The 60,948-nt window shown below is 38.4% G+C and overlaps 3 protein-coding genes and 1 long non-coding RNA gene across 8 annotated transcripts; 3 read left to right on the forward strand and 1 right to left on the reverse strand.

The window, feature by feature from the left end:
- The first annotated feature begins 8,033 nt into the window (after positions 1 to 8,033).
- LOC143858684 (uncharacterized) lies at positions 8,034 to 11,174 on the forward strand. The gene is made up of 2 exons (XM_077369391.1): positions 8,034 to 8,706; positions 10,065 to 11,174. Exons 1-2 carry the CDS (start codon positions 8,110 to 8,112, stop codon positions 10,869 to 10,871), a joined length of 1,404 nt encoding a protein of 467 aa, XP_077225506.1. The 5' UTR covers positions 8,034 to 8,109; the 3' UTR covers positions 10,872 to 11,174.
- A 707-nt stretch (positions 11,175 to 11,881) lies between these two features.
- On the forward strand, positions 11,882 to 28,340 carry LOC143858767 (uncharacterized). Of its 3 annotated transcripts, XR_013239034.1 has the most exons (6): positions 11,882 to 11,986; positions 12,206 to 12,440; positions 25,422 to 26,747; positions 26,837 to 26,926; positions 27,193 to 27,332; positions 28,045 to 28,340. It is a non-coding gene; the product is annotated as an uncharacterized LOC143858767 (long non-coding RNA). The 3 variants fall into 3 exon arrangements; XR_013239033.1 differs by having other exon boundaries at positions 27,193 to 28,340; XR_013239032.1 differs by lacking the exons at positions 25,422 to 26,747; positions 26,837 to 26,926; positions 27,193 to 27,332; positions 28,045 to 28,340 and adding an exon at positions 18,052 to 18,114.
- Positions 28,341 to 30,260: 1,920 nt separating this feature from the next.
- LOC143858373 (large ribosomal subunit protein uL10) lies at positions 30,261 to 36,643 on the reverse strand. Its single transcript, XM_077369008.1, has 5 exons — positions 36,183 to 36,643; positions 34,519 to 34,587; positions 31,418 to 31,516; positions 30,955 to 31,347; positions 30,261 to 30,631 (listed from the first exon to the last, which is right to left on the reverse strand). The coding sequence occupies exons 1-5, from the start codon at positions 36,438 to 36,440 to the stop codon at positions 30,485 to 30,487; spliced, it is 966 nt and encodes a 321-aa protein (XP_077225123.1). The 5' UTR covers positions 36,441 to 36,643; the 3' UTR covers positions 30,261 to 30,484.
- Positions 36,644 to 37,912: 1,269 nt separating this feature from the next.
- SYP31 (syntaxin of plants 31) lies at positions 37,913 to 58,583 on the forward strand. Of its 3 annotated transcripts, none has more exons than XM_077369055.1 (7): positions 37,913 to 38,381; positions 44,649 to 44,899; positions 45,126 to 45,271; positions 55,118 to 55,156; positions 56,854 to 57,051; positions 58,109 to 58,198; positions 58,284 to 58,524. In XM_077369055.1, the coding sequence occupies exons 1-7, from the start codon at positions 38,150 to 38,152 to the stop codon at positions 58,423 to 58,425; spliced, it is 1,098 nt and encodes a 365-aa protein (XP_077225170.1). In that variant the 5' UTR covers positions 37,913 to 38,149; the 3' UTR covers positions 58,426 to 58,524. The 3 variants fall into 3 exon arrangements, with proteins under 3 accessions (XP_077225170.1, XP_077225173.1, XP_077225171.1); XM_077369058.1 differs by lacking the exon at positions 58,284 to 58,524 and adding an exon at positions 58,565 to 58,583 and having other exon boundaries at positions 37,915 to 38,381; XM_077369056.1 differs by having other exon boundaries at positions 37,916 to 38,381; positions 58,109 to 58,524.
- Positions 58,584 to 60,948: the final 2,365 nt, after the last annotated feature.

Raw genomic sequence — 60,948 nt, forward strand, 5'->3', positions numbered from 1 at the left:
GGAAACTTCTCGGAGAAGATGACCGGATCTCAGAGAGGATAATCGGAACACATTCTCTCTCTCTCTTTCTCTCTCGTCAAACGAATTTTTCCTTTTTTACAGATCCGAGGAACTAATAAGGTAAAAATAGAAGAAAGAGAAAGAAAGAACAAGTAAAAAAAAAACTAGTCGGAGTATTGCTGGAATAGATCGATCGGAGAAGACGAAACTTGGATCAGAAAAGTGCCCGGAGCTAATCGGAGATAGATTAGATCTATAGTTTCTAGGATTAGATCTAGGGTTTAATAAGGTAAAATGTCAAGGATCTATGATTTGAATGAACATATGAGCTAAACAGCATAGATCGTAGCTTGACGGAAATCCCGTCGGAGAAGCGATCGGAGGAGATCCGATCCACTCTCTCTCTCTAAAATTCCCTTTTCTCTCGCTCTTTCTCTCTCTGCAGACGGAAATTTTTTCTTCTTTTTTTTTCCTTTTTCTAAAAAAAAAAAGAGAAAACCGATATTTATTAAAAAAAAATGGATGTTGATATTGGCACCCACAGATATGATGAGCGCACGGTTGCGCGAAAAATGATAGGCGCACGATCGAATCGTGTCCTATTCAAAAGCAGCTTGGCACCGTTCCAGGATAATTCACCCCCCTTTCTGCGAACTTGACCTACGACATTGCTCGACTCGTTTGCTAGGCAAACGCGCTCGGATTTCAACGAAATTTTGCAGGGACCTTAGTGGGACCCTAAGCTAGCTTAGGGTGAAGTTTGAGACCCTAACTCACTCATTTGATGGGCTTTTGCACAAAATTGGATTGATTAGGGCACGGTCAAAATGGGGTGTCTACACTTACTTCTTAGGCATCAAATCTTGTCTATATGGCTTTATTTTGTTATCATTAGAAAGTTTTTTCAATTACTTATCCAAAGAGCCTAAGATCATACGATTTGACCAAGCTCTAAGGAAGTTATGACTGATATACGGGCATGGTATGGGCTTATTACGGGATTTCTGGTCAAGGTTTAACTTTTATTTAGTTTACTTTAGATAGATGGATGGTTGAGATTTATTTCTTAAGCCTTAAGCTAGCTTTTAGGGTTTCTTTTCTTATAAATAAATATCATCAAAGCATTGTAAGTAACTTCTTTGAATTATTTAATGAAACTTTGTCTTTAGGCTTTTTAGTTTTCAAGAACTTTTGGGTTGTTACGATTAGCCCGTGCAGGAATATTATCCAGTTTCGCTCAGAGAAACTCGACTTTGACGGGAACAAAGCAAATCTCATCTCCTTTGACGGTGATCGAAGTATTTTATTCCCTACGACGGTGATAGAAGGGGCCCTTCTATTCTTCTTTTGTCTATTTTGCCTCCATTGCTACGTAACAAGGGAGTCCCAAGTTTTTGGACTGCATCACAAGGAAAAACCGTTGGTTGTATATGAATGCCAATAATAAGCAGAAACATCTTTAGTAGATATGAATATCACTCGATCAGGTCTCATAATATATTTGGAGAGGCCATGCCTCTTTGCCGAGGCATCACGTGATTTCAAAGATATAGCAATGGCTCATATCCATATTTAAGCAAGAAATACATCTAATAATGGCAAAAATGATAACCCCTATCTTCCCAAATGCCCAAAGCTAGAAGGTTGGAACAATGGGTGCGGCCTTCGAGCAAGCAATGCCCCCCGGATCTGCCACACATGACTAGTTTGGAAGTATAAATAGTTGCTAAAATTCACTACAACCAAAATTTTGGAACAACTTGCTTTGGATCTAAATAATGTGAGGCTTTCTTGTTTTCATTAATGATGAATAACTCATTGTTATTTACATAAAACCCAATTTTCTCTAGATTTTCAGACTTAAATATTGGTTTGAATTCGGCCCTAGTTAAGTTGGGGTTTTTGGATGTTTGTTGTGCTAGTTTTGCAAGTTTTAAATGAAACTTTCATTTCCCTCGGGCTCTGTTTGGATTGAAAAGAATTTCTAGCAAAGTTAGGAATGGAAAATATTTCTAAAATTTCCTATATTTTTTACACACACATAAAAAAAAAGAACTTGAACCAACTTTATTCAATTTTTATTTAAAGAGACCTTCAATTTACAATGGTATCCCTCTAAATTAATCATAATCATATTATTTCCCTCAATTTTGTTTTTGGCAATCTAAACAGAGTCACTTCATAAGGTTTCAAATAAAGTTTCAATTTTAAATTAACCATTTGGAGGGAAAATTATTTCTAAAATTTGGATGTTTGTTGTGCTAGTTTTGCAAGTTTTAAATGAAAATTCCATTTCCCTTGAGATTTGTTTGGATTGAAAATAATTTTCGGTTAAAGTTTGGAATGGACAATTATTTCTAAAAATTCCTACCTTTTTTACACAAAAAAAGAAGAGAGAACTTGAACCGACTTTATTCAAGAGACCTTCAATTTACATTGATATCCCTCTAAATTAATCATAATCATATTATTCCCCTCATTTTTTTTTCTGAAAATCCAAACAGAGTTACTTCATAAGGTTTCGAATAAAGTTCATAGGGTTTTATTTTAAATTAAACATTTGGAGAGAAAATTATATCTTTACATACAAACTTAAATATAAAAGGGCACTAATAAATTCGCACTTACAAGAACCTATCCGCCCTCTTTTCACCTCTCATACCAGTTGTCAGCTTCACAACCGGTACTCTCTCTCTCTCTCTCTCTCTCTCTCTCTCTCTCTCTCTCTCTCTCTCTCTCTCCCAACCAATACTCTCTCTCCCTCCCAACCAGTACTCTCTCTCTCTTAACCAGTACTCTCTCTCTCTTAAGAAGATAGGCACCAGTGTATTTTTTAAAAGGGTTAATGACCTAAAAAAAACTCTTTTTTATACTATTGACGCTAAAGCAGTGGAGAGTTGAGAACGACCAAAGTGAAGTGTTTTTCACTGTTCACAGTTTTTTGAGGACCCTTTTGCCCTTCTCCCTTTTCGAATGAAACAAACGAGTGACTTTTCATTTTTTTACTTTTTTACTTTAAAAAAACTTACGGTTCTCTCTCCTTCTCCTCATTCGCTCCGACGGATAGCAAAAGACCAATCGCCGTTCATTTTCCCTCCCTCCGATGAAGACCGAAATCGCTCCCCGGTGAACCCCTTCGTCCAGCCGTTTTTGCATGCCGGTGAACCCCCATCACGTCTTCTCATAGTTGAAGGAAGTTGAAGTAGATATTCTCATCTTCTCACAGTTATTTTTTTGTATAAGTATTTAAGAAATACAAGACACATTTCTTCAATGGGTTTTACATATGTGAGAGATTGAAAACCCATTGCTTCTTTTCTTTTGTCATCTTCCTTTGCTTTTTAGTTTTGCAATTTGTTAGGGTTTTGGTAAACAAATTTCAGCCATTATTTAGGATTTTCAAAGGGTTTTTTGTAAACCAATTTCAACCCCTATTCTTTTAGGGTTTTGCTAAACCAATTTCCACAACTTTTTTATCGTTTTCTTTGGGTTTTGCAAAAGCAATTTGGAGTCATTATGGTTTTGAAATCTAATTTTGAGTACTATTCCTTTAGGGGTTTTGTATGTGGAGATTGAGTTTAATTGTTGGTTTGTGGTGAGGAATTACTGGTTGAAATCTGTTGTAGAAGCTTAAATTTGTTGAAATAGTTGTTGAATTTTATTTTATTGCTTGAAATAGTGGTTGCATTCTGATTCGTTGGTTGACATTTGTTGAAATAGTGGTTTTGTTAGGGTTTAGTTGAATTTGGTTGAAATCTGTTGTAGAAGTTGAAATTTGTTGAAATAGCGGTTGAATTTTATTTTATTGGTTGAAATACTGGTTGAATTCTGATTTAGTGGTTGACAGTTGTTGAAATAGTGGTTTTGTTAGGGTTGGGTTGAATTGTTGTTGAATTTGGTTGGAATCTGTTGTACAAGTTGAAATTTGTTGAAATCATGGTTGAATTTTGTTTTATTGGTTGAAATAGTGGATGAATTCTGATTTAGTAGTTGACATTTGTTGAAATAGTAGTTTTGTTACGGTTTTGTTGAATTGTTGTTGAATTTGGTTGAAATCTGGTTTGGCTGTTCATAGTGTCTTTTTGGTTATTGAAAGTGTCCATGGTTCAAATGGGTTGAGATATTGGGTTGAATAAGTGTCTTTTAGTAGTTGAAATGGGTTGAATAAGTAGTTGAAATATGTTGTAGTAGTTGGAATGTGTTGAAATAGTGGTTGAATTCTGTTTTAGGTGTTGAAATGGATTGAATTAGTGGTTGAAGTGTATTGTAGTGCTTGAAATTTATTGAGATATTGGTTGGGATGTGTTTAAGTGCTTCATATAGTGGTTGATATAGTGTTGAAATTGGTTGATATAGTGCTTGAAATTTGTTGAGATATTAGTTGAAATATTTTTAGGTGTTGAAAGCTGTTTTAGTTGTTGAAATTGGTGTGGAATCTATTTTATTGGTTCAAATGCGATGAAATAGTGTTTGAAATTTGTAGTTATTGTTTGAGAAGTGTTTGAAATTTCGTTGATTTTTTGTTGAACTTGGTTGAAATCTGTTTTTAACACTGATTGAAATTTGTTGTAGTGGTTGGAATGTGTTGAAATAGTGGTTGAATTTTGTTTTAGTTGTTGAAATGGGTTGAATTAGTGGTTGAAGTATATTGTAGTGGTTGAAATGAGTTGAGATATTGGTTCAAATATGTTTAAGTGCTTCACATAGTGGTTGAAAGCTGTTTTAGTTTTTGAAATGGGTTGAAATAGTGGTTGAACTCTGTACCTATTGTTTCATAGTGGTTCATATAGTGGTTGAAATGTGTTTAAGTGCTTCATATAGTGGTTGATATAATTGTTGAAATTGGTTGATATAGTGCTTGAAATTTGTTTAGATATTGGTGGAAAAATGTTTAGGTATTGAAAGCTGTTTTAATTGTTGAAATTGGTGTGTAATCTGTTTTACTGGTTCAAATGGGATGAAATAGTATTTGAAATGTGTAGTTAATGTTTGAGAAGTGTTTGAAATTTTGGTTGAATTTTTGTTGAACTTGGTTGAAATCTGTTTTAGCAATGGTTGAAATTTGTAGTGGTTGGAATGTGTTCAAATAGTGGTTGAATTTTGTTTTAGTTGTTGAAATGGTTTGAATTAGTAGTTGAAGTGTATTGTAGTGGTTGAAATGAGTTGAGATATTGGTTGAAATATGTTTAAGTGCTTCATATAGTGGTTGAAAGCTGTTTTAATTTTTTAAATGGGTTGAAATAGTGCTTGAACTATGTACCTATTGTTTCATAGTGGTTTAATTTCAGTAGTGGTTTCAAAATATATGTGGTTGAAATCTAATATCTGTTCACATACCGCAATAGTTGTGTTCTTGCAGAGAAGGGTGGAGTAAGGCTAGGCTCACATCATGGTGAGTGACTGTGACTTCTACCCGTATATTTATTCACTCATTGTGAATGTTTTTTAAGTGTATACGCTTTTACGATATTGCATTTATGTGTGCAGGCACCCTATAGTTGGTCTAGATGTTGTCCTTTCCGTTTCCACGATTGCATGCAGTCCTTAATTCTTAGGGAAGAGCATAAAAATTTAATAAAGATAAGCCCATTTGGACATCTGGTCAATCTAGAAGGGGTCGAACTACACAAAAAAGTTATGACCATTTTGGTAGGTTCTTGGCAAAAAGAACGTAGGTCCTTTACAATAGGTGGTGTGATAGTACCGTTCGAAGTAAGGGATGTAGCACATATTTTAGGGTTAAGTATGGTAGGGGAAAGAATCCAAATTGATTCAGGTAGCAAGGATCCTGTGCAAGGTTGGAGGTTTAGTGGTCATTCAGCTTCATTGGATGAGATTTTGGACGTAATCAATGCTGGGTTAGATAGGGAGGAGTTGACAAACTCTGCAAATTTTAAATATTTTGTAACTAATTTCGTATCTAATAAATAAGTATGTCATCCTTTCAGGTATGGTTATTTGAGCATACGAATCTGTGGGAACCTGCACATCCCGATGGGAGTCCCCGTCTATTCAAGTGAAGCGGTGGCATGGATACAAGGAGGAAGGAACATAGTAATTTGATAGACATTATCAGTGGTGGAGAGCTGGGAAAGAATCAGGTGAGGTGCAAGTAATTTGTTTACGTATTCGCATATTGTAGTCATTCTGGTTAATGTAAAAACTAAATGGATTTCAGGTGGTGAGGAGGCTAAAGCCTCTTGCAACAGAATTACGTCTACTACAAGGCAGGGAAACAGTATCCAGAGGCAAGGAAGCAATATCTGGAGGCAAGAAAGTAGTGGCTAGCTCCCTTGATGTGTTGGTTGATGTCTCCATTGCAGAGACGGAGACGATGGGCAAATATGAGCCTATTTGGTAATGAATTATCCTTTCCGGTGAATTTTCAATTTATATACTCCATCCTAATCTAATGCTACGGAATTCTCATTCCGTCTTCTTCAGAAGAGATGAAAGTTTGAAAGAAAGGCAAGTGGGAAAGAGACAAGATGAAGGAGAGATACAGGAAAGGTAGGAGACAAAAGAGGGGACAAGCATTAATTAGAGAAAGATATTATGATGAGTGGAGAGAGAGGGTAGAGAGAGAAAGAGAGACCACCATTTTCAAGACAAGATTTTGCCGATGTCATCAAGAAAAAGCTGATGTGACCACTAAATATTCTCCCACATAAATCCTAGGAAAAAAAAAACCCAGCAACCAAACGGAGCTGTAGAATTCAATTCGATGAAGAGGAGGGTTGATGGTTTCCACCTACTAGTGAAGGAGAAAAATTTTTAAAAGCAAAAACCACACTTATTTCAAATCCAATCCCAAGTCTTTCTCTCTCTTCAGCTCCCTAACTTCCCTCCAAGAATAACTCTAATCAATTCTCAGCCCAAAAAGTCTAAAAAAATAACTTTGGATCTCTTACTTTCTTAGCAAGCAACTCACAGATAATCCTCTCCTACTGGAACTCTCCTCCTATTGGCTAATATTCAAGGGATTTTGATGTAAATTATACACACCCTTTCTAACTTTGCAAAACCTTCCGGAAAATCTTTTATTATTTGCAAATCCCTCTCTCAACCTTCCCATTGTTAATCTAGGGAAGCAGCCTAAAATAATGCCCACCAATCCAAACTGCCTAAAACAGGTTGGATGGGGATCTCCTAAGATTTTTCCAAAACATGTTAATTGGAGAAAGTTTCTTAAAGCTCAATTCCATCCACTAAATATCCTTGTTCCGTTGGTTGAAATTTTTAGAAAAGATTATTTAATTTAGGCTAATAAGCCTCTGAAGTCCTTTTCATGTACTGAATATATTGCAAGGACGGAATGCGTCAACAGGGGTGGTACGTCAAAAGTGGGGCACCATATAAATATTTCTTAACATACAAGTGAATGCGTAACACGAGTGAGACAAGTACTCATGGAAGAATGGACCCTATGCTTCATTAAGAAGCTCTTAATTGTGGAAATGAGGGAGAAGTGTCGTTTGAAAACAGGTAAAACAGCCCTAGGAGCATTTTCGACTTTCTCTTCAACCCTTATTTTTCAAAATGGTCTGTACAGCCCACACCATAGGATGATCCAAACCGTCCATTTGATGGGCCACAATGTACATAGGATGTGCCCCAAAAATCATTTCATAGGATGATCTCAGCCCTCCCATCTATCACATTGATTTTCAGTACCAGTTGTGGAAATTTTCAAAAATTTCAACCCACCCTAGAATCTCAAATCCATATTTTAAAGTGGGCCTGTTTGTTTCAAATTATTACAACCGATTGGCAGCCACAAGCTGATTATTGGAGACAAAATCACATTTACTGTGTAGTACAAAAATTGGTTGGGGACTCAGAATCGGCTGCCACGTACAATCTGAAACCAATAGGGCCGGTGATGTGGGGACTCAGACTCAGAATTGGCACCCCTTGACATCAAACAACATTAAAGTCTCTCCTTTAAAGTGGTACGAATTATCCTAGAGTTGGTGCGAATTTATCATCACTCTATCAGTATGTTCTCTCTGATCTCTCTCCCTCCCTCTCTCTCTCTAAGCTGGCTATATATATTTCTCTTCATATATGTGAATTTATAACACTAGTTAAACAAGTAATCTTGGAAGAATGGATCCTAGGCTTCATGAAGCAGCTCTTAATGGAAATGTAGCAACCCTCCATGAGCTTCTCAAAGAAGACCCCCTCCTTCTGCATAAATTAACACTGGGAGCCCTTTCAGAGACCCCCCTACACATAGCATCACTGCTAGGGCACATGAGTTTCACAGAGGAGATTCTCAAACATGGGCCGGGCCTAGCCCGAATGAGCGATGAAAGAGGTTCTTACCCTTTGCACTTAGCTTCGGCTAGAGGGCACGTCGAAATTGCAAAGGAACTGTTAAAGGTCGACCCTTCTCTGACTCAACTCCGGGACAAGGATGGGAGAATTCCTCTCCATTTAGCTGCTTTAAATGGTCAAGTTAACATGTCAAAAGAATTGCTTTGGATAGACCCCACATCCGCCCGAGCTGTGAGTGATCGAGGTGAGACCACTCTACACCTTTGCATGAAACATAGACAAGTTGAGGCTGCTGCATTGTTTTTAGAAGGAGATAAGGATCTCCTGAACATGAAAGACCAAAGTGGCAACACAGAGCTCCTGAACTTGAAAGACCAAAGTGGCAACACTGCCTTGCACCTGGCCACAACAAAAAAACAAATTCAGGTAACGAGTTGCTACTTATAATATTGATCAACTATTTTAGCTTTTATTTTAGAGATTTGCTAGCGTCCATCCATCACAAAAGGCACTTTGCAGATGGTCTGTCGCATGTCAGACAGTCACACAGGCTCACTTTTCAGCATATTTTGTCTCCATTTGTCACGCCCCGACCCCACTGTGTAGATATTGTCCTGTTCTGGGTCATCTACCCTCTCCGGTTCTGTTTTCCAGCAGCACTAACCGTGGCCGACCCACTCCGTGGAGCCTGCCCCTTGGAGATGCTGAAAACGCGTCTACACAGGGAGAGGAGAATTCCACATGCATAGCCCAATAACTTTTCCTCCCTTTCCGATGTGGGATCTTTCAATCCACTCCCTTAGGGCCCAGCGTCCTCGCTGGCACACCGTATTAGATGGGAGGTCCCGCTCTAATACCATTATGTCACGCCCCGACCCCACTGTGTAGATATTGTCCGGTTCTGGGTCATCTACCCTCCCCGGTTTTGTTTTCCTGCAGCACTAACGTGCCCGACCGACTCCGCAGAGCCCGTCCCTTGGAGATGCTGAAAACGCGTCTACACAGGGAGAGAAGAAATCCACATATAGAGCCCAATAACTTTTCCTCCCTTTCCGATGTGGGATCTCACACCATTCATGAGGCGGCTACTTGACGTGTGACAGACCATCTTCAAAATGCTTTTTGCGATGGACCTACCAAATCCCTTTATTTTATGCTAGAATCGGGGGATTTGCTAGGCAATTTCGCTGAAAGCCATGGGTGGCTCACTTTTGCAGGTGAGAAAAACCACCTCTGATGAATTAAATTAATAAGACAAAAACTGCTAAAAAGTGAGCCTATGTAGATGTTCTCTCCTTCAAAAGTGAGCAGCAACATGGCAGTCCACATAATTGCTTAACGAATATATAGTTAAGAAAGCCTAGAGAGAGACAGAGAGAGAGAGAGACTTCTGTTTAAGGCATATGGAAAGCATGAGACTTTTGTTTAAGGAATGTGAAAAATAGACTTTTGTTTAAGGAATGTGAAAAGTATCTGCTTGTGTCTTTTATAGTTTTATGGGTAGTTACTTCAGTAGCAGTAGATTCAAATATGTTTATGCTTCGCTCTTAGTTTCTTACATTTAAATAGTAAGATAATTCTCTTTTTCAATTAAACTATAAAAGCAAGTTATTTTATACATATTTTGAAAAAAAGTTAACAATCTAATATCTCTGCTCTTCTTACAATAAAGTATATGTTATAGGATTTGCCTTAATCAAGGTTAATCGAGTTCATCTACTCGAAACTTTTTAAAAAAACAATGAGCTTTCTCAATATTTTTTTTTTTTTTTTTTGCTTTACAGATGCTAAATCTTCTACTCAAGGAACCCAACATCGACCTGAACGCCAAAAATGCATATGACTTAACGGCCTTTGATGTCTTAGTACTGACTCCAAGTGAAACCGGAGACATGGACATCGTTGAGATGCTTTTAAGGGCGGGCTGTAAAAGAGGCAAAGAACCCACTGCGTTGATTGAAAGCAAGAATCCAGGGACATGGAAGACAATGCTGGGAAATGTCTGTGACCTATGGCAAAAGAAAGATGATGACTGGTTGAAGGACATGCACAATACACTAATGATAGTTGCGACAATTATCGCAACCATAACCTTCCAGGCCGGACTCAATCCTCCTGGGGGCTTTTGGCAGGATTCGATTCGGCCTCCGTCTCCTATGCCTTCTCCTTCCATTGACGAAGTTGATGCAGGGACAGCAATTCATGATTACTCCAATCGACATTTCTTTGAAGTGTTTATGTTCTTTGACATGGCCGGATTAGTCTCATCTCTTACCATAATTTTAACTCTAATGAGTGGTTTTCCTGTTAGGAACCGACCTACGACATGGATTTTGGTAATTGCCACAAGGCTGGCTGTCTCCTCTATGGGACTGGCTTTCGCCTTCGGCACACTAGTAATCATGAAACCTGGATCAGAAACGACGAACTTTCCTTTTTATTTCTTCATATGCTGGATAGGAATAGTGTTCATATTTGTTCTCGGCCATGGCATCATGCTTCTTGACTATCTTGTGAGGTGTGCCAAACGAGCGAGGGGAAGAGAAACTAAGAAGAGAGATGATGGTCGTCCAGGATGCTGCTTAGCATGAAGAACCGAGTTTAATTTCAAGAATCTATGTAAGGTGTGGTGTGGCCATATCTTTATCTCTGCTCTCTAGTGTATTAGTTTTAGCATATGGTGGTCGTCCAGGATGCAGCTTAGCCTGAAGAACCGAGTTTACTTTCAAGAATCTATGTAAGGTGTGGTGTGGTGTGGCCATATCTTTATCTTTGCTCTCTAGTGTATTAGTTTTAACTTTTGTTACTGTAGGAAGCCTATGCATTTATTACTTGATAAATATATGTATGTATATGTTGCGGTCCATAATCAATCTTGTGCCCTTGTATATTTCCTATCCCGCATTTGATTAAATGATCTTAAAAATCAACATTCATAACGTATTTTCGTCACTTTTAGTATTAATTATTTTTGGGGCATCAAATCTTGTCCGTTCGACATGATTGTGGTCCTTGTAGATGGGTATTTCGAATACCTATCCAACAGACCCAAGTTTTAGCGATTCGGACATGATTTGAGCAAGTTATGACTCTTTTTCGGATAGGGTTAGGCATAATTACGAGTTTTGTCTTATTAGGCAACTTTTAAGTTGTTTTATTTTAAAAAGGATAAATGTAAAAGTAACCTAATATAACCTAAATACTAATGTAGACACCCCATTTTGACCAGGCCCTAAACCTTCCAATTTTGAGCAATACCCCATCAAACCAATGTTTCAAAACTCCAAATTACATCCTAAGCTAGGTTAGGATCCCATCTAAGTCCTCGCAAAGTTTCATCGTAATCCAAGCAGATTTGCCTAATAAGACGAAGTGAGAGAGAGCCGTAGTAAGACAAAAATTACGTGGGGGCGCGCTTAGGCCGGGGTGAACTTATCCTGTGGGGGCGCGCTTAGGCCGAGTAAGACAAAAATTACGGGCGTACCTTATTAGTTTTTCCGCGCGCCTATCAACTTGTAGTGTCAATATCAGTAGCCCATTTTCCCTATAAATAGGAATCTAAGCCTTGTTTTTCATTTAATCTAAGCTTTCCTTAATTTCTAGAGAGAGAGAGAGGGAAAACAAGAGGGAGAAAGTAGATCTCACATGATAAAACCCTAACTCTCCGATCATCTTCCTCGAAATCTCCGGCCAAATCCCAATTCTGGTTAGTTTTTCGGCTGATTCATCATCTCCGATCTATCTTGCCTGAGTTCCGACGAGCACTGTAATCTTTTCTGGATGAAAATTACTTTCTTTTCTCAACTCTTCATTTGTTCTTTGTTTAGATTTTTATCCTTCCCTTTTATAGACCTTATAAACCTTAGATTTGAAGTTTTCTTCATTAAAGCTATAACTATAGCCTGTTTCTCTCTTTCTTCTTCAGCAAAAGCATCTCTCTGTCCGATCATCCTGTGAAAATCTTGGACCTGTGTTCGAAAAAACCTTGAATCTAAGGAGCCCAAGCTTGGATCAGCTTTTACTTTACTCGGAGGCCATTTATTCTCTGAAGATTTTACTTCGATAATTATCCATCTCTATGTCGATTTATTCAGCCTGCAGATTTTATGTGAATTCCTGAATAAAGTTGACATTTTGAAGAAAGGAAAATCACTGAAAAGGTAAGAACTCATTTCTCAGCTGATTTTAGTTGTTGACTTGTATGAATTATATGCTTGAACAACTTGTATGAATTATATGCTTGGCACTGTTTTGGAATTTTGTGAAATTCATGAGATATGGTATGAGTTGTGAATATATGGTTGTTAGAAAAATCATAGTTAAAGATTGTGTGAAATTTTATATTTTGTTCTGGATGAAATTTTTCTTTATGAAAAATGATAAAGTAGGAGTTTAATGATCTAAATTTATGGCTGTTTAACTCCTCATTTCTTGATGTGATAAAGCTGAAATAAAAGAGATCATTGTATTATTTAGCTTATTTTTTGTGTGCTACGAGAGTTTAAGAATAGAAATTTTCTTGATGTCATGATTGAAAAAAAAAGGGAAAAATTGTGTTAAAAGGCAAGAACAGTAAAGGAGCTGAACCTTTAAAAGTGTTGTTTAAAATTTTGCGTAAGATTCAATTCATTTTTTTTATTACAGGCGCAATATTTTTGGTAATGGACTCTAATTTATGTTAATTTTATAACCAGGTTTTATAAATCTTTGTCAATTATCACAGTAGGCCTTTGTTAACTTGCTAGTAGTTCATCATATGCTTATGTCATTTTGATGTTTTTTTAGTAATTCCCCTTTCCACTATCCTAAATTTCATCATCTCAAAAAATTTCCTTCATCAACTCTAGCCCCCTTTATTTTCTTTCACTCCATCAGCTACTTCCACCTCCATTTTTTTCTCCTCAGCCATATCCATCTTGTTAAAATCATAATATCATACTTTAACAAGGAAGAAAATGCTTGCAATAGTACTCTCTATGAATTTTTGAATGAGATAATCATGTTTTCACATCAGTCAAGTTATTAATAATGACTGTTTATCACTATTGTATGGAATTTATTTATTTAAAGAAAAAAAGAGAGTCTGATATCATGGTAGAAAGTTGTTGTCAATATGGATTGTCTGTACTTGCATGTTTGGGTAACTACAAAGACTACCCTCTATTCTTGCATCCATTTCCATCTCTTCATAATCCACTCTGTATATTTGATAACCAAAAGGAGGTGATAGAAAGAGTGTATGTTGTCATCATCATAATATAGTAGCACATAGTGCTAATATATAAGGGCCAAATGTTTGCCATTTTATTTTTACATTTAAGAGGTTATGAAAAGTGGGCTATCACAATGTTCATGCATATTGTCTGAAAATTATCACTGTGTCTGTACGTGTCCCATATGTGTTTTGACTTTGTGATTATTCTCATAAAAGCTTAAATAATGTGATTATACTATTAGGGTATACATGAGGATGGTTTATTCTTTTCCTTAAATAATGCTTATGAAGAATAATTTTACATGATTAATGAATTCTTTACAATTTTCAACAGTCATGAAATTTTTTTACATTAGCATAGGTATTGCATGAATTATGCTCTTAGTTTTGTGTATTGTTAGGTTCTCATTTTTTTTTTAGACAACTTAGACTTTTGAATCATATTATAGTAATCAAATTTGGAATTGTAGTCTTCCCTAGTCCAGTTTCAATATTTTGTAATCACAAATGTTTTATGCATATTAATTGATTTTAATTCTTAAGGCTATGGAATTATAGATTGATTGGGTAATGATTGGTGCTCTGCAAGTTAATTTGACAATAGTTTCTATTTCTAAAGCAGCGTCAATTTCATGTAATTCGTGGTAATGAATTAATTTAGTTATATTATGTGCTTGCAAAGTTAATGTTAGTCTAAATTCTTGAAGGTTTCTCTGATCTCTATGCTTGTGATTTGCTCTATGTCATCATTTTAGGGTCTAAGTTTATATGAGTTCATTAAGTTGTCTTTTTTATGCCTGGTTACTATATACTTTGGCCTTTATTGTGTGTTATTATTTGTCATTATTAGGCTTTACAAGTGTCATTATTATGCTTTAAAATTATCCTGGTAAATGGTTTCTATTCAAACACTTTATATTTTTCCAATAGGACCTGTAGCTTGTATGACTTGATCTACACATTTTAGATGGGATTTATTATTTAGTCTCTACATTAGATTTCTTTTATACAGAGAGGAACAGCTGGGTCCTTAAGTTCATTTTTTACAAGGTTTTGAAGTAAAGAAGACATGGTTTTATCTTGTAAATCAAATTTTCTTGAAAATATCCATCCAATTTAAATCTCTCTATGGGCAGATGTATATATGAGTCTTTAATCTTGTATAGTTCAGTTCATTGATTTTTTTTTCTTAGGATCAGGATCAGATTATTTCTACAGTATATTTTGTAGAGCTTGAAATGATTACTAATATCACTAATGTTCCACTTTAGTAGTTATACCTGATTAACCTGCCACCCATGTGCTGATGGCTGATGCATATGTCTATGAATTTGGAAGTTCAGGATTGCATATTCCTATTAAACATCAATGTAACTCATTAAAGAGAGTTATGATTTACCTATTCAATTTGGTCTCAGTTGGATTCGGTTTGTATTTTTCTGAGTGATTTTGTGGAGCATAATGACAGGTTCAGTTCCCTAGTGATTCCCATTCATTTATTTAAATAGAAGTCTAAGGCTTAAGTTTATTCCTTCCATGATTTTCTTTGGGATTATTATTGTGTAGGTCTGACAATATAAGGGTGGAGTTTAGATTTCTAGATTTGATTTATTTGAAGCTTTGGTTTTGACTTGGAGCCTATAATTTTTATTTTTCGTTGCAAGGGCGATGAAGGCGTTAGCCCAAGCCCATTCTTAGGGGACTTGCCTAGTCCAAATAGCACTCCCCTCTTTTAATTATAAGACTTGCCCAATCTTTTAGACATGTATCTTGAAACCACTAGTTCTTCATTGCACGGGCAATGAAAGAGTTATCTAGAGCCCACCCTTTAGAGAGACATGCTTTGTCTCATAGAAAGTCACACCATTTAGAAAAACATGCTTTGTCTCATAGAAAGTTGTATCCTTTAGGAGACAAGTTTTGTCTCATTAGTGAGTCCACCCCTAGGAGACATGCCATGTCTCATTAGCACCTCTCTTAAAGTCACTAGTCTGAGAGTCAGTCCATAGCACAGGAGTCTGTCCTTAGTTAGAGAGTCAGTCTTTCAGGAGTCTGTCCTATCATCATAGGGGTTAGGATTCTGTACAACTTCTCATCAAATCATGTGATTTTATCCAATCTTACAAGGTATAGGATGCTGTCCAACCCTTACAGAGATGTGATTCCATCCAGCCCTCCCTGCAAAGTATAGGATTCTGTCCAACCTTTGCGAGATATCAGTAGTCTGTCATACCCTTATGATGATATGATTCTGTCATCTTGAGTCAAAAACATCAAAAAATCTGAAAAATCAAAAATCTCAAATGTCAAGAGTCATTGAGTGCATTTAAGAGATTTTATTCCGAACTACGTCGGGTTAATCATCTTCCACGAGGTACGTAGTGCAGCTTGGGATCTTTATCCCAGGTCCAGCCAAACCTTTCAAAATAATCAAACCTTCCAAAAATATAAAAAATTCTTCAAACGAATCTTTTACAATTGTTTTAAAAAAGATCTTCCCCTAGAGTTAGGAGCCTGTCCTAGATATTTGGGGTGTCTTTAGAGTTAGGAGTATGTCCTGATTATGTTGATGCTTTGTGTGTCTTGTCATGTGAGTGTCCATAGAGTTAGGAGGCCTCGATTCGTGGTCGGTTAGATATTTAGTCGAGCCGATGGCTAGACTAGGAAACACTTAGTTAGCCCATGGTTTTTCTTAGGACACACAGCTTAGTTACACACAGGATATAGGAACCACCTGCATTTAGCGTAAGGCTAACCAACTTGCATTAGTTAGGTACATAAGCGTGTCTAAAATACTGAAACAATTTAAACATGAGTCGAGTCATGTCGTGTTGAGTCTAGGGTGGTCTAGGCACAGTTAGACATCATAGCTTAGAATAGGCCACCGAACTACGTTGACTCTGATTCTTTTCGAGGCCGGGATACGTGGAGCAGCCGGGATGGATGGCCATCTTGGTCCGAGTCAAGTATCACATTAGAGTTTAGGATTTGTCGTGTCGAGTCATGTGTGGAGTCGAGTTGTGTTGTGTCATGTGTTTTGTTGTGTTTTCTTACTTTCATGGATAGACCTTATAACTTTAGCTGTAGCATGCATGTGTTTGTCCATCAGAACTTAGACACCCATTAGGTATGACACTCATAACCTAGCTATCTTTAGGTGACACTTCTTTCATTTATTTTTTGTGTGTGCTTATTATTCATCTCCGAGACATGCATAATTAGATAGACGTCTTCTTGGAGATATATGTTCCCATTTCACATGATTTTCATCCAAAACTCTTCAAAATCAATAAATAAATAGCATAAAAGACCAGGTGCTTGCACTTGGGCGGATGAGGTGCTCTTCGGACCTTCCAAATTCGTAACCAGGTACGAACCTTTTGAATCTCTTGTTATCCATTGCAACATAGCATAGTATGGGATCCAGGGCCGACTTCCTTGGATGGTGACTCTTCTTTGTTTAAGGTACGTCTCGAATCCGAGTTAATCCCCAAATAGAGATGTATCTCACTTTACATCGCCACTCATGCTGTGAGAGACACCTTTTTTAGAGTTCCTTGGTAGAGCTCTCCTTCACGTGGATGATCCAGAGATTTTCGGGGCTCGTCCCCCGCCTCTCTCAGATCGGGGTCCACAACTAATAATATATTTGAATAAGTTAGAAAATCCAATATTTATATTTCCACCCTCTTAAGTTAGTATTAGATTGTAATTTGGAATCTAATAATTGGAATCCTTCTTGAAATAAAACTTTAGGCTAAGTTTATAAATAAACCCATCTAGGATTATTTTTAATCACCTAATAATTGAAGGAAAGGGAGAGAGGAGAAGAAATGAGAAAAGAATAAGAAAAGCTACGGTTTTGCATCGATTGGTTTTTCGTCTTTGAGGTTGCTTGTCGATTTAATACTTAGAGCCTTCTATCTCCTTCGAGAGTCAAACACTAAGGCAAGTGATAGTGGACTCTCATAATAATGTTTTCTTTAATGGTTTTGATATTATAGTTTTGATCCCTATGTTCATGAATCATATTTCTGTACCTTGGAATTAAAAAAAAAGAGTTTTGAAAGGATTTGATTTGAAAAAAAACCGTATGATCTTATGCATATACTCCTTGTCGCTGTATGGTAACGTTATTGACCTATATATATATATATATGCGTGACATATATATAAAGACCTATGCTTCCACCCGCTTCGGCCAGATGATGATGACTTGGGATATATACATATGATGATTCAGATTTGAGACCATATACTTCAATATACGATGTGATATTTTTACAGAACATATCTATGTTTTTCCTCCAATACGATGTTTTGATTCTTGCGTTATTTATCTCTACTATGATCCATTGATATCCTCTTTGTTCTCATATCTTTTGACTATCGTACTTATACTCTTATTTCGATTTCCATATCTCTATTCAAATTGTTGCCTATTCTGTTCATTGACATAATGATCATTGTTATAATACGATTTTATTACTGTGCACTTTTATTATGTGAGTCCACTTAAGGATCTTGTTCCGCTCATTCTGACTTAGTTACTACAGTTCTTGGTTGTAGGTTGACATGATGACATGAACACAAAATAAGGGAGTTAAAGGGATCGAGGAGGGATAGCGATTCGGATTTTGGGATTTTGAAAAAAAAATCATGTCTAAAAATTTGCCCAAAATCCGGGTCGTTACAAATCACCTTCGGATGGAACAAGTATTTGAGACCCTAGTTACTGTTTCTGCAGAAAACAGTATACTAGAACGAATTTGAATGATTTTTTTTCGAAAAAGGATAACAGTAACTTTTTAAAGGGCTTTCAAGAGTGAAACTTTGCTTTAGAATTCAAGTCCGACATAATGCCCTACAGCCAACTACCCAGGCCGTGCGCTCGTGGATCCACCCAACGGCTAAAGCCAATTGTCTATTAAACAAAAGAGAGAAGTGGAAAAAGCTATTTAAACCCTTATCCAACTTTTTCTTTAATGAATGTGGGACTATCTTTCCAGAGCACCTTTTACTCTCTTTTGAAAAAGCAACCATTTTTACAAAGCAAAAGCAATTTTTCTTGTAAATACTTTTCAAAGCCAATTTATTTTGAAAATACACTAACAAAGGCCACCCGGAGTTTGGGAACTCTGGGGGACCCTTCGACACTCAAGAGGTAATAGATGGAACTAAGCTTAAAACTAGAGCTCAGGCATACCTTGGCTTCCTTACCATTTTCCCATCTTTTTCTTCCTCTTCTCTCTTGCTGCTAGGTGGGGGTCCCCTTGTATAGATGAAGTTCCCTTTGGTTGGGAGTTTGCTGTGCGTTTCTAGCGAGAGATGTTATTGGAGCTGTTGGACGGTGCAGCCGATCGGCTCAGCCCTTTTAAGGTGGTTCTGACCATGGATGAGGCCTCTTAGCTAACAGCCGTGATTGGCACTGATGTACCTGCTTCATAGGTTGGCCGGTGGCTGTTGATAGGTTGGCTGGGGGGCATGTGGCCTGCTAAGAGTGGCCTGTTGGGAAAGATTATGGCGCCTGCTCAAGGATCATCATGGCTGGCGGTGACGTAACTCCTCACGTGACCTCAGAGCCCCCTCGGTGGGCTTAAAAACCAAATAGAATGACACATATTGCCTTTATGGCCTCAAGGCCTCTGTTGGCTCGGGAACCAGCTGGGATGGCGTGTCTTACCTTCATGGCCTCAATACCTCGGTGGGCATTAGGGCCAGGTGGGATGATTTATTACACCGCATGGCGTTAAAACCTTCGCGGGCTAAGCGGCCAGGTGGCGCTCTGTGGTTGGTGTTCTATTTTTGTCCTCAACATATACCCCCATTTTTTTGGGCTGAATCAGGCCAAGAAAATACTCTGGTCTCGAACTCCTAAAGTAGGATCTCTGGGTCCATCTGCCTAGAGTCTGATGTCATTAAATGTGACGTCGGCTCATCGTGCCGTCATCATTGCAAATATGGTTCCTTTCTCGGGCTGCTGCATTTGTTCGTGGGTATGCACTTATTGCTGATGGCTTTTTCGAAGCGTCACGACAGACTTTTTTTGTTTTGAGGGGGATTGATTGATCGCTGCAGAAGCTTTGATTTTAAAGAATTTTGTCCGTTGTAACGTTGAACCGGACACGTAATCATGCCAAAGCTGCAATCGAAACCACAATCTGACGGGATGGAAGATGATTGGAAAAACCCTGAGGGGGTTTGTACGTACACCACGAGGGAGTTTGTAATTGTACACCCGTTAGATCTCAGTACGAAGAAGATGGATGGGAGAGATCGAGGGTGGATAGAAAAGGTGCTAGAGGGAGAAGAAGAAGAGGGAGGAGAGAATCTTACGTGTGTGTGTGTGTGTAGAGAATGAGCCATAAACTCACTTATATAAAAAAAAGGAAATTTGGTAGTTCCCAAATTACCCCCAAAAGCAGTAGATAAAAAGGCCTCCTTCTTCGACTTTATTATAGCCGTACCATTAGTGATCTAAAACACCAAAATACCCTCAAGGCATAATGATAATTACCAACCCGCCTAACCCAAAAGGCAGTCAGATCAACGGTACAAAACTAACCCTTTAGCAATCTTAACCATCCACACCTGATCTCAAATACTGAAACCTAATAGGTGAGACCTCAGGGACCAATCATCTCCTCAACAAGAGCACCGTATCAAATCTCCATCTGACCAGAATGGTAACATCACAATCCCATCTACCCTACCCTAGAACCATACGATATACACCGAGATGAACTGCTCTAATCCCAAAGAGCCCCAATCCACCTCAGCATGCACTTGTTCATTTGTTAAGCAAACTGATGTTTTGCAAAATTATTTTCCAAAATAAGCATATTTAACTATATAAATACATTTAGAAAATAATTAGCAAAACGATCGATAAAACCCGATTAAAATGCCGCGGCCAATAAAGATAAACAAGTGCACGCCATAGCCCAGCCATAGTGTAAATATCATGGGATCTTCCCCAACCACATATGCTACTCCTTATCTGTCCAACTGCTTTTCCAGCAATGCGCCAGTAGGTCGAATTGATCACAACAGTAGGTTAGCATGCCAAAGTAGCAAGCATTATATTTCAACTTCCTAGCAAAGCGAAGGGTACCTAAGGGCACAAGGGTTACCTACGGAACTGGCTCCTCACACTCGGTGCTAAATAAAAGGGATTAATCCTACACCTGTAGGTAGTGGTCTCTAGCACGTGTCGCACCCAGTGGACACACCATGGTGTAAATCTGTAAAGCACATAGCAATCCAGAACTAGATATATTGTCATGCGATTACACCATGCAGGATCAGTCCTCAACAACTGTAAGGCCCATCCGACTCATCTCGGGAATACCTCATCCTGGCTCTAAAACAGGTCAATCGTCCTGGTCTCCTATGGAATCAGGATAGCCAATCACTTCCTCGGACATCCCAGATGTCAATGAGATCAGCCTCATCCTGCACATCACAGAGGCTGTGTGAATAGTAGACCGTACATGTTGACGATCATTAATCAATATCATCGATTAATTAGATCAATCTAGTTAATTAATATGCATCCACATAAGCATGAGCATAAATGCAAAAACAAAGCTATCTCAAATAGCGAATAATAATCATCACATGTGCTAAATATGAGCATCCACATAAGATAAATGTAAATGAAATAAAATGCTGAAAGGCCACAAAAATTCCTACATCTCCCACTTGGCCTGAAGCCATATCACACATAGTGCAATCCCATGCCTCTAGTATGACGTACAAATGTCTCACCAACTAAAGACTTAATCATAAGATCAACCAACATCTCTCCAGTGGGAATGTAACTGATGTCAACATCTTTGTAAACTACAGCCTGACGACATAATGGTACTTCCTCCTAATGTGCTTCGACTTCTTGTGAAACTTGGGGTCTTTCATAAGAGCAATGGCAGAAGTATTATTGCATGACAATGAAATAGGATCTCTGGCACTAGCAATAATCTCTAAGCTCTCCAAAAGCTTATGAAGTCACACAGCCTACATAGCTGCTGCCAAACATTCAACGTACTCTACCTCCATGGTGGACATGGCAATCCAATCCTGTTTCTTGCTCGCCCAAGAAACAGATCCGCCTCTGAAATCCCAGTAAGGCAACCAAGAGGGGGGTGAATTGGTTGTTTTTATAAAATTTTACCTTTTAAAAACTTTTGCTATGTAGATTTCTAGTGTTGTTTTTAATAGCTTAAATAGTGGAAGATTTAATTAGCAATACTTAACACTCAATAAGCATTCAACACTAGTTTCAAGTTTGTTAAGTTAATCAATACAAATTGATTAACTTAAGATAATAATAATGATAAGCTTTTAATCCCTAGTTAATGCTTGATTAAGAAACTATTCGGCCTATTTGCAAGATGTTCATAATATGCCTAATTAAAAAATGTGCAAGTAAATCACTCAAGAAAATAATCTCAATCATAAAGTAAGCATAAAGAAAAGAGAAGGAAAAGAAAAAGGAATAAAGAAAAGTGCACCAAGAAATAGAAGACGATTGCATACAAGATTTATAGTGGTTCGGCCTTAAACCCAAGACCTACTCCACTATTCTCAAGTTTGGCTCTTTGAGGCAATCCACAATACAATCATCCTTTCTTACTAGACAGGATCAATGAACCCTCTTACAATGCGATTCACCTCTTTTAGTGGGCTGAATCGGAGACCCTCGATACAACACTTGATTCTCCTATCTTAACGGGCCGAATCGAAGACCCTCTCTCTGCAAGCTTGATTCTCCTTTCTTATCGGGCTGAATCGTAGACCCTCTCTATACAGTGGCTGAAGGAAGGAAGATTGAGCACACTTCATTAGCCTCTTTGTAGGCTTGATTTACACAAATAAAACTCACTACAAGATTCTCAAAGAAAATTACAAGTAAAGCTTAATCTACTCTCAAAAGGGTTTAATCAAGATCAAGACACAAATGAGGTGGAGAGAGTGGTTTCCTTGTTAGAGTGTAATAAAAACCCTTATGAATGCTCAATGAATGTTTGATAAGTCATTAAGAGTCACCATTAAGGCCTAAGAGACTTATATATAGGGGAGTATGAAATGTAACCTTTTTAGACTCCCCAACGGTTATCATGAAATTGTCACTCGGAATTCCGAAGTCACCGTTGCCCTTTTACTTTTTCAAACAGAACATTTCACGGAATTCCAAGTAAATTCTTCGAGAAAATTCAGAATTCCGAGCAAGGCATTTTCAGAAGACATCCCGATTTGTAAAATTCATAACTCACTCGTTTCTTGTCGGATTTTGATGCTCTTATACTTTATTTGAATAGAAACAATGAGATTTTTTTGTTAAAAATATTTTTAAAAATATTTGAAAATAATTTGGACCTGTTATGATAGGATTTATATTCTGGATCCATTTTTCAAGTGCTAATTTCATGTCTTTCCATTTTAAAACTTAGCACTTGGGCTTTGGGGCCACTTCGTGTTGGGTCTCTTTTCAAAATATTTTGGGGTATTTTTTAGTGTGCCTTGATCAAGAATAAGTCCTAAGAGAGAGGAATATACATTCTACCATTCGAAGCACTTTCTTGAATGACTTTTCTCATAGTCTTCATTTGATCTTCACTTTAAGTGCAAGGCTTGCTTTGGGATCTTCAAACTTGAGCTTTTTTCTTTGACATCTTCTAAGGATGATGCCGCCAATGTGTTCAAGCTCTTTTCCCTTTGTGCATGTTGATCCTCAGCTTTGACCTTCGATGACCTTCAAATGCTTGAGATTGTTGAGATAGAGCTCCTCCTTGGTTGTACCTTCGAGGCATGATGAATCATATTTGTTCTAGCACCTTTGACATGTGTTTGGTTCATCCTCAAGCATAGATCATGTGTTGTGATGTACTAGCATGAATCAACCTATAAATACTTGTCCATAGCACAACACTCAAGGAAACTTATTAGTCCATAAAAGACTAATCAATTTGTGTTTGTTAATCATCAAAACATGGTGATAGGTTGAACCCATGGGAACCCTTGGGCTAACAGCCTCCTAGCATGAAGACGTATCCTGAAGTAGACTCGCCCCCGTATATATCACCACCAAAGTCTGCATCTGTGAAACCTCATAATCGTAGGTCTGAACCCTGATAGCAAACCATGTATCCCTTGGTCCCCATCAAGTATCGGAAGTTCCTCTTGACGGCTGTGGACCCACGATCTCGAGGCTGAACTTGAAGGGCCTCTCGATCTCCACATGATGGAGAGCTCTGCCAAGGCTCTCCCAAAAGTATAGCGCTCACAGCATGAGTCATGGTGTCTGCGATACCTCTTGATTCAGAGTAGAAACCCGGTACGTCTTAGACGTACCTAAAAATGAAAAAGAGTCGCCGTCCAGGGAAGTCGGCCCTGGAACCCCTAAAATATACTCTGTTGCAAAGGATAACCAGAGATAAGAAAAGTCTGGCCTGATTATTAGTTGGGGAAGGGGTTAGGCACCCTACTCACCCAAGCGCACTCGATCTCTTATGCCATTTTTATTAACTTTGAAGAATTTCGGGTGAAAATCATGTGAAATGAGAACAAAATATCCTTGAGAAAACGTCTACGTAAGCATGCATGACCCAGGAATGGACAAATAAAACAAACAAGTCCTAACTCATAACATCTAAGAAATGGTAAACATCCGCATGCACAGCTACGGCTAAGCAGTATATAGCAGGGATATGATAAGCAGGAAAGCAGTAAAAAGCTACAGCTAAGCATACTAATGGACAGGTAAGCAAAGCATTAAAGAGATAATGTACTACAGTTAAACATGTGATCAAAGCAGTAATAATAGTGATAAAGAGAAATATGCTATAGCCAAGCATGTAAAAGAGCAAGTAAAACTACACGAGATATATCAAAACAGAATAAATACTCAAGCCAGAGTAAGAAAACACACTAACTTGCCCCTATGTAAGGAATCATGACAAGCATCAGACCACAGACTCCTAAAACTCTAAAATAATAAAAAATGTGCAACAATATGATATGAACCTGGATGACCAGCCATCCAAGCTGCCTACGTATCCAAGCCTTTTTTTGAAATCAAGGTCAACGTAGTTCTGTGACCTATTCTAAACTACAATGCCTAAGCCAAGAAAATAACACATGTCCAAATTTCCGGAAGAAAAAAAAATCTAGCGGCTATGATGAATCATAGCCACTGCTTGAGAATGGTTTCTGTGAGAATGGTTCACTGCTTGAAGATAAATTCACCCCCTTTAACGTTTTTCTTTGCCTTTAAAACTTAACGAATAACGTTAAAGGGGGGATTTTATCCGTCAGAGGGGGGGATATCATTCCCCATTTTTCATAAATTTCATTTCACAAAATCTAGATAAGCCATTTGCTGGTCTCGGAAAAGAGAAATTATATGATGCCCGACCGTGAAAATGAAGGTTGGAGAGAGAGAGAACCTCTCTCCCTTGATTTTTAATCCAGGGAAAGCCCTGTTTTTTACTTTTCCTTGGTTCAAAAACCAAGGCAGCAGGTTTTGTCTCTTTCCGCCCTTTACGTTTTCACGGTCGGGCATCATATAATTTCTCCTCGGAAAGAAACTAAAAAAGCTGATATGGAGACATGTATGCAATTCATTTTTACAGGCGTTTTCAAGCATTGAAACCTGATCTTTTCTGCTTTGTTTTCCGTCATATTTTCTGATTTCACCCAACTTGTTTATCATTTATTTTCCTTACATTGCACCTATCTGCTTCATATATCCCAGTTTTGCCACTTTTTGTTGGTATTTTCGATTTGTTTCCAGATTTATGCGTAGTCTTTGCGAACTTGAGGGTTCTGCCATTCATCATTATGCTTTAGCATGTTTTGGGGATTGGCCTCTTAACATCTCGCATTTTACTTTTGAACTTCAATTTGCTTTTTTTTTTTCTTTCAGGAGTGCAATCGAAATGCTAGAGGTGGAGTTGAGGGATCCCACTGCCAATTTTAACTTGTTCTCAGTTGCTCAGCCTAAAGATCCTGCAAGTGAATTTCAGACACAACAAAAAGTGAATGTTGCAAGTGATCAATATTTTTAAGCCAGTCGTACAGCTACCAATATGATACCAAAGAGGGTTGAAATGACAGATTTTATACCAAAGGAGTGAAACTAACAAACATCTTTTGGCAATAAAATAATGTGTCAGTAAAATAATATATTTACATTTGTCAAGCCCTTGTCAAAAGTTCCTTCTCACTATGGTTTGATTTATAGCTTTATTAACATGCCCAAGTGGCCTTGCTTCTTGAGCAAGACGCATGCCATCATCTTCTAAGCCATGCCATTATCGTCTGTTGATCATTTTTTACTATCAGCTGTCCTGAGTGGATGAAAAATATTATTAGTGCCCGTGTTGGTAGAGGTGTAGGAATTTATTTCTGTTCTAATACAGCTAATGTAAAACAATGACTACTGCATACATTATCTTTCTATTATATGTACTGGGGTAGCTACAAATCCTACATGCCTCCGACTGTAATGGTCTGAGCAAAGCAGGGACTATAACATTCTAACCCTTTTGGCAACACAGATAATACTTTGCTCTTCAGTGAAGCTTTTTCACCAAGGAAAGAAGGATACTACTGTTGGAGAGGTATGTTCCCCGTTGTTATGAAAAACCTCCAAATATCAATTTGTGATTTCAATGGCAAAGCAAAACGAAGAAACCAAAACACAAGCAACGCACAAAGATTTACGTGGTTCGGCAAAGCCTACATCCGCGGCAGAGGCAACGAGAAAATCCACTATATTATCAGGAGATTCAAGAGAAGATCAGAATCCCTCACTAAACCCACATGAAACCCTAGCACACCTTTTTTTCCCCCTCTTTTGAGCTCTCAACCCTCTTCAAAGATAAGAATACGAAAACAAGCTCCAAAATCCCTTTATATAAAGCAGGCCATGACTATTCTTATCGGGCCGAAAAACACTTAAAACGGGCCGGGCAAACGGCCAATAAACAGGCCGCATCCAGATCGCACACAATATTTCGGACCACAACCGGGTTGAATTCAAGACACCCAGCTCAACACCCTTCTATGGAACTCTCATGATGTAATATAGAGATCTCAGCACTCATATTCAAAATGCAAAAGCTAATATTCTTGGATGTGGTTTTGGGTACAGTTGAATAAATCTTACTCAGACATCTGCAAATTGTCACAAATTCCCTCAGCGAACATGATGGAATTTTCAAACATGTGCAGAGTGCTCAGCGACCAGGTCCATCAAACCAGTGACTTTCAATTCATTTGAGCTCCTTGTCAACTGATCTTGTCAATTAATAAACTCGCATTTGTTTCTTGGTGCAGGGAATTCTCAAACTCGGTCTCTCTGGGGATGACAAACTGAAGAGAGTAACATTGATAGTCGATGAAACAGACATCACTTTGGCCTTGCAGGTGAGGACATTAGAATTTGTACTTGGTGGCCGTCAAGTTTTAAAAATTACATCTGACTCAAACATGTCTGAGTTTGAGTAGACTTGAAACTCAGTATAGTGCTCGATCGAGCTTCTGATTTTAGAAAGATTTTGTTGTTGTTCGAAATTTAGTTTTGTGTTTTACAAATGCCTGATTGAGATTTAAAATACTAAATTAATGTGTTTTCTTTCTCTCGTTCTTTTTCCTGTTCTTACAAACGCCTGGTTACTCTATCAACTTGGCAGAGGATTCAATTCTTTCAGAACTGCCTTCAGTCATACCGGTCCCACGTGTGGATGATTCAGAACTTATGAGGATGATCTCTGTGGCTGTTCACCTGCCAGATTAGTTAGCTGCTACCATCCCAGTGTGTTCTTCAATCAAGGTTGGTTCCCATTTATTTATATTTATTACACCAATTAACTGGAAGCAGAATCACATAGTTACTCTGCTCTTAATGAGACCAAATCTGTATATCCTTGTTCCCCATGCAAAATGTTCAAAAACTTAAAAACTCAACTAGGGTACTATGAACCTTTCAATTTAAAAATTCCACTCAGTCATGTCAACATGAAGACCCCAAATTTTTTAAGGTTACAGGGCTTCTAGCCCAACTCACAACTCAACCAAATCCAGAGGCCCATTTATGAACATTGAGTTTTCAATAAGGTAGTGAGTGTAGACGCTATTGTGCTACTTATTTAGGCTAAAAACTCCCTGGCGCACTCTTCGTTAGCTTTTACATCGCATCTCAACATAAAGAGATGCCCATTGTTTTCTGGATACTTGTCCTGGTTTCTTTAATGGCCAGCTGAGTAACAGTTCGCCCAGTTGCTCATTAAAGAAATCCGGGCAGGTGGCCTAAATACATTGACCCATCCTGAGGAAGGCATCCTATTTGTACGTCTTCTTATCATTTTCCTTTTATCAATATTTTTCAAGTTAGTTTTTCTGTAATAACAGTCAATTAAGATATCATGTTTTAATTATTTTTTTTTCATACTATGCTGTTTTATCTATTCAATTCTAAAGAGTTGATGTTCTACATCTTCAAATTCTAATTTATTTCCTCTGGTATTGTTTGGAAACAAACTGAGTACTTCGACCTTTAAAAAAAGAACAGAGTGCTTTCTACCATTGATCAAAAACTGTTCTAGACATGGCTGGTGGAGAACGAATGGAACACGCATGGATGCTCAATGATCAAACCAATATTCTTCAGAAAAATTCTGAAATGGTAGTTATTTATAAGTGGCAGCCTCTAGCTATTTCTGTAATAGTAGTCTGTAAATTTATTCTGCAACTCCTTACTCAGTCCAAGTAATATGTTTTCTTATTTCTACTATAAAATTCCAAAGTAATCGGAGATGAATTTGGTGGTTTGTTGCCAAAAGGTCTTGTGAGCTTTCTTGATATTTCATAGATTAAAATGCTCACTCATTGCACATAATATATTGTGATATGAAAAATTAGAACAACCATGCTCTCTCATTTTGATAATTGTCACTTGCTTTGTTAGATACTTCTATGTTTGGCTCTTATAACTTATGAGGACTTGTAACCTTTAGCAGTTAATTACAAATGTGCAAATAGAAGAGTACTGTCATAAAAACAAGGATGTGCAAAGATCATTTCCTGGAGAAATTGGGACATGCCAAATTTAGAGGCTACTTAGTACCTCTTTCTGCTTCACATTGCTGTCTAAACAAATGCTTGCATTTATTCATACTATGTGAAAAAACAATATATTTTTGTAGAATGCTTGTAAACCTTTTTGGTAGCAAGGGGCTACTTGCTACCTCTTTTTGCTTCACGTTGCTGTCTAACCAAATACTTCTTCATAGTTCTACGCTAAAAAATGATATATTTTTATAGAATGCTTGCATCTATTCATAATTCTATGTGAAAAACAATATATTTTTCTAGAATGCTTGCATTCCTTTTTGGTAGCAATCTAATAAATTTATAAGAGGACCGCTAGAAAAACAGAAATCCATTTTGAGAGAAAAAGAAGAAGAAAAAGACAGCCCTTTACAGTGACATGTGCACGAAAAATCGAGTGCACAAATCCACACCAAAGCCAAAAATCACGGCAAAAATGACCAAATGTTTTTTTTTATAATGAGTGGGAGTTACAACCAAGGTTTTAAATTTCGGTTCCGGTACCGATTTCAGACCCCACCGAAATTCAAAATTTTGGACCGAAATTATTGAAATTCTGAAATTTCGGCCGAAATTTAGAATTTCGGCAAATTTCGGTTTCGGTCCCCACCGAAATTTCGGATTTCGGAGGAAATTTAAAACCATGGTTACAAATAATGACAAAAATAGATGGCATGTAAAAGCTTGAAGAGCAAACTGTTCCATGGGAGCCTTACAAAAAGGGATGTGGTGAAACACCCCTATTGGAGTTGCATGGAATGATCAAATACATGTGATACTTAAATACAAACATTCAAAAACTCAATATGAATTGTTCAATGTGACTACATGGTTCACACATCAATCTTTATCATCCTCGCTCAAACTCAAGGGTACATCCACAACTGAGTTTGGAACAAAGAGCGCTGAAATGTGTGGATTGCAGGCCTTTAGTGAACGGGTCAGCTAGTTGGTGAGATGTGGAATAGAATCAGCTAACTCAAATTTAACTCGAAGAACATGATGAGAGAAGCATTTTTTTAACCTGAAATTCATTTAGGGACCCGGGCCAGCACTTTAAATATCATTGATAAGTTGAGAAAAAAACAAGAGAACGTCCTGCCTTACCTCAAAACCCATAGATATGTTGAATTAGTTGCATTGAATACTTGAAAGACCCAAGGGATCACATCTTATAGCACCCCTAGCTTTTATAGGAAGATCCCTCTAGTTCTTTTCTTTTCATATCACAAGCAAAGTTGGCCAAAAGGTCAATGAGCCAAAAGTGAGGAAAGGATCTTTAACTAGGTGATAATCGACCTCAATGTATTTGGTTTGTGCATGTAGGATTGGATTAGCATTTTGGTTGGTGACATTGATTAGCATTTTGGTTGGTGACATTGATGTTGTTACATAGCAGTAATGGTGGAAGAACAAAGGAAAGTAATGAGGTTTTGCAAAGTCAGTAATCCAGCTTTCATTAGAATGTTGGCTAAGAATACAAACAGATAAAGAAGAGAAGGCACGGAAAACTCAGATATGCATCGTTATACTAATTACTTGTTTGAACTAGACTGTCTGGGCATTGCCCGCCATGACGAGAGATTTCTAGGGCATTGCAATATGATGGGAAGCACTTAAACGATTACTGGATTGCATTATTGAACAAGTGTACCCACCAGAACTTCAACCTGCACTTTAAGAAAAATACCGCCAAGCAAATAATATTCTATATAATCAGTTCTATTTGAAGAGGTTATGGTAAAAATAACAACCCGATAAACAGAAAACTTGCAACTAGTCTTTGGAAATGATAAATCCACCCAATCAAAACAGAAAATCCAAACTAAGATACTGCAAGACTCAAAAAACATCTACTTAGCAATCTAATGAACTCTAATCAAACAAACTGAAACCCATATCATCGTCTGATTCCTCTGCAGGTTCTTCTTTCTTCTCTTCCTCCTGGGGAGCCGCAGCGGCATCTGGTGCTGCACCTCCAGCCGCAACCGGAGCGACAGCAACAGCAAACTTGCTTGGATCCTGCATTGCCCAACAATTGATCCATCAGCTTAAAATAAGAAACTGAAATTTTGGCTGAAATACCGAAATTCGGTAAAAATTCCTGTAAAAATTTCAATTTCAAAAAACAAAAAAATACAAAATGCTGAAATTTTGGTCCAAATTGAAATTTCAGCTGAAATCTGGGTACTTTCGGTGTCGGATTTCGAAATTTCGGATTTCCCATAGGCTAAAATCCGAAATGTGTGCTTTGGGTGTCGGCCTCGGCCGAAATCCAAAATTTCGGCTGAAATTTAAAACCATGTTCATAGGGGACAATGAGAATCGAAAGAATCCAAACTGACCTTCAAATACTCTTTCACTTTTTCAGCCTGTGGGAAGGAGTAGTCGGTGGCAATCGCAACAGCCAGAACGTTCTTATATGCATTGATGAACATGTGGGGTGCAGCCGCGAGAGTAGGATAAGAAAGAGCCAGTGATACTGCAGTCAGCTGTGAAACTCCGATCGCAAACCTTGTGATCAGATCCTCCTCTGTGAGATCAAGAACTTCAGGGCTAAAGACAGACCCATTATCATACACAGACAAGACAACGAGGCCATAGGAGAAAGGCCTTATTCCAAGCTTTGCAAGCAAGGCGGCTTCAGATGATCCCACTTTCTCTCCTTTCTTAATAAGCTCTACAGGGGTGATGATTTCCACAGTTCCCTTGTTAATTTTGGTGGGAATGTTAAGAACCTGAAAAGAGAGTTGCATGTTACAAAATGGGATTATGAGAGCAGGGGAGACATGTTTCAGAAAACAAAACCTGAAAGAAGGAAGTCTGTGAAGGGTCCAATCCCGTGTTGCCAGGTGGAACAATGACATCAATTGGGGCGACAAGTCCAACACGGGCGGGAGCTCCAACCTGATCACATTCAATTAAAAAACAAGATGTCAGGTGAAACATTTAGATCTTATTCATGTGCGCACACAATGTATGAAAAAGAACTAATTCCCTGGGCTTAATCACAGCAATAATATAATTCTGCAAGAGTCATAGTGATTGACATATAACAAATACACTGAAACCAATAAATATTCAAGCAAATAGAACATAGCTATAAGTCGCTATATTTAAAATGCAAGCATTCAAGTCACATAGATTACTCGTCTCTACCCTATATAGAGAACAAGGAATATAACAGACTCATAGGGTATAAGGGCACTACTCTATGCCAACTTGGTGCTATGTCAAGTATTTTGCAAAGCTATGCTCACATCCAATTTTTCAAGTTCTTCTATGGTTGATCAAGTCTTTCAAGTGCTGAATTGAAATTCTGAGAACTCTTTTGAATTTTCTTAGAGAAATTAAAGAATAAACAAGTTACCCCTTGACATGGAGTGAATTTTCATCAGTCAAGTAAACTTGGCAAGTCTTTCGCATATTTAATCCAAGTTCATAAATGAACTTTCGCCAGTCAAGTCACCTTGGCAAGTCTTTCCCATATTTAATCCAAATTCATAAATCTGACTGCCAAGGTTCTGAAAATCGAAATCGAATCGTAAATCGTAACAGGGTTCGAATAGTATCGAATCGTAAATCGTAAGATTTTTTCAGATTTATATATAAAAATGAGAAAAAAAATAAAAAAAAATAAAAAAGTAAAAAATAAAATGAGTAATTATCTATTTTTCATTCAAAACTATTAAAATAAATATAAAATTTTATGATTAGTAATCCGAATCACAAACCATATTCATCGTACAATCGATCACTAAACAAAGCACAAACTATATTCATCATACAATAAATCATTATATAATTTATCAAAACAGTAACAACACATACTCAATTCAATTCTATAATAATTATCATACAAAGAAAAACCAGAAATAAACAAAGCATATTGAAATGATTTTCATTTTGAAATCACAATCAGTTCTCAAAATCCAAAACCGACAGAATCGTAAAAATCTTAAAGAGAATCGTAAAAATCTCACGATTCAAAGTCGAACCGTACTTGAATCGTACGCTTTTTACGAAAAACTATTTTTCTTCTGATTTGAATCGTTGAACCCACGATTTGATTTGAATCCTACGATTCAAATCATAAATCGTACTATTTTAACAACATTGTTGACTGCCTCTACACCATTTTCAGATGCTTTGGACGGTTGAGCATATGACATATTGTAATTCATGCATCAGATTTGGTGGATTTGAGTATGCCTTATAAATCACAAAAGAGTTATGCAGCCATTTAATGTCGCAGAGATTGTTATGATGCATAACAGTAAAAATGAGAACACATTAACTGTTTCTGTGTCGCTGGCATCTCACACAAAGCCAACATAAACTGGTTCATTTCTACATATCTGACATCTAAAAAATGCAAAAAAAAAAAAAAAAAAGTCGGGAAGCATACAAAGATTCTTCGCCCGTGCAACTCGCAGAAAAGAAAAACGGCACTCAACAAGAAATATTTTGGATGAGTTTTTATCTGCAGTAGTTGTGACGAGTTTTTATATCAGGCTGTGTGGTACACAAGCAGCAAAAAAGGTGCAGCAAGGCCCACATAATTGGATGATCTAAACCATTCATTTATTGGTCCCTGCCAGATATAGGGCATGCCCCAAATATTGGGCGACGATATTTTCACCCCCTTAAAATATCATGCTATCCATTTTATCATCGCCGCAAATATTTTATCTATATCATGATCCCAAGTCCTAACCCTCCAATTTGTGGAGATTTCTATACCATGCTATCCACTTTACATCAAAAACATTGGAGGGTTAGGATGGTCCTGTGGATAAGATTTTTGGGGAGATTTCTATACCATGCTACTCTCTGTATTGTTTTTTTTCTGATTAAGCAACCAATGAATAATTTAGATCATCCATTTATATATGCCCCACTATACTTTTGGCCACACGTGTTCTGTGTACCTACACACATGTCCACCATATAAAAATTCACCTTTTACATGGGAATCTTTCAAAGAACTAATAGCCATGTTCAGTATGAGGTGCCGAAAATCCATGGATAGCCATCACTAAAGTGGATCGACGTTTATGAGATCTTCCACGTTCCTAGTTTTTTCTCCCACCTCCCAATGCTTTCGTCTATCAAGCAGGGAGAGCAAATAGGATAATGAAATCTCACCTATCACAGGCAGATGGGAAGTAGGGTGGAATAGCTGGATTATGTGTACCCAACTGTGACATGGCTCCTTTCTCTCGCTCTCTTATTCGGCACGGTTCTCCACCCTAGTGGCAAAACCAGCGAGAATCCAGGTTTCTCTAATTATTGTATGTGTGCAAATCAAGGCTAAAAGAAAATTATGATAAAATTCAGCGTTTCACAACCAAATAGATGAGTGGAATTTTCACTATATCAATGAAGAAAAGGAGGGAACAAGATAATTAGAATATTACAAAGCTTGCCCAATATCCAAATCCAAACCCAACACGCCGTCTCTACCTAGCAAATCCACCACATCATTGGTTCCTCACTAACATATCTAGATCTCAGCTGTACTCTAAAGACAAGGACTTCTCTCTGGAAGTCCCAACCAAATCCACTCACGATAATTACACTCCCATGGATCACTTTACAGAGAATTCCTCCCCATGACAAACAAAAATCTATAACTGGCTCTCATTTTTTGTGTTTTTAAATCAATCTGTATTCAACATTTGGTTTGTGTGGTTTTTTTTTTTTTTAATTAAATTGATAGTCAGTTGACATGATGGCTCGTAGAGATAATTCTGATGAGATCAAAACACATTCCCCATGTATGTTAAAGATGTAAGGTAAACATTCCAAATTCTGACTAATCGAGAATAATAACAATAATATAAGCACAAAAAAAAAAAACCAAAATCAAAACGAGTTAAGAAACCATAAAAAAGTCAAAAACATACCTTGTATTTGGCAACCTCTTCACTCACTTCCTTCAGATCGCCCTTCGTGAAAATCAATCCCACATTTCCCTTTCCAAAAAATAATAACAAGTAAACAAAGAAAGAAAATGAAAACTTAATGGCCTGTTTATATTGCAAGAATTTTGTGGAAAAGTTTGGAAAGGAAAAAAATTCCTAAAATGTGCAACTTTTTTTTGAATGGCTTAATCAAAAGAAAGAAGTTTTGTGAACCACTTCATTGGAGTTCAATTCCATAAAAAAATAATTTGGAGTGAACTCAAGCAGAGAGGACAGTTTTGCTATATGCACATATAAAATCTTGAAAAACATGGACAGATTTCAAGAAGAACTTTGTGCAAAAAAAAGTCCTACTTTTGTGCACACAGAAAAAGATAATTGAAACCAACCCAATTCAATTTTCATTTAGAGTTTGTGAACCACTTCATTGGAGTTCAATCCCATAAAAAAATCTATTTGGAGTGAACTCAAGCAGAGAGGACAGTTTTGCTATATGCACATAAAAAATCTTGGAAAACATGAACAGATTTCAAGAAGAACTTTGTGCAAAAAATATCCTACTTTTTCACACACGAAAAAAGATAATTGGAACCAACCCAATTCAATTCTCATTTAGAGGGACCTTCAATTTATGATGATACCCCTCTAAATTAACCATAATCACATCATTTCCGTCTAAAATGTGGAAAGAAAATATTTCCCCAAAAAAAATTCCATCAAAAATGTTTTTCTTTGTTAACTTACCAACTACTCCAAAATCTTAAGCTGTTGGAGAAAGGCATTATTTATCTTTTATACTTTTAATACTCCCCCGCACGTGTGGCCCACTTCGCAGACACATGGCACATGTGGTCCCACTTTGGGCCGACCATCACATGTGGGTTTTTGTTATCCGGGAGGTTTGAACTCGAGACCTTTGGCTCTGATAACTTACCAATTTCTCCAAAAGCTTAAGCTGTTGGAGAAAGGCATTATTTATCTTTTATACTTTTAACACTCCCCCAAACGTGTGGCCCACTTCGCAAACACATGGCACATGTGGTCCCACTTTGGGCCGACCATCACATGTGGGCTTTTGTTATCCGGGAGGTTTGAACTCGAGACCTTTGGCTCTAATAACTTACCAATTTCTCCAAAAGCTTAAGCTGCTGGAGAAAGGCATTATTTATCTTTTATACTTTTAACACTCCCCCACACGTGTGGCCCACTTCGCAAACACATGGCACATGTGGTCCCACTTTGGGCCGACCATCACATGTGGGTTTTTGTTATCCGGGAGGTTTGAACTCGAGACCTTTGGCTCTGATAACTTACCAATTTCTCCAAAAGCTTAAGCTGTTGGAGAAAGGCATTATTTATCTTTTATACTTTTAACATTCTTGATCCAAACAAGACCTAAATAAAACCAATCATGAATCCAAAGTAACAGAATAAACAAAATTTGGGCACATTTGGCTACCATTTCATGATAAACTGTGCCTACAAGTGGTGATAAATGGGTAGGGTGCGTGAAAGTGGCTAAAAATCAGGAAGACCTAAACCCTAAACCTAAACCCTAGTCAAAATAGGATTAACTTGTTACTGATTTTTAGAAACTAATTTATCATGAAAAAAAATTGCATAAAACGAATAGTAATTCAACATACTACGAGAAGGGGAATGAGATTGAGATATGAATTGTTCCCAGTCTTCTCCGCGTGTAACCTAATCGATCGTTTCATCATCGTGTTCTTCCCCATCAAAACAACAGAATCCCCTCGAAGCCCTGATCGAATGTTCTGAAGTTGATTCGATCCAACGTTATCGGCCGCCACGATTAATACCTGACTGAATTGATCGAGAAGCTGACAAAGCTTTTGATCGTATGCGATCTTCTTCTCTGCTTTGGATGTTTTCACTGCCATTTTTCTATGAGGGTTTGAGTTTCAGAAGCCCTAGAAAAAACCCTAAAAAAACCCTAAATGGAAATGGTAATTTTCTAGGGCCAAGACGAAGCGGAGCTTTGTCAAGGCGGACAGCAGAGAGCTGTCTCTTTAACCTCTGTGGTTTGAGATTGGAGAGGAAAGAAGAAAACCCTAACCCTAGATTGAGGTACAGTAAGATCTGAAAAAGTATGGTGGCTGGGTTCTTATAGAGTGAGATGGGAGAGAGAAGGGCGGAAATGAAAAATGTATGACCTAGATCCGACGGTTGTTGTTGATTTTCAAACTTCATCTAATTGAACGGTTACTATTAACCTGTTGGTCCTGGATGAATGGGGTGCAACTCGCGTGGGGTTCAGCCCAGAAAAGGTCGGGTTGAGTTCAGGTCGGGTTTGGGTTGAGGGTTTGGGCAACCCGACCCGAGTGAAACTTGACATTTTTTTATGAAATTTGTTTTTTTTGTAAGCTTAAAAACTCGGGCCAGGTTGGGTTCAAGGTAGGGGTGGACATGGTTCCGGTTCGAACCAAGGAACCGAACCGAACCGGCACATATGATTCGGTTCGGTTCGGGTACATAGTTATATGGTTCGGTTCCAGTTCTGATATCCTGGAACCGATGGAAATTCGGTTTGGTTCTGGGTTTGGGATCCCGGAACTGAAAACCGAACCGAGAACCGACCCTCACCTTAAAACCCAATGTCTCATCGCTTGATAAAATCACCCCACCCCCTTTTAATTCACCATTCTTTAACGTATTGCTTTGCCTTTAAAATTTTAATTCACCCCGCAAATTTGTGCAAATTTGTGCCTGATTATTCTAAATTCGTGCATGGTAGTCTTTGTAGTTTATATATAAACAGGACCGAACCGATTATAAATACGTTTAGGCAAAATATCTACATTTGGTGAAGGTTGGGTAAACCCAGAACCGAACCGAACCGAACCGAATATATATGGTTCTGGTTCGGTTCGGTTCTGGTTCCAATTTCAGGGAACCGATTATATATGGTTCGGTTCTGGGTATACCCCAAAACCGAACCGAACCGAACCGAACCATGTCTACCCCAAGTTCAAGGTGGCAATTGGGCCGTACCGGACCGCGCCGGGCGCCCGGCACAGCACGTCGTGGGCGGTGCCAGCACGGCATGATTTGCTACAGTGAGTGGGCCGTACAGGCACGGCACGAAGAGATGGCCGTGCTGGGCTGTGGTTTTAGGCACGGAGCACAAAACAGCACGGCACGGCACGACAAAAATAGTTAAAAAGTGAGCCTATGCGTTTGTTTTCCCTTGCCTGTGTGTTTGTTTTCCCTTGCCGGCACGGCACGACAAGGCACGACACGGCCGCGGGCTGTGGGCCGTGCCGTGCCGTGCTGGGCTAAATCATCCTATGGAAATTATTTTTGGGGCACGACCTAATTATGTTGTGTTCCATGACTTCCATTACATGGACTGTTCGGATCAACCTATAGTGGGTCCGTACAGTACGTTTTGGCAAAATAAGGGATATAAAATCTGATCCCCAAATCTGTAAAAGCAAGGGGAAATTCCGTGCATTCGGGAATTGAGAAATGCCCACCTCTATGAAATCACCAGAGATTCGAACATTCCCTACCAGTTAGGGTTTTCGATCCAAACCTCTTTTTTCCCTCTTCGAGACTCTTTTTAAGATTGCTATTTCCTCTCCTTTTAATGGCTTCAACAGGGGTTTCCTCGTACCGTGATCGGACATCGGAATTTCGTTTTCTGTCGGAAAGGTTAAAGAAAATCGAAGGAATTCCAGAGGCAAAGGGAAAGGAAAATGATCGGGAAACATCCACGTCAGCCTCGGCAATTTTAGCTCGATCGGAATTCAACAAGAAAGCATCGAGAATTGGGTCGGGGATTTATGAGACTTCTCAAAAGATTTCGAGGCTTTCCAAATGTAAATTCCCCTTTTTTACTTCTCTCTAATAAGGTCTATTTTTTTCCCAATTTTAACAAAGTGCTAGAGTTGCTATTTGTTTTTTTGGGTTTTGCTAAGGGCACTCGTTAAGGTGGATTGAAGGTGATATTTCACAATCATTTTACACCTGAATTGATAAAATTACACAAGTTTTGAGACCCACCATTTTTAAAAAAAATCAAAGCATGTGTAAAATTTCATTTCCAATGCACCTTAAGTGATGATGGAGTTTAGTGGAATTGAATCATAAATTTAAAATTTGCTTGACATTGGTTTTTTTTTTTTTTTTTTGTTTTTGTTTCTTGTGTTGAGGTGTTTCTTTTGATCCCCCAAGTTTGCCCATTTATGATCCCCATAGTTTGCTAAGTTCACTTTTAAATTCACCTGAAAGGTCAAATGTTAATCAGATTTGCCTAAATGGTCAATTTTTAAGAGGGTTGGACTTGAACACAAAGAACACTACATGTTTTTTCAATGGCGAGAACACAACCTGTTAAAGACCATCATAACAAATTGATAAATGATTCGACATCCTATGGCTTTTAATTCCAGGAATTAAATGAATCGAGTTTGTGAACTTAATGTAAGGAGGCGGGACGAGGATGTAGTAAATATGACTGGACAGGAGGTACCTAAGAGGGATATCTTTCGCTATCTTGGTTCAATTCTACATAAGGAAAGAGAGATTGAAGAGGATGTTAACTGTAGAATAAGAGCAGGTTGGTTGAAGTGGAAGCTTGCCTCAGAAGTTCTGTGCGACCATAAAATCCCTACCAAGTTGAAGGGAAAGTTTTATAAGACAGCTGCGAGGCCAGCCATGCTGTACGGCTCAGAATGTTAGGCCACCAAGAAGCAGGATGTGCATAAGATGAGTGTAGCAAAGATGCGAATGCTTAGATGGATGTGCAGCCATACAAGGTCAGATAGAATTAGAAGCGGCCATACAAGGTCAGATAGAATTAGAAATGAAGACATTCGTAAAAAGGTGGAGGTGGCACCAATTGAGGGGAAGATGAGAGAGCACCACTTAAGATGGTTTGGACATATCCAACGTAGGCCTTTGGATGCTCCAGTGAGAAGAGGCGACTCGTGCCAATTTGATGGAGTAAAAAGAGGTAGGAGTAGACCGAAAACAACTTGGGTAGAAACAGTGAGAAAAGAATTGATAGCTAGGAACATAATAGAGAACATGACCTTCGATAGGATAGAATGGAAGAAAATGATTAACGTAGAAGAACCCAACTAGAGCCAGGATTTGAGCCGGGTAGATTCCTTTCACCTTCTTCATGAATTTTTTTCTAAAGGATTCATTTAGCCGACCCCAACTAGTTTGGGACAAAGGCTTTGTCTATGATTTGTGTACACAAACACGGGTGTCGCGTGTCGACACGGACACGGCAACCCCCCAAAATGTAGAAATGGGGACACGACTAGAAATGAGACCCCTATAAACTTGACGAAGACGAACATAAAGACCGTAGATTATTGTAGAATAGTTCATGAATGAGATAGGAAGACTGAGATTATTATAGAAGAGGCATAATGAACTATATATTGTATTTCAAAAATAGATTTCTATATAAACTCAAGGGAAATTATATCAGCACAATCATATAATTCCCATTCTGCAGAAATAATCACTCTAACTGCCACCAGTCACCTGATGTTGAAATTTTGTTTAACCACGGCCTTGTAAAGTTGTCTTAGGATTGCAGCATGCCTGGTATGCCTCATGATGATTTTTTTGAAGTTATTATCTTGAAGATATCAAGGTTGATAGTAGAGTTCAGTTCATTATTGAGCAGCTCAAAAAGAGTTTGCAGAAGGCCTTGAAGTCCCATCTTAGTATTGTGACTGTTTTTCTGCAGACCATAAGGAATTGCTGGTTATACTACAGGAGTTAAAACCATGTGAAATGTTTCATTGTAGTGCTGCATCAATTCAATGCCTTATGATGATGTTTTAATTGAATGTGACCGAACATATAATAGCATTAGGAATCCTAGTGCAAGGGAGACTGTTTGAGGTGGGTTAAAGTTTAAACCGTTCCTTTGTGTTTTTAGCTTTAAGATGATCTAGAAAATGTGATTCTGATTCAAATCCTGCACCAAGTAGCCCTTACCTGTGGTGGCATCAACAAGGGAGCAGCAACGAGAAGAATTTTTCAGAAAGGTTCTAAAATAGACCTTGCTGATGATGTCATGTTGACATTATCAGGGTGGCCCACGGGTTTTCATTTTCAGAAATTTCAAGGAGTTTGGTTGTTTTATTTTTTTATTGTTAAATTTTAATTATTTCAGGAACTGATTTAGAAGAGTTATAGAAAGCGCCAATTTGGAAATATATGGGTCTGGTCTTAAGCTTGAAACTCTTATTGCTGGTTCTAGTTAGATTTTAAGCTGCATAATTAGTGTTCTAGTTCTGCTTTCGTGTTAGGCAGTGATTAGGATAGAATTTTATTACTTTTTTCCGAGGTTAAGGTATTCAGGCTTTGTTTATACTTGTAAGGGAATGATTCGATACAAGAACTTTCAAGTAAGATGCTTTTGGGGAGTTGCAATGTTGTGTAGACAACAGGCCGGGACTCATCCTTTGGTGGCCGAAAACCAACATGATAACTTCACCAATAAACCCCTCGCCAGCTGGTTGTTGGTGCTGGGGTCCAAGTTGGAGCAAATCAATTTGGAAGTGGTTTTAGAAACCAAACACACCAAACGATAGCTGCTGGTGGAGCTCTCAATGAAGAGGAAGGGTTCCATTTCACCAACATAGGGTAGCATAGGGGATTGGATTACTGATGCTTTCGAGGTGATGGAGATCATGATATTAAGCTTGAATTAGCTTATTTGCATGGAAAGCTTCATCCCAAAACTTTCCTAGACTGGTTCACAAATATAAAGAAGTTCTTTGATTAGTGGGAGATGATAGTGGATTGAAATTTCAAGTTTGTAAAAGCTAAACTCAATGGTTCCACATCAATTTGGTTGCAGTTATTGCAAGATTCAAGAGAAAGACGAGAATCACCATGCATTTGGTGGTTGGAGACATTAGCTATGATTCATCGACACTTTAGATTTTGACCAATGACCCCTGTAGACACGTGTCGACATGGGCTTGGACACGTTCATGCTTTAATTGCTCTTGTCTGTAAAAAGAAGTTCTTAGAAAACTTAAAGACAAAAGGTATAAAACACTGTTATACCCAGAAACCGTAAAAAACTTAGAGAGTTTTGTCAGTCTTTGTGCCATTCAGAAAAGTTTTTTATTTTTTGTGTGTTGCCCAAAGTTTTTAAGTACAAATGAAAGAAACTCTATATTGTTTGCTGGATTTTACAGACAACTTGCAATGTGACAAGTTAAAAGGCAGATGCAGCTGACATGCTGATTTTAGACCTTAAAAAGCCTGTCCTGACGATTTTCTGCAAGCTTTTGTCTTCCATATTTTTTACTTCAGAAAGACTATTCTGACAATTTTTTGCATGCTTTTACTTGCAGTTGCAATTGTAGTCAAAGTCATGGCCGCCTGGAAAAGTACAAGTTATTCATTCAAACTTTCTAAGCACATTCAAACAACAATAACAATGCTATTATTAAAATTAAAAAATATGAGAAAGGCTTTCAAGTACCCCTTCCATCTTTTTTCCTTTAAAAAAAGTGCTATTTTAAAATAAAGAAACAGCAACTGTGCCACATCAATCACTTCAATTGCTTTTGAAATGCAAACCTGACCACAATCCGTGAGTGAATTCTTAATTATTTATATGATTGATTTTGGGAAATGATATCAACACAACCATGTTTTAATAACTGCACAAAACCATCTTTTTTTTTATTATTTAAAGAACTGTCATATTATTACAGTTCCCAAAAATCTCTCACAAGTCAATTAGAGAAGAAAAGACAAGTTGAGTTCATGCAGTTATTAAAACATGATTGTGTTGTTATAATTTCCCTTGAGTTTATATAGAAATCTATTCTTGAAATACAATATATAGTTCATTATGCCTCTTCTATAATAATCTCAGTCTTCCTATCTCATTCATGAACTATTCTACAATAATCTACGGTATTTATTTGCCTCTTCGTCAAGTTTATAGGGGTCTCATTTCTAGCCGTGTCCCCGTTTCTATATTTTGGGGGGTTGCCGTGTCCGTGTCCACATATCATAGGACATTAGAAATAAATGATCTGAGAGAGATGTCTACTAACAAATTACATTTGTTTAATTGGTACCAAAATTTACTGTAACAAGAAAGGAGTTAGAATATTATGAAAATGAGTTTTTCAGCTTTCTACAAGGACTATTTTAGTTGAATGGAACAACAAAGCCATGAGCCATCTACTATGTTGAAGGCCTATAAATGCAGGTTCATGTGGTATTAGGACTTCTATTGCTACCTGGAGTACTAAAAGTGACTATGCAACAACCACTTCAAATTGTATGGATTCTAAGACAATCTGTAGTTTAAGGGGCAGGTTCATCCTTATGTGATAAGGGTCAAAGCTCTTCATCAATTTCAAAGAAAACAGGTCCAACAACATTAAGTGTGAATGACTTGTCACTTATCTTTCAAGTGTCATAATCCACAAACGTATTTTGTAGAACAAGATGAAGAAAATCAAGAAGATATGAAGGAGCTGATGTTAATCTAATTTAGAAAGTGCAGAGTCACTTGTGATGGCATGGCCAAATGATGATTCAAAGAAAGATTGGCATAAAAAAAAGAAACCAACGCATGCTATGTGGAGGCAATGTATGCATAGTATCATTAACAATGTCCAATGCGATGATGCGATTCATCTTTGATCGCCCACTATTTTTAGAGACTTTCCATTTTATTAGTTTCTATTTTGGACATTTAGGATTTTTTTTTTAAAATTTGAGAGTACCTTTTATTTTGATCTTATTTCTATTTTGGGAGTCTAGATGTGGGGGTTGTCCACATCACCTAGGGCCCTTACCACCTCACAACTATCTATCACTTTTTACCCTGATCATAATCCCCATATGGCTATATTAACCTTGAGTGATTGTCTTTACTTGACCATTAATTAGGGGCATTTAAGCCATTAGTTAATGACCTAAGTGATTATATCATATTGGCTAATAAGGAGGGCTCACCTCGCCATATTAGCCTTGTGTGATTGTCTTTACTTGATCATTAATTAGGGGCATTTAACCCATTAGTTAATGTCTTAAGTCATTATATCATATTGGCTAATAAGGAGGGCTCACCTGCACTTCACGTAGAAAGGATAAAAATCCCTCATCCTTTGCACAAGGTATCTTTCCCACTCTTTTCTCCTCTAATCTTCCTCTCTTCTACTACCTTTTTCTTCCTTCCCCATGGTTCTATCCCATCTTTCTCTATCCTTATTTCCCCTCCTACCTCCCTTCCGTCGCTTTCTTTCTCCTCTCTTCTCACTTTATTCTTTCTCTTCTTTCACTCTCCTCCTACCATGACTTTCTTCCTTATTAGTCGTGGGACTGGTTTGCATTCCACGACTGCAGCCACCCCCTCTCTCTCCTTCTTTCCCTCTCCTCTCCACTTCTATTTCATCTCCTTTTCTCTTACCCCTTCCTTTCACCACCCTTGTCTAACCTCTTTGTTGTCCCTGCAGTCCTTAGGACTGCTTGACAGTCAGTTAGGGACTGCCATCGTATACAGTCCCATTTTCTCATCTTTCCCCCATGTTTCTCAACTCTCCACTATACCATCTTATACGTTAAGTTGCCTTTTGTTTTCTTTCTTCTTTTGTGCTTTTGGGTAAGTAAAGATAACATTAAGAGTACCATTCAAAAAAAAAAAAAAAAAAGATAACAGTAAGAGTTGAGTTATGTTGGAAGCAAATCATCGCTACCCACTGCTGCGTGTTATTTTGTCTATATATCTCTTGAAACAGGTGGAAGTTGGCATGCTTTTCTTTTCTTTGGCTTCTGTGCTCTGGAAGGAAGGCTTGAAAACTTAATAATTTCATGCTACCTTGCTAGCTACATGGAGCTTGAGGTGGTTAATTTTCTCCATTTCATTCTTGATCATAGAAAGCTGACATCTTATGAAGCCAGTACACTGATATTTTTCTTTTTTTATTCATTCTTGATCATAGAAAGCTGACATCTCATAAAGCCAACACACTGATATTCATGTTGGTGCCAACTGGAGAGGATTCTTATTTTTTTGAGCTGTATGAATGTGTCTCTAAGGTAGATTTTGGCTGACATTGACATCCATATCTGATTCGCAGTGGCAAAAAGGTCATCCATGTTTGATGATCCGGTCAGAGAAATTCAGGAACTTACCGCCTTGATAAAAAACGACATTACAGCACTGAATGTAGCAGTTTCAGATTTGCAAGCCCTTCAGAACTTGGAAGTTTCAGATGGGAACTGTTCACAGGATAGAGCTGTTCATGCAACTACCATTTGTGATGATTTGAAGAACAGACTTATGGGAACAACAAAACACTTCAAGGATGTATTAACTACAAGGACAGAGGTTAAAGATCCTGACTGGAAATGCTCTTTCGGTGCTTGAAATAGCCCATTGGTTTAAATTTCGAATTTCGGTTGGGTCCGAAATCATATAAATTTTGGTTTCGGTTTCAATTTCGGCCGAAATGACTGAAATTTGCAAAAAAGAAATTCGGTTTCGGTAGGGACTTAAACTGATACCAAAATTTAAATCCATGATGGGACTCCTTAATAAAAATTCTTTTCTGCAGAACCTCAAGGCTCATGAGAACAGGAAACAAATCTTCTCCACAAATGCATCAAGAGAGAACCCATTTCTGCATAATCCAAAGGCTGTCACTGAACCACCTCCATGGTCGAATACATCTGATGCATCTAGCAGTTTGCCGCCCTCTGCGTAAGTTTCTTTTGGTAGATCTCCAAATACATATGTTTAACTGTATTGCATCAGCCCTAATGTTCTTTTTTACCTTTTTCTATCTGGCATTTTTTTCTTTAGTTTCAATGTATGGGAACTTAAGTGATGATATTCTAAAATCGTGGGTGTCGTGGAAATGAAAGGACCAAACATTCATTTTTCAACTTATGGCATCATCATTCACTTTTCTATGACCGGTTCCATACACTGCATGTGTATTTGCAGCTATGATACCCTGATAGAAATGTGGATACAAACTCTTGTATCAACCAACATCTTTCTAAAAGCATGCACGCATATTTGATTGCTGGTGTCCTTCAACACATGATAAGTACATAAGTACAACATCGTCGCTGACACAAATATGTCTAATTGATGTGATTTAGTCTTATGTTTAGGAGTAGTTTATTGATGGAGCTGATTACTTACATTTTGTTAGCATTTTTCAGTTTTTAGTTGCATTTTATGGTCCTAGATGTGGGGGATGGCCCCCATCAATCTATGGCCCATTACCCATAACATACTACCCAAACCTAAGCCAAACGCACTTAAAAGGCCTTATAAGTTATAACTCTATTGGCCATCCTCTATGGCCCACTACTTAAACTCAAATCTGTCTAGATAAAGCCCTAAATCCCTCTTAAATCCCTTTCTTTTTTACTACTGGCAAACCCCTATGACCCACTACTAAACCTAGCCCCTATAAAACAACTAATACCCCGCTTTTTCAACCCTTTTCAAATTGAGATCCCCCCCCCCCCCCCCACCCCAAAAAAAAAAAAAAAAAACACACAAAAAAAAAAAAAAACCACTACCACCACCACCAAACGCACATGTTTTGGGCGCTCTCTCTTTCTCCCTCTCACCTTCATTCCTCTTCCATTCTCCTTCACGGCTAGCATGTAGCAACGTTGCCAGAGCGGGAATCGAAAGCGGGAATCGAAGCGGGAATCGAAGGCTCCCAGGGAAGAATCCTTCTCAAAGTTGCCAGAGCGGGAATCGAAGCGAGAATCGAAGGCTCCCAGGGAAGAATCCTGCTTCCTTGGTATGTAGCTGCCTCTTTTCCATTCCTTTCTCCCTCATGGCTAGTGTGTAGCACTGTAGCTGCCTCTACTCCCCCGCCTTTCTCTTTCACGGCTTGGGAGTTGCCGCCCTGTCTCCTCCCTCTTCCCTTTTCTTTCTCTCTTCTCTCCCCCATCCGCTCTTGCCGTGAAATGTAAGGCGCTCCTCTTCTCTATCATTTTCTCCCTCCTTTCTCACCCCTTAAGCTCATGGTTGTGAGCCTTTCCTTTTCCCTTCTCTTTCTTGTCTTACCTCCTTTCTTACCTCCCTTTGTTTCTCTTCTTTGATTAACACCAACCCTTCTTTTTCCTCACTCTAGATTTCTCTCTTTCTTCTCTCAGACATTACCTATAGTACGACGACCCAATCACAAAGCCTGGCAAGCCGGCTCAGGTACGAATCCAACCGTACCTATTTTCTGCATGCCATCTTATAAACCTGTCCTCTTGTAAACTTTCCCATTACCCCGACAACCCTTATCTAACCATTCCCTAACAGTTGCCATGTGATTACCTACACAGATCTAGCCTCGCACCATTACTCCCACACCATGTTAGTAATTATTAGTTTGTTGTTCTCTTGTTTAGTACTTTTTGTATGGAACTTTCTGGATGATTTAACTTCTAATTGGTGGAAGACTTTTAAAGCTCTAAAATTTCTTAAGAACCCTAGCTATCGTTGATTATTATGGGTTTTTTATCCTGATTTGGAAATGCACGTTGCTGTTTTTTATTGATTAGTTCATAGATCTAGCCTCACACCATTACTCCCATACCATTTTAGTATTTTTTTGGGTCGTACTTATTTTTTTAGATATGATTCCCTTGACAGATTTGAATTAAGATATGATTTTATTTATTAGTTTGTTGTTTTCTTGTTTAGTATTTATTGTATTGAATTTGTCTGGATGATTTAACTTCTATTTGATGAAAGATTTTAAAATCTCTAAAATTTCATGCGTTGTTTATGCTCGTTTGGAAATGCATGTTGCCGTTTTTTTTTATTGAATTAGACCAATTTTATGCTCCTAAATTGTCACAAGTAACATGTGAACCCTAGGTTTGTACCAATTTGGTATTAGAGCTCAGAGCTCATATCCCTTGTAGGGTTCCATCACTTTTAGCCCTCTAGGTGTTTGATAATATTGCTGATAGAGTCTCCCTTAGTTGTAGGCTTGGGTAACTCATCTAGCGCACACCAAATGCTCGGTTAAATTCCCGTTAGAGACTAGATTCATTGTTTTTTTGTCTTTTAAGGATTTTAGATCGGAGTTGAGTGTCTTAGCGCTCTCCTAGATCTCAGAGTATGCTTCAAATCAGTTAAGTGTTTGTTTCCTAGTTTTAAGTCCATCTATTTTCTTTTAGGGTGTCATAACTCATAACATGTTTCTTAGTCTGTAGGGTTGTCCTGCATATCGATCACACATGTCCAAACCGTGGCTAATAGGGCCAACCGCCAATGTTCCACATTAGGAGCAAAGACGAGTCTAGCCCTGAGGGGCTTGTCAACAATGCACTCAAGCTACATTGGAATAACACTCGAATATGTTATTTGAGATTAGAGTTGCCTTGAACCGGATTAGCAAACATATTGGGCTTGGAGCTCCTGGGAATGCCGTGGCCTCCAGGAATACACGCATAGCAAGGCGAGGCAAAAAGATATTGCCCGAAGCCCTACTAGTTCAATTATTAGACTCTGTGTCCAGTCGTTTGTAGCCCACTCTTCCTCCTAATAACACTGTCACGAGACCACCTGTAGGTGAGATGAACATGGGTGGCCTTCTAGGACCCAAACTACACAATATTACCTTCAAATGTTCCAAGCGTGGTGAATTGGGTCACAGATTGTCCGATTGTCTATGTAGGACGTTCGATCCTTAGACTAACCTTGTAAAGCCAGTAGGTGATGAATATATGATTGACCTTGAAGAAGAAAATGTTCCCCATGATAAAAGTGCTTATGAGGGAACGGATGAGCAATCTCATGAGGGTGAGCACCATGAAACCACACTTGATGGGGATCATGTGGCGGTGGTTTGTGTGCCGTAGTGCATGTCAGGTCAGTCTGTTAGGAGATTCGAATCTATTTCTATATCTTTACTCATGGTTGTTAGGTGAGTTGAGTCCATCGTTTTTATTATTCATAGGTTCTCCGAGATGTCTCGTTTCATGCTGATTTGTGTAGCTAGATATTCCCGAGTCATTTTTAAAGAATTTTATGGAGCAAAATGGGTTTATACTTACATCCAATAGCACATACTACCAACGATATGGACGGACAGAAGTGGTCTGGTAGTCTGTCTTTCCCTCTGTACAATGAATATAAAGATGCCTCAAAACAAGGAATTGGTAAAACCGAAGAACTCCGAATGGTAGCAATAACAGACCTATAATACCTCTCCTTCGCCTAAACTTCACTTGAAATCTCTTGAAGTAAGCTTTTGACTTCTGGCGATTAATGAAGACCTGAAATGTAGAAAAGAATTGTTGAATAATCAAAATGTAGAAAAGACTTGGGAGGTGGGGCGAGGGGTTGGGAGAGAGATGCAAGGGGCTGGGGAGGTTAGGGTTAGGGTTTTAGAGGTTGGGGCAGAGAGGCGAGGGTTCTGGGACGTGGGGCGGGTGCTGGGGGAGAGAGGTGAGGGGCCGGGGAGGTTAGGATTATGGTTTTAGAGGCTGGGGAGAGAGGCTTGGGTGCTGGGAGGTGGGGCAAGGGGCTGGGGAGGTTAGGGTTAGGGTTTTTGGGGCTAGGAGAGGGCAGGGAGGTGGGGCTGGGTAGAGGGGCGTGGAGGTGGCTGGGAGGTGGGGCAAGGGTGGGTAGAGGTTCGGGTTTTGTGAGACAAGGAGGGTGGTGGAGGAGGCGTGGAGTGTTTGGGTTTTGGGCGTGGAGGGTTAGGGTTTGGGCGTGGGAAGGAAGAAGAAGAAGAAGATGGGTTCTCCAATGGTGGTCCCTAGGGCACCACAACCCTAGGGCTCTGATACCATGTTGAGAGAAGAGAATGAGAAGGAAAAATGAGTTAGAGAGACTTGCTCCCCTTCACTAATGTATTTTGTTAACTTACCAACTTCTCCAAAAGCTTAAGCTGTTGGAGGAAGGCGTTATTTATCTTTTATACTTTAACACTCCCCCGCACGTGTGGCCCACTTGGCAAACACGTGGCACATGTGGTCCCGCTTTGGGCCGACCATCACATGTGGATTTTTGCTATCCGGGAGATTTGAACTCGAGACCTTTGGCTCTGATACCATGTTAACTTACCAACTTCTCCAATAGCTTAAGCTGTTGGAGAAAGGCATTATTTATCTTTTATACTTTAACATATTTATATAAAGAGAAAAGAAGTACAATGACCAAAATGCCCTTAGTAACATATACACCTTCTAACAAAATACAACTACAAGAAACTTGAAAGAATACAAGTAGAACCTAAAATGGAGCATGCAAAATGTATATCGGGTACCCTCTTTCGAATATGTATCCATTTTGAAGGAAGGACTCCACTTCTAAGCATCCTTGACCTTCATGTAGAATTTGAATTTGAAGCTTTTGGGCGTAGAAAATCACCATTTGGAAGTAGAGCAAACACAAAAAATTGCTAACATATCAACTATCATGAGAGTAGAGATAGTATAAGGAATTGAGAAAGAGTATGGAAGTAAAGAAAATGAGGGCTTAGACGGGTTTATATATTTTATAGGTTTTTTTGTTTGGGGATGCAAAAAGATGAAAAATACCCTTCAAACGACAATAAAACGGTAAAAGCAGACATAAAATAAGGGCAAAACAGTCAAAAATAAAAAAAGAGTCGTTGTAAAGGCATATCTGTAAAAAAAATTAAAAAAAATAAAATAGGCAGTTTCGGGCAAAACTGAGAATTTTGCACTATTTCGTCGTGTTTCATCTAGCACGGAATGAAATTCCAACCTAGGCGTTTCGTTTTTTTTGTCTTCGTACCTTTGTCCTAAATGTTAAACACACGAAACAAAGCAAAATTTACAACGTAGCCTGTAGTTATGATATGGAGAGGAAAGACTTGAAGAGTTTGATAAACTAGGTACCAAAATTCAAATTTCCATTCAAACTTCAAAAACTAGTTACAAAGTGAGGGAAAATGGCCTTTTATAGGCATCCCTTTCATGTAAAATGACCTAACTAACATTAAACCAAAAGATATAGTGTGAAGAAGGTTCTTCTTTGCTGAAATTCATCCAAGCAAGAGAGGTTTTAGAGCTTGGATCTTCAAGCTTTCCTCTTTGACGTTCATCAATTCCTTATATGTTTACGAGGATTCTCATTTCAATACCAAAGCCAAGTAGCCCTTATTATATTGAAAAACAGCCCTAATCTAAGTCTAAAACCAATAAAATTCTCTCAATATCTGTTTCCAACACCCAAGGCACTAAAGGTAGATTTTCATCCCAAATAGAAAACCTTTAAAATCCATCCTAACAAACTTCGAAAATTCTAGATAATGCCCAAAAATTCTTCACTCAAACAAGACAAAGGTATGGGGTTCCAAGTCAGGTTTGATCACATCGGTCCTCTACTAACATCAATGATGGTATGTGCAGACATCAAGGTTCTAAATTTCAGTTTTGGTGTCTATATTTCAATTGCCATGGAAACATAAACGTTTCAATATCGGTTGGAAATTTCAATGAAAATCCTGTAAAATTGTGAAAACTTATGCAAATGATAGGATTTTAAGATGAAACTTCAGTGCATACTACATTTCATATAGACCACATTTTACTTGCAATTCATATAAATATAATTATGTAACACATCCTGATATGGCATACAATTAATACACTTAGAGTTTTGGTTTTGATATGCATTTCAGTTTTGGTATCATTTCAGTGGGGATGGAAATGGAAACATTTTGGCCGTTTTGTGCCAGTTTCAACGGAAATTAAAAACCATGGCTGAAAGAAGTATGATGTTACCAATTTGACCCACTTCCGCCCGTTTTTCTTTATTGTCTTAATAACCTTTGATGTATTTTTTACATCGCTATGATGCATGGTATGGGTACGAGTGTGAATCTGAAATGCGTACTGAGTGTCAAATACGGAAAACCTCAAAAAAGGATTCTTGAATATTTTTTTACAAATAATATGATTATAACAAGAGGTAAAATTCTCTTTGAAGAGGAATTATATGGTCCTTGGGCGGGGGGAATGGCGGAAGATTGGCAATGCCCCTTTTGTCTCTATCACAATTTCAGCTGGCGAGTTAGATGTCGAAGATGCTCAAAAGCTAGAGTGAAATTGACCTCTTTAGCTAGTTCGTCTCCGGATGGTGGGAGTTGGCCTTTAGGGAGTTCTAAGCCTAACCGAGGTTCTAGGGTTTGGCTCTGCTCTCCTTGTCAATATCTAAATTTCAGATGGCGGAATGAATGTCGCTGGTGTCATCGGGTCAGATCCCCCTCAAAGTGGGTTCCCCGTGCTAGTACCCCTCCTAGGGTAGATCCTTATGGTGATGAAGGTGATTCTTGGCTCGATTCGGGTAAAATCTTTCGCCATAGAAGCTCAGGAAGTCCTCTCCTATTAGTCTTGGGCAAGGAGGTGGATACTCGAATGAGGTTACTAAGTGCTTGCCTAATAGGGAAATTGAAAAATCATAATGAGACATTGCCGGAGATTTGGAAATGGGCACAAAAGTATTGGGATATTCCATCTCTTCATTGCTCCTCTGTATTGGGAAAGAATGAAATCTTCTTTATGTTTGAATCAGAATCTCAGGCATTAAGGTTACTTGCCAAGGGTCCTTAGGCTTTGGGTAATCGTCTAATCTCCCTTTCACCTTAGAATAAGGACTTTATCCCAGATGAGGAACCTCATTGGGTTCATTTTTATGGTATCCCTTTACATGCTTGGGCTATTTCAACGGTGGAGGCTATTGGGGGTCTTTTTGGTAAGGTTGTAGAGACCAGGATGGAAGGCAACAACCAGGATTGCATGAGCTTTGTCTCAGCCAAAATTCTAGCCCCTCGTTGGCACCTTCCTAGATCCTTCGAATCAAAGTTCTCGATCAGACCTATACTATTGGGATTGAACTACCTATCTCAAACCCCGGAGCATCGAAGGAGTTAGTTCAGGGAATTGGAGTTTCCTGCTCTGGCAAACCGGTGAGTCTAGCAGGGATTTCAATTTTCAAATTCTCTAATCCTGAGTGCGGGGTTATCGAGAAAGGAAGTCTTGTCCCAGGATCCCCGTAGACCTGTCATGCATCTCTCAAGTCTAGTGGAAAGGTTGGTGGCTGGACAGCTTACCCTAAGATAGCTGGAAGAAACCCAAGAGGTAGGAAATTGTCTGACTTCCGAGTCCCTGTTCGTAAGCAAGGTGTCCCAAAGTTGTGGGCCAAGTGGATACACTATCACCATCCCAAGGTGATGAAGGTTCTGGAAAATGCTTTGGCCTTAGCGCATGGATCGAGGATGAACAAATTATCTAAGGCCCTCAAATCCTTTGCTTAGTCATGGATAGCGGTTAGATCCATAAAATCCCTAAGCAAAGAAAAGTCATATTTAGGGGATTGTGTTTGTGATGACAGATGTCATTTTAGTGCAAGAAAAGTGCAGTGACGGCTCCTGTAGCTTCTAGACTATCATGATTAGATTTGTTGAAAAAGAAAGTTCATTTAATTCTTGAGTCATTCGAAGTATCCAGGTTGTGGGGCCCAAGGACACGTTTTGGGCGGTTACACTAATCCTAATAAAATAGGGGCAATGAAGACAAGATTATAATCTGTTGGTATTCCTCATCACAAGGTGAGTAAAATTTTGCCCGCATTTAGGAAAATGGCCTCTCCTTCTTCCTTGGACGTTCGCACATTTAAGAGAAAGTGAAGGGAGATCCCCGACTGTTCGCAATGGTTTCAACACCGTCGGTGGGCTAGAAGCTTGAGATATAATGAAGCAAAGGCTTAGGTGGACGATCCCACTTTAGCTAAATTGGTTAAAAGAATTATTAAATTTCAGTGGAAGCAATTCCAGGAGGACTACAGGACCCATGTAGAAGAACTCTATCCTTTAACAGGCGCTTACAATGTCAAGGACATTTGTATTCCGGTTTAAAAGCTTCCTTACTTCAGAGGGCGTCTGGAATGTGAAAACAATCTGCGACGTTTTGAATGGGAGGCCAAGCAGATTCTTTGCATCAAGAAGTTAATGGAATTGATAGCAATCTACTTGAATCCGGTGGAAGAGGTTCCGTTACCGTAATTCGCCTCAGACTACCGTCGCCTGTTGCTGAGGGGTTGGTATAGGAACTATACTTCTTTTGATGTTCTCCCGAACCATGGAATGGTAATGTTTAGAAACGGTTTTAGTATGGTGAAGGTTCACCTCTTAACTTGGTTGAAGTTGGACTCAAAATGGGAGGGCATCAACTGAGCAGGACTCAGGTGCTATAACAAAAAGTAGATCCTCCATACCTTGAGAGACATTGGCTCCCCGCTCGTTGAGACATTGCTTCCCGGCGACGTTTCTAATCAATTAAGTAATGGATCACGAAGACTCTGATTTTAGAAAGGTGCTGGGATTTTTGGAAGATGGATAGTTGTACTTGTTGAATATATGGTGGACTCATGGTAGCATAGGACAAATGTTTGGTCATGGTCATGGGAGTAGGAAGTTATGGTCTAGTTTACTACTGTTTTTTATTGGTCAGGGTATGCCCTGGCCAGTTTTTTAATTGATACTTTGTAATGTCAGGTGGGACTTCTGGTCCCTACTGTAACTTTCTTGGTATCAATAAATATGTCAAATTTTTTAAAAAAAAGAAGATTATAACAGGTTATTTATTGGGAATTTTAATATGTTAATTTAAGGTTTTCTTTCCATATACAGGACTTTCTATTAGTATGAATAAAGCTCAATGGCTATTGCAAATGAAATTTTTGGTTATTAGAAGTAAAAAAAAAGTAAATAAAAGAATGTACAAGTGTCGTAATTGAATCGATGGAGTGTTGGAATCTGACTCGTGTCCGACATGGGTACTTTGCCCTTTCAGAGGACTCCATGTAACACAATGTATACGTAGATGCGTTGATATGTGCAAAGTTTTATCAGTAGCCATGTCTTAAATGCTCATTAATAATAACCATCTTAATTATGATTTTTCGCATCTTCTTGGTACAAATCATTTTTTACAGCAGGGGTGATCTAGACGATTATCCATTAAACACTACTCTGATAATAGCTCTTATTTTGTAGAACCTCGAAGAGAATTAAGCCTCTAAAAAGTGAAGCATTGGCCACATTAATATGAATTTCATACTAGATGCTAAATCAAATCACACCGGAGCAACTTTTGAGTCTGGGTTGCATCTGCTGTTTTTGCATGACAGTTGAACTTTTGAGCTTGGCACTTTGAAATTTAAATTTCCAATTATGTTGTTGTAATGTTTTTTAATTGGAATAAATGCCAATCGTGACAGATTTACATGTCAACTCTTTATCTATTCAATGTACCTGCATAAAATATTTTCGAATGATGTTGGCTACATCCAGTCTAAGCCTTGTAACCTTGTGTTCCTGACTTCCATCCAGTAGTCAGTGTGCTTCATTTATTTATTCATTTGACATGTTATCCATATGTTACACTATTAGTGTCTTTGCTTGGTTGGTTCGAAAGTGATGGTGGACATGTTCTATATCTTATTTTCCATTCCAGGCCTCCCGTCAGTGTTTGGAACTTTGGATTTGTTTGTTAGTTATAAAGTTGCCAATCTGATGTTTTCAATTGATTTGATTATCAGAATGGCCTCAAATGGAGTTCAAAGTAGCAATCAATTGAGGTATGTCCTTTTCTTTGTTTCTCAGTTCTCACCAAATCATAAAACTCATGCTAAGTTTGAATTGTAAATTTGTGGCTATAAAAGAGCTGATTAATGTGTTCTAAGTTCTAACCACATGGTCTGAAACTCTGAATTGGGTATTTCAATAGAGGTCTCACCATGAAATATTTCAACACTCGAGTTATTGGTCACTGCAACCTCACATGGAAGGTGTTATTGTAAACCATATAGAGATTCTGATATGAACTGCCAACTCAATCTGTATTCTTTATATTTAGATTACTAGATTAGAGATGCAAGAGTCTTTAAAGCATGCACATGTGGAAAGCATAGTACAAACCTGTAATAGGTCTGAAGCATCCAAGTTAAAGAAATGAATTTTCTAAGGGAAAAAAAAAACAAGAATATAAAATCTGTGAAAAGCAATTGCATACCGAATAGTTTCCGTATTGAGTTTTATATGTTGACATGAATTTCAGTCATTTTTATGGACCATAATTGTTTTTATTTATTGTTCCAGAAAGAATCTTAGTCATACAATGTAGCTAGAATATACATACAGAATTTCATCAATTACTAATCCTAAATACAAAAACTCAAACTCCTCATTGTTCTTATTGCAGACTTTTTGTTCTTATCTTGAGGTTGGGGGGTAATTTAAAAAATACCCCTACCTTTTACTAGTTCAAACTGCACTTGTTAAGAACTAATAATATCTCATATCCAACCTTCATACAACGATGGTTTAAATAGTATCCCACCTCATATTTTTCAAGGACAATGTCACCCCATCGAGCCCCTTCCTTCACCAAATAGCCAACCCCTTTACCAAGGAAGGTAAAATTCATATCCGTAATGTTTCCAATACCAAGTCCGTCATTCTTTTAAGGTTTACAAACCTCTACCCAGTCATTGAGGTGTTTTGAATTTCTTGAGCTCTGCTTTTCCTTCCTGAAGGAAATTCCATTTGGGTCTTTTCCAACTTTGGGAGACCCAGCAGGATTCTTGTAAAGCAAAGACATTATGGGATTCTTGAAGAGTGACATAAAGCTAACTAGTAAATTAGCCAAAGAAGCTGTGTCTTTTTTCTTCTTTTTTTTTGAATGGCAGCTTTGTGGCTATTTGTATCCTCCCACCAAATGATGGATAGCTTCCCTTTCACATAGCTAGCATCTTTTCAACTGTTTCCACCAGCAAGGGTCTACCTCACTTTTGGGGGATGACTCACAGCAAGAAGGATGCCCATGACATCTTGTTTTATGCATGTTGACAAATCTCATCTCAAAATTTCCTTGGCAATCTCAATAGGTTTTAAGTAGTTTTTGGTTTTGGGAGATGATTTTTTCAACACCACCCTGGGTAGGATTATGCGCCCTCCTTTTAAAGTGAATTGTGGCAGACTAACATTTTTTTGGTCAAATCACGTTAAAAGGGGGGGGCGCATAAAAATTTTCAGCTGGAAAAGTAGGCGTTCAAATGTCCTATTATTTGTTTTTCTCTATTTTTATTGTTTTATCCCTGTGTTTTGCCATTTCACATTTATAAACAAACAAGTTGATTTGCTTTGATTATCAAATAGACAAAGTAGTTGTATGAATTGAGATTGAAGTTTGGTTTGGTCACAGGAAAATGGTATTGTAATAATTTGTGTATTTATCGTTGCACTAATTCTATGATAACTACATCTTTCATGTCAGACGAAGATTGGCTGTAGACAGCACACCATCCCACCATATGGAAGTTTCCATGTTACAACAAGTTGTTCCACGCCAAGAGAACTATACGCAGAGTAGGGCAGTTGCTCTTCAAAATGTGGAATCAACAATTTCTGAACTTGGAGGGATCTTTACTCAGTTGGCAACAATGGTGGCTCAACAAGGGGAATTGGCTATCAGGTTTTCTACTACTCTTTGTATTTATTTAATCACATTTACTTGTATCTATTTCCCTCTTATGGATCTCAAAAGCTTTTATTCAATAGTGCAAGATCTTGAGATCAATCACGAAAGGGTGGATATTGAACAGGTTTACTAAATTTACTTCATAGTGAACTAATTCATGTTGGAGCCTTTATAGGTTGTCTGTAGTTGTGTAAATCGTCTGCTTTGGCTGCATAAACTTACTACTCTTTAAGGTTCCGTCTACTTGCAGTCACAGGGAGCACCTCTCTTGAAAATTGAGAAAAAGGCAACCGGTTCATCTGGCTGCCAATATTTATAGATAAACCTGGAAAACTGATTGTGTCGGTTGCTCCTTTGTAATAAAATGATGAAAGTATCCTTCCATTGTTTGCAAATTACCTAAATGCCCCTCACCCTTCTTCATTCTTCTTCTGTTCAACCATGTTGCCTGTTTCCACTTCCTGTTTTTTGTCTGTCTCTGTATTTTCTCAAAACACTCTTTGATCGCACCTAAAATCATAGGTACCTTTTACCACTATCCTCTCTGTCTCTCTGCACCACCATTGCTTGTTGCCTCTCGTCCCCAAATCCTCTCTCACCTTGAACTTCATGATGGACAATGGTTTTTTTTTTTTTTGGTGGTGAAAGGTAGCGATTCTTAAATATCTCCTTTTTGAATTTTTAGAAACGCAGTGCCTCTTTGGATGACACCAAAATTGGTATTTGCATATTAAAGTATTTTAATTTAATCTTACTTGCAAATGGGACATTAAGGCCTCTTTGGAAGCAGCTAACTATTTCATTTCCAAAAGTATCATAACCATTATTTGCAAATAATCATATTTAACTTAGAAACCATTTGCATAAGAGATTATATGCGAATAACTTTTGGAGGTATTGAAAGAGGCCCTTAGTCATCTGAGTTTCTCGATTAAGATATGGCCAGATGACGGTGCAGGTTGACCAGGCAATCATTTCAATACACTCATTGTAATTCTGAATTATAAGAACTGCTGTGATTATCTTATGACATCCAATTGAACACGTGCAGGATCGATGATAACATGGATGAGTCATTATCAAATGTGGAAAATGCTCGGGGTGCTCTTCTAAAGCATCTGAACCGAATATCGTCAAACAGGTGGCTCTTAATCAAGATATTTGCCATTCTCATTCTCTTCCTCATGATATTTGTCTTCTTTGTACTGTAATACTGTTTGGTACAGGCGGCTTGCATCACCACTACATACGTACTTAGTTCTCTTGCATTACTATTACAAGAATCTGTTTCGGGTCCTTTGCCATTGTTTGTTGAAGCACTGTAAATGCAAATTCTTTCTCCTTTGTATTGGAGTTGAAATTCTGTAGGAAATTTAGAATATTTGTAGATGACCCTTCGATGACCTTTGTATGTTTATTTGAATTTACACCAATACAAAATTCAGATATATTTACATGCTTTTGAAATCTCTCCCCATGGACCTTATTACTCATCTGCTGTTTACAGATGATGTTCTGCTCTTTGTGAAGTCGTCCTTAAAATCTCAGAACAATATCAACCATTCTATCCAAATTCGAGTATGATGTTGGTCCTAGAAGGGAAATATGGGTAAATCCCACATTATCTTCCCAAAAAATTGTCCCCACGATTCACTGATGATAAAAAAAAAATTGGGTGTGAATTAATGCTCACAAGTACAAAATATCTGGGTCTTCCTATCCTCCAAGGCCACCCTCATAGCTCTGATTTTGGTTTGCTAATGAAAAACATGATCAGCAGATTAGAGGGGTGGAAGGCTAAACTCTTTTTGAAAGATGCTTGTCTTACTCAAACGGATTATTTTTACCATTAAAAAAAGATGTTGTCTTCCTCTAATCTGTGATGTGTGGCATGGCAAATCATTGACATGTCCTGCTTCCGAATTGTCCCAGATATCCTTGGGATATGTGAGTGCATCAAGAGGCAATTTCTTCTGAAACCATTGGGAGGGAATTACATATGATAAATTGGAAGACAATTTGCAACAAAAGAGGAAGGCCTTGGCATTAAAAGCATATTTAAGATGAAGTTAGCCATTGTCACCAAGCTTATTTGGCATGTTCTCATCAATCCTCAATCTCCTTCAACCCAATTTATTGGGGCCAAATACTCAGGCCCTGTTCGTTTTGGATTTTGAGTTCAAAACTGATTATTGAACTCAAATTTACATTAGTTTTGAGTCCAATAATCAGTTCTGGCAACCACGTTTTTTTTTTTTCATGTTAAATTGTTTCAAGTGGTGAGAGAGGCGTAGGGTGCGTGGGAGGAGAGACTTGGGAGGGCACGAATGAAAGGTGGCTCAAAAACAAGGAAAAAACCAATCATATTTCGGCTCGAGTATAATGTTTCCAGTTTCTCATTCTTTTCTTACTCTCTCCCGTTACGAGGGCATCCCTCTCGTGTATGTCCCTCTCCCACCCTCTTATCACCATTGGGTAAGCCAATATTCCACAGAAGAAAACAATTCATGGTGCCCACAACATGCCCTTAGTCTACAATTTTAATAAAATCCTATGTTCAAATAGGCAATTGGGTGCAACTTGGGTCAATTTTTGGGAAATTTGGTTGAGTTTTTACCATAAAATTGGGTCGGGTTTTAGTTGAGATTTTTTTTTTGAAAATTGATAATTTCATTGATACCATGAAGATTACATTGGGGACTAGGGGTCCTTACTTGCATTGCATAGAATCAATTAAGGGTGGCTAGGAGCATGCTTCTAGACCAGTAAAAAGCTAAAAAATGATCTTCTTGGTCAACCACTACAACGAGTTCTACACTTCCATGCGCTGCCACCCTGCCGAATACCTATTTCACTTTCCTTTCGAATTCTTCAACTACTACCGCAGTTGAAAATGCCTTCCCCCTTTCTTTCCTTTACATTGCATAATGGTCTCATTTGAAAGTGCCATATTTATGGACCCCATCAAATCATAGCTCTGACATGCCACGTCACTCATACTGCTCCACCACTTTCTAGATGGCTAATTCAAATTTTAAAAATCCCGCTCAAAAGCCTAAACCTATTGTGCGCCTCTAACCGTGCACGATAGCCAATCCATCGAATTTGATCATCGGCGGCCTCCACCTTGCCCCACCGCCCGTTCCGGGGGATCCCCATTAAACCATCAAGCCAAAAACCCTAACATTTTCCCATTCAGCTTCACCAGAACCTAAAATCCTAATCCTACACTTATTTTCACCTAATCCTAGAGCCCACCATTGTTCACCAGAATCCTACGCTTCTAGCCCCAACCTTGTACCTCGGTCAAACCCCATCTTTACCCTCCACATCCAACCTCTTCCTTTTTTCCCCCCGAATCTGGCCACCCTTTTTCACACTCCTGCCACGTCCACCACTTCCGACAACTCATCAGCCAACTTTCTCCATCCACCCAACCTAGATCCGATCGTTTCCCCAATAAATCCAGCCCACTCGGACCCATATCCTGCAATTTCGCACCTCCAGCCACCATTGCTGCATCTCCTGCGAGATCTGCCCAACTCCAAGCATTATCCTGCCACTAACACCTCCCTTGCCCATCAAGGGAGAGAAAGGGAAAGATAAAAAAATAGAAAAGATCTAAGATAAAGAGAGACCAGAGCGGAAGAAAGAGGGGGGAGTGGAAAAAGCAGAAAGAGAGAGAACATGAAGAGATCAGAAAAGTGAAAGAAAAAAAGATACGGGGAGAAAGAGATATCAGGAAATGAGAGAGGGAGATCGGTCGTAGAGAGACAGATCAGCGAGAGATGAGGGAGAAAAAGAAGAGAGAGAGAGAGAGAGAGAGACGAAATATGGAAGAGAGAGAGATGAGAGAGAGGGGAGAGAGAGACGAGATAGGGGAGAGAAAGA

Source organism: Tasmannia lanceolata, unplaced genomic scaffold, assembly GCF_043159265.1.
Source record: "Tasmannia lanceolata isolate RefF3 unplaced genomic scaffold, GAP_Taslan_0.1 ptg000026l, whole genome shotgun sequence".
Taxonomy (NCBI): domain Eukaryota; kingdom Viridiplantae; phylum Streptophyta; class Magnoliopsida; order Canellales; family Winteraceae; genus Tasmannia; species Tasmannia lanceolata.

Coding starts and splice junctions, on each gene's coding strand:
- LOC143858684 (XM_077369391.1), top strand. CDS start 8,110: ATGGATCCTAGGCTTCATGAAGCAGCTCTTAATGGAAATGTAGCAACC. Junction 8,707..10,064: donor CAACAAAAAAACAAATTCAG/GTAACGAGTTGC, acceptor TTTGCTTTACAG/ATGCTAAATCTTCTACTCAA.
- LOC143858373 (XM_077369008.1), bottom strand. CDS start 36,440: ATGGCAGTGAAAACATCCAAAGCAGAGAAGAAGATCGCATACGATCAA. Junction 31,348..31,417: donor CACAGACTTCCTTCTTTCAG/GTTTTGTTTTCT, acceptor CTCTCTTTTCAG/GTTCTTAACATTCCCACCAA. Junction 30,632..30,954: donor AAGTGAAAGAGTATTTGAAG/GTCAGTTTGGAT, acceptor TGGGCAATGCAG/GATCCAAGCAAGTTTGCTGT.
- SYP31 (XM_077369055.1), top strand. CDS start 38,150: ATGGCTTCAACAGGGGTTTCCTCGTACCGTGATCGGACATCGGAATTT. Junction 38,382..44,648: donor GATTTCGAGGCTTTCCAAAT/GTAAATTCCCCT, acceptor TCTGATTCGCAG/TGGCAAAAAGGTCATCCATG. Junction 45,272..55,117: donor AGCAGTTTGCCGCCCTCTGC/GTAAGTTTCTTT, acceptor TTTGATTATCAG/AATGGCCTCAAATGGAGTTC.